The sequence below is a fragment of the Vicia villosa genome, linkage group LG1 (assembly GCF_029867415.1).
Source record: "Vicia villosa cultivar HV-30 ecotype Madison, WI linkage group LG1, Vvil1.0, whole genome shotgun sequence".
NCBI classification, from domain to species: domain Eukaryota; kingdom Viridiplantae; phylum Streptophyta; class Magnoliopsida; order Fabales; family Fabaceae; genus Vicia; species Vicia villosa.
Window position 1 is genome coordinate 150,023,935 of NC_081180.1, and position 72,089 is coordinate 150,096,023.

The 72,089-nt window shown below is 37.7% G+C and overlaps 1 protein-coding gene across 1 annotated transcript; it reads right to left on the bottom strand.

Annotated features, from left to right (window-relative positions):
- Positions 1-22,714: 22,714 nt before the first annotated feature.
- Positions 22,715-31,408, bottom strand: LOC131657313 (plastid division protein PDV1-like). Its single transcript, XM_058926728.1, has 3 exons — positions 31,275-31,408; positions 23,835-24,084; positions 22,715-23,270 (listed from the first exon to the last, which is right to left on the bottom strand). Exons 1-3 carry the CDS (start codon positions 31,406-31,408, stop codon positions 22,764-22,766), a joined length of 891 nt encoding a protein of 296 aa, XP_058782711.1. The 3' UTR covers positions 22,715-22,763.
- Positions 31,409-72,089: the final 40,681 nt, after the last annotated feature.

Consider the following 72,089-nt stretch of genomic DNA (forward strand, 5'->3'; position numbering starts at 1 on the left):
TGCCTAACACCTTCCCTCGACCTGATTATAATAACTTACCCCGAATATTTAAACTGCGTAGGATTTCCTATTCGCCCTTCAGAATAGGTAGCGACTCTAAAAATTTAATTTTTAGGGCAGGTTGCTACACCCTGGTATCAATTCTATTCGTCTATTAGTTATTCAGTACCCTGGGCTTTATCTCCGATGGTGGATGCACAGGAAGATGTGATCCCGACAGTTACAATGGCTTTTCTTTTTTTTTTTTTCTGATTTTTTTTTTGTTTTCTAAAGGCTGTTTTTTGGATTTTTTAATTTTTGAAGTTAATTAGATGTGTTTTGTGTGAAGAATTGTTAGGGATGGTAGAAGTGATTTTCACGTCAAACGGCGTATTCCTGCAAAAGTTAGTTAATATTTGTACCATTTTGTGATGCAAAGAAGGGATGTTTTTCATCACATGGTTATCACAAAGCTCTCACATGGTTATCATAACTTTTAAGTTTTATACTAACATATCATAAAGAACTTACATGGTTATCATTGATTTTAAGCTTCTACTGTATTAAGTTTTGTCATTACTGTTAATTACAGATTAATACATTTTAATAGCACAATCAATTTAATTTGAACATGATAGTGAAGTTTATAACAGTTGGTTTTAAATTGCGGTCTATAGTAATTTTTTAGGTTTCAGTGTTAGTGACATTGGTTATAACATTTGATGTGGATCTGTGATTTGTTACCTGTAAATCAATGTCTGTGAGTTAACAAAGTTCACTTTGTGTGTCAAACAAACTATTGCACGACATGGCACAAGTGAAATCAACAAAGTTCATTTTGATTAAACATTTACAATGGATAAACCTTTGGCGGGTCTGAGAATTAAGTATTATTATCGATTTCTAGGGATAAGCCTAATCTTAGATTCAATGTATATATTTCTCACTCTTTTTTTCCGTCATTTTTTATAATTGTCCAATTGTATTGACAGTTAGATAGTTAGTTATGGCTGAATCAATTCTCAACTTTATTAATGTTAATGTTTGTATTGTTGTTTGTTTGTTTGTTGTGATATATGAATAGCATGTTGCTGCTGTCATTGGGAATAAGATCATTGTGGTTGGTGGCAAGTATGGTACTGGATTGTTAGATGATGTGCAGGTATGGTTTGATGTAATTGCTGCTAACAACATAGTAGTGTGATTGTGGATTGGTAGTAAGGTTTTATGTTTATATGTGTAAGATGATTTAAACATATCATGTACTATCATACTTTTAGTAATCAATTGACCAATCTGTCTAAAATGCCCTTTTTATTTTCAAAATTTACACTAACTAAATGGCATTCATGTAATCAACTAATGTTACCATTTATTCACCCCGTTATCCTATTAAATCATGCCACGTGTTAAGTTTTCACATTCTAAAATAAATCCTAAGTTGACACATGGAATCCCTAAATCAACTTCACTATCACTCTCCCTCTCATTTCTCTCATAATTTCATTTTGAAACACTCTCTCTCTTCAAACATAGACTACTATTTTCTCCCTTTTTTCATTCTCTCTCATTTCTTTAACCTTTCCACACTTCTCTCTCCAATTTTTTCGTTCTCTTTTCCATCAAACCCTAGCACGCCGCCACTCCTTTATCCTCCTTATTTGATTTTCTATTTTGATTTCTTCAATGTTCATGTTCAATATTGATGTTAATGGCCGGTGTTTTGCTTTCTCTGTGTAGTGTGTATTACTCTTCCAAATCGTTTCATGTTTCTATGGTTCTTTTCAGATTTTAATAGATTGCAACGAATTTTAACATTTCTTCGGGTTTTGCAGATCGTATGTGTAGATCTTGTATCATAGATCCCATTTATGTTGACTTCGTCTTAGCTCGCATTCCCTGAGTCGATGTTGAACTAAGGATATGATTTTCTTTGGTTTAGGTAATTTTATTTAATCATTTATGAAATTGCAGCAAATGGGATTCAATGATATTGTCTCAAACATAGTTATTGTGTTTTATTGTTTGATTCCTTGCTTGATTTTGTTTTATTTTTTCATGTGAACAAACTGGATATATGCACGGTTCTTGATCATTTACCGTTCTTCTTCATGTCTGCAAAGGTATTATTTTCTTCTTCCAATATATTTTGTAAAAAAACCCATTCATAGAAATGAACGATGAGTCTAACATGTGAAATATGGTGTTACTGATTCCTTTTCTGCTTGTCATTAAGGGTTGTTGAAAAACATGCACAAAATTTTCTGCATCGTGAGAATAAAAGAGTAAGAAACTTATCCTAGCAATATCACTGATAGATCCATCATTTAGTTATTTTAGTTAAACTTCATAATTTGTGTGAATTTTACTCTGCAATGATTGTGAATTTTTGTAGGTATTCTCTGCTTTTGGTACTGTCTAGAAAATCGCTATATTCGAAAATAATGGTCAAACCCAGGCACTAATTCAGTACCCTGGTATCAATCCTATTCGTCTTTTAATTCTACAGTACCCTGGGCTTTATCTTCGATGGTGCATCCGCTCCATTAGGGATTTCTAACATAGCAGCAAAATCGCGGACACAAAACTGATATTCCAATCCAAAAAGCCGAAAAAGAATAATTCCTTTCCTCAATCCTTGTCCACAGTTAGGCAGGTAAGTCAATGAGCTCAAGAATTCCAGAGTGAGCTTTCGGTAGGTACAGAATTTGCGGAACAGGTGAGAACCGGTCCAACCGATTTGGTTCAGCAAGTACATGACACTTTCGTCGATTCCTAACTTCTTCATAGTCGGGTGATGAGGATAGCGAGTCAAATCCATTTGTCTCTGAGCTAGCTTAGCATATCTCGCTTCTTGTCCTCTTCCTCGGAACACAACTTCCATATTGTCAACTTCTTGCATCTTGATAAGTTAGTAACTAGATTAGCCTATAAGTTGAAAAATATGAAAATTAAGTTAGAATTAGGCTAGTGTTGGAAAAAGAGAAAATTAAAAAGAAATAAAAATTAAAAGATGTAACAAATTATAATAATAATTATAATTATAAAAAGATGAGATTTTTATAACAATGATTAAAATAATGATTATAATTATAATAATTATTATAAGTGTCAAAAGGAATGAAAATTTAAATAGAAAATTAAAATAAAAGCAAGATAAAGTAAAATAAAATATTTTAAATAAATAAAAAAAATAAAGATAAGAAAATGAAATAAAAACGTGGGTTGTCTCCCACTAAGAGCTTTGTTTTATGTCGTAAACTCGACGATTTAAATGAAAATCATTTTTTTGAGTGAGCGGGCAGCTCGTCAAGTTTTAAAAGTTGAATATTTTCATCGTTCTCGAGACGATGGTAATGTTTAAGACGTTGCCCATTTACGACAAAAGGTTCGACCGTTTTTCCTTTAATTTCAATCGCTCCGCTCGGAAATATATTAGTAATTTCGAATGGACCAGACCATCGGGAACGTAGCTTTCCAAGAAATAGTTTTAGTCTAGAATTAAATAACAGAACTTTATCGCCTATGCTAAAACTTTTCCTAGATATACGCTTGTCGTGCCATTTTTTCGTTCTTTCTTTATAGATTTTAGCGTTTTCGTAAGCGTCTTGTCTAAGCTCGTCTAATTCGTTTATGTCTAGAATTCGTTTTTCACCAGCGGTAGTGTAATTTAAATTTAAATTCTTAATGGCCCAATAAGCCTTATGTTCCAATTCTACCGGGAGGTGACATGATTTTCCATAAACGAGTTTGAATGGGGTGGTTCCTATTGGAGTTTTGAATGCTGTTCTATAAGCCCATGAAGCTTCATTTAACTTGGATGACCAATCTTTTCTAGATATAGCAACTGTCTTTTCCAATATTTGCTTTATTTCGCGGTGAGAGACTACTACTTGTCCGCTTGTTTGTGGATGGTATGGTGTCGCTATTCGATGATTCACTCCATATTTTCGAAGGAGTTTTTCAAGGATTCTTGAAATGAAATGAGATCCACCATCGCTGATTACCAGTCTTGGTACACCAAACCTAGGAAAGATGACATTTTAAAAAAGTTTGATCACTACTCGTGTGTTGTTTGTAGGAGAAGCGATAGCTTCTATCCATTTCGAGACGTAATCGACAACTACGAGGATATATTTATTTCTAAATGATGATGGAAAGGGACCCATAAAGTCTATTCCCCAGACGTCAAATATTTCTACTTCTAGAATTCCTTTTTAAGGCATTTCGTCTTGTCTCGTGATATTTCCAGTTCGTTGACATCTATCACAGTTTATAACGACAAAGTGAACGTCTTTCCATAGGTTAGGCCAATAGAGTCCAGATTGGAGGATTTTAGCACAGGTTTTAGACGTGCTAGCATGTCCTCCATAAGGGGCTGAATGGCAATGCGTTATTATACTTCCTATTTCTTCCTCAGGTACACAACGTCTAAAGATTCCATCGGGGTCTCTCTTGAAAAGAAGAGGGTCGTCCCAATAGTATTTTTTCAGGTCATGGAAGAATTTCTTCTTCTGTTGGTAGCTTAGATCAGGGGGAAGTACACCAGCGACTAAATAATTTACAAAATCCGCATACCAGGGTGTAATGGTCATTGCAAAGGTGGTTGCGGCAGGTTTGTCGGGATCATTTCTTTCTAGTTGATCTATAAGCTTATCGTAAGGAAAATCATCGTTAATAGGTACGGTTTCAGGTTCTAGGTTTTCTAAGCGAGAAAGGTGGTCTGCTACTACGTTTTCTGTTCCCTTTTTATCTTTTATTTCTAAATCAAATTCTTGCAATAGCAAGATCCATCTTAAGAGTCTCGGTTTAGCATCCTGTTTAGTTAATCGGTACCTAATAGCGGCGTGGTCGGTGTATATTATTATTTTGGCTCCTACTAGGTATGAGCGGAATTTATCCAAAGCGAAAACTACAGCTAAAAGCTCTTTCTCAGTTGTAGCGTAGTTCATTTGAGCTTGGTCCATAGTTCTACTTGCATAGTAAATAACGTGAAGTTTCTTATCTTTTTTTTGACCTAGGACAGCGCCTACAGCGTAATCGCTTGCATCACACATTATTTCGAATGGTTCAGTCCAATCAGGAGGTTGCATGATGGGTGCAGAGATTAATGCTTCATTAAGGTTTTTGAAGGCTTCTAAACACTTGTCATCAAAGACAAAATCGGCGTCCTTCATTAATAATTCGGTTAATGGCTTAGTTATTTTCGAGAAGTCTTTAATGAAGCGTCGGTAAAAACCAACGTGTCCAAAGAAACTTCGTATCTCTCTAACGGTTTTTGGAGGTTGAAGGTTTTCAACAACTTCTATTTTAGCTCTGTCTACCTCAATTCCTCTATTCGACACTATATGTCCTAGCACAATCCCTTCTGGTACCATAAAGTGACACTTTTCCCAATTTAAGACTAAATTAACCTTCACACAACGTTCTAGAACTTTTTCTAAATTCGCAAGACATCCCTCGAAACTTTGTCCACATACGGAGAAGTCGTCCATGAAGACTTCCATAATATTATCTAGGAAGTCGGAGGATATTGCCATCATACATCTTTGGAATGTCGCAGGTGTGTTACATAATCCGAATGGCATTCGTCGGTAGGAAAAGGTTCCAAAAGGGCAGGTGAAAGTTGTTTTCTCTTGGTCATCAGGATGGATTGGGATTTGGAAGAAACCAGAGTAACCATATAAATAGCAAAAGCGGGAATGTCTAGCTAAGCGTTCTAACATTTGATCTATGAATGGCAGGGGAAAATGGTCTTTACGAGTGGCTTTATTCAGTTTTCTGTAATCTATGCACATTTGCCAACCAGATTCAACTCTTTTGGTTATAGTTTATCCTTTCTCATTCTTTATCACAGTGACTCCTCCTTTTTTAGGTACCACATGAACATGACTAACCCATTTACTATCGGATATGGGGTATATTATCCCAGCTTCTAAGAGTTTTAAGACTTCCTTCCTAACCACTTCGCTCATGATCGGGTTAAGTTTCCTCTGATGTTCCCTAGAGGTTTTCGAGTCTTCCTCGAGCATAATTCGATGCATACAAACAGAAGGGCTTATTCCTTTGAGATCAGATATCTTATAGCCTAAAGCTGTTGGATATTTCCTTAGGACTTCTAATAATTTTTCTGTTTCAATCGGTCCTAAGTCAGCATTGACTATTATAGGTCTTTCAAGTTCGGTATCTAGGAGTTCATATCTTAGATTGTTAGGAAGTGTTTTGAGTTCGTCAGTCAGTTTACTAGGAGAAGGTGTAGGTTCAGTTGTTGGTGCTAAACATTCGGTTAAACTTAGGTTTTGGGTTTCTTCTTGCGTGTGTCATCATCAGATGTTTCGATTATTGGGATTTCTAGGATTTCAGGGTTTTCGAGTGGTTCGATCTTTGTTTCTTTGACGCATTCGTCAGTGATGTCAATGAAACAACATGTGTCGTCAATTGCAGGTGATTTTAAGAAGTGAGATAGAATAAATTCAATCTTCTCTTCTCCTACTTCGAAGGTTAGTTTTCCTCGTTTAACGTCTATGATTGCACCAACAGTTGCTAAGAATGGTTTGGAGGTTGTGAAGATAAAGAATGGTGGTGGTATGAATTTATAGTGAGGTTTGAAAGTGGTGGATTAAAGATAGAATTAAAAGGGATTTATAGTGATGTTTGAAGTTTGAATGGATGGAAGAATGGAAAATGATGTAGAGTTATAGAGGTGATGATGGAGGTGATGATGGTGGGATGAATGTGGTTTATGGTGTTTAAATGGAAAAAATTATGGGGAAGAGAAAGAATATTGAATGATGAACTTTGAAATTCAAAATTCAAAATTCAAAATGGGAGTTATGGTGGTCTGCGTGGTCAAGGGGACATAGCAGCTGCCACACACCTTTGGGAGACGCGCATCTCAGGTGTGCAGGCTGAACGTGGACAGAGCATGGAGACGGACGTCTCCTGTCCTTTACATGCAGAGAGGTGATCCCACAGAGCTGGAGACGGACGTCTCCTAGCCTAGGGAAAATGCCTGTCTTGCATGCGCTTTGGTGGTCACGTTCTGACAGGTACAATGAAACATGATGAACAGTACAGAACAGTGACATGGTTTAATACTATAAACAGCAAAAATGTTGGTGACTAGAATGAGTATATTATATGCATTCATGAATATATAGCAGTCAATAGTAGCAGAATGTATAAAACACAGTAGCAGTGATGAATAAAATATTGCATTTTGAATTAAAACAGGGTACTGAGTGTTAATAGCAGCAAAATGTAAAATGCATAAAAGTAAACTCTAAACTAAGAATAAGAAATAACTAAAACTAGAAATAAAAATCTAATATTCTATAAGTCAACATCTAGCCACTTCTGTTGTTTTGCACATTAGAATAAATGTGTTTGGAGACTTAGTCGAATTGAGCATTAACGGTGTCGATGAAATTGAAGAAGTGCATTTGTAGAGTGTGTATCTCGTCGGGCATATGCTGGACTTCATGTTGCAGTGCATCTATAGCTTGGCCATGTGTGATCGGGTGATAAGCATGCTCGATCCTCGGAGGAGCATTTCTCGGGGCCACTGATTCAGCGGATGCAGCAGGATGTTGTTGTTCAGGCTCGACATCAGTCATATCCTCGGATTGATCCTCTTGTGAACCAGTAGGGTTCTCAGGCTCATATTCAGGAACGGGTTCATCTTCAGGCATAGGCTCGTATTCAAGCACAGGCTCATCCTCGGGCATAGGTTCATACTCAGGCACAGGTTTGCCTTCGGGAGGATTCATGTCATATTATCCAGGAAGAGTGTTAGGTTCAGATTCCGATTCCGATACATGCATGTCATTATCAAAATGTTCATAGGCTTGTGGAGTTTCAGGAGATGACTCTCTATCAGGAATCTGACCAAAGTAAAGCCAATTAGCAGGGTTGTGCACACTCGTCCTCGGATTCGGTAAGGTAAACGGATCTAGTACTTTGTTATCAATAAGTAGTTCAAACTGATCAGGACCAAGTTTTCCAATGATACCTCGATTAAAGCAGAACTGAATGTCCATAGCGATAGGGAGACCAGTTGGTGTCAATCCAAGCAGTGGTTGTCTCAGTCCTATAGCAATTGCAATCATAGTGACGAATCCGCCGATCATAATAGGTGAAACTTCGTCTTGCATGATGCGCTAGAAGTTTGCTAGCATAAATGTAATAGCATTGACCGGACGATTCTGAGAAGTGCAGAACATGATGAACAGTTCTTCTCTGGAAACTTCAGTGACATTCTCTGGTTTACCGAAAATGTAGTGAGCGATAATCTTATGCAGGTATCTGAAAGCAGTGTTATGAATGTTCTCGGAGTGAAACTCATGTTCTTCAGGATTATCGTTTCCAGTGATCTTACCCCAGAAATTTTCCAACTCCCAGTAAGCAAAAATTTCCTCTTGAACTGTGGTGAATGCATCCGCTCCATTAGGGATTTCTAACATAGCAGCAAAATCGCGGACACAAAACTGATATTCCAATCCAAAAAGCCGAAAAAGAATAATTCCTTTCCTCAATCCTTGTCCACAGTTAGGCAGGTAAGTCAATGAGCTCAAGAATTCCAGAGTGAGCTTTCGGTAGGTACAGAATTTGCGGAACAGGTGAGAACCGGCCCAACCGATTTGGTTCAGCAAGTACATGACACTTTCGTCGATTCCTAACTTCTTCATAGTCGGGTGATGAGGATAGCGAGTCAAATCCATTTGTCTCTGAGCTAGCTTAGCATATCTCGCTTCTTGTCCTCTTCCTCGGAACACAACTTCCATATTGTCAACTTCTTGCATCTTGATAAGTTAGTAACTAGATTAGCCTATAAGTTGAAAAATATGAAAATTAAGTTAGAATTAGGCTAGTGTTGGAAAAAGAGAAAATTAAAAAGAAAAAAAAAATTAAAAGATGTAACAAATTATAATAATAATTATAATTATAAAAAGATGAGATTTTTATAACAATGATTAAAATAATGATTATAATTATAATAATTATTATAAGTGTCAAAAGGAATGAAAATTTAAATAGAAAATTAAAATAAAAGCAAGATAAAATAAAATAAAATATTTTAAATAAATAAATAAAATAAAGATAAGAAAATGAAATAAAAACGTGGGTTGTCTCCCACTAAGAGCTTTGTTTTATGTCGTAAACTCGACGATTTAAATGAAAATCATTTTTTTGAGTGAGCCGGCAGCTCGTCAAGTTTTAAAAGTTGAATATTTTCATCGTTCTCGAGACGATGGTAATGTTTAAGACGTTGCCCATTTACGATAAAAGTTTCGACCGTTTTTCCTTTAATTTCAATCGCTCCGCTCGGAAATATGTTAGTAATTTCGAATGGACCAGACCATCGGGAACATAGCTTTCCAGGAAATAGTTTTAGTCTAGAATTAAATAGCAGAACTTTATCGCCTATGCTAAAACTTTTCCTAGATATACGCTTGTCGTGCCATTTTTTCGTTCTTTCTTTATAGATTTTAGCGTTTTCGTAAGCGTCTTGTCTAAGCTCATCTAATTCGTTTATGTCTAGAATTCGTTTTTCACCAGCGGTAGTGTAATTTAAATTTAAATTCTTAATGGCCCAATAAGCCTTATGTTCCAATTCTACCGGGAGGTGACATGATTTTCCATAAACGAGTTTGAATGGGGTGGTTCCTGTTGGAGTTTTGAATGCTGTTCTATAAGCCTATAAAGCTTCATTTAACTTGGATGACCAATCTTTTCTAGATATAGCAACAGTCTTTTCCAATATTTGCTTTATTTCGCGGTTAGAGACTTCTACTTGTCCGCTTGTTTGTGGATGGTATGGTGTCGCTATTCGATGATTCACTCCATATTTTCGAAGGAGTTTTTCAAGGATTCTTGAAATGAAATGAGATCCACCATCGCTGATTACCAGTCTTGGTACACCAAACCAAGGAAAGATGACATTTTTAAAAAGTTTGATCACTACTCGTGTGTTGTTTGTAGGAGAAGCGATAGCTTCTATCCATTTCGAGACGTAATCGACAACTACGAGGATATATTTATTTCTGAATGATGATGGAAAGGGACCCATAAAGTCTATTCCCCAGACGTCAAATATTTCTACTTCTAGAATTCCTTTTTAAGGCATTTCGTCTTGTCTCGAGATATTTCCAGTTCGTTGACATCTATCACAATTTATAACGGCAAAGTGAACGTCTTTCCATAGGTTAGGCCAATAGAGTCCAGATTGGAGGAATTTAGCACAGATTTTAGACGTGCTAGCATGTCCTCCATAAGGGGCTGAATGGCAATGCGTTATTATACTTCCTATTTCTTCCTCAGGTACACAACGTCTAAAGATTCCATCGGGGTCTCTCTTGAAAAGAAGAGGGTCGTCCCAATAGTATTTTTTCAGGTCATGGAAGAATTTCTTCTTCTGTTGGTAGCTTAGATCAGGGGGAAGTACACCAGCGACTAAATAATTTACGAAATCCGCATACCAGGGTGTAATGGTCATTGCAAAGGTGGTTGCAGCAGGTTTGTCGGGATCATTTCTTTCTAGTTGATCTATAAGCTTATCGTAAGGAAAATCATCGTTAATAGGTACGGTTTCAGGTTCTAGGTTTTCTAAGCGAGAAAGGTGGTCTGCTACTACGTTTTCTGTTCCCTTTTTATCTCTTATTTCTAAATCAAATTCTTGCAATAGCAAGATCCATCTTAAGAGTCTCGGTTTAGCATCCTTTTTAGTTAATCGGTACCTAATAGCGGCGTGGTCGGTGTATATTATTATTTTGGCTCCTACTAGGTATGAGCGGAATTTATCCAAAGCGAAAACTACAGCTAAAAGCTCTTTCTCAGTTGTAGCGTAGTTCATTTGTGCTTGGTCCATAGTTCTACTTGCATAGTAAATAACGTGAAGTTTCTTATCTTTTTTTTGACCTAGGACAGCGCCTACAGCGTAATCGCTTGCATCACACATTATTTCGAATGGTTCAGTCCAATCAGGAGGTTGCATGATGGGTGCAGAGATTAATGCTTCATTAAGGTTTTTGAAGGCTTCTAAACACTTGTCATCAAAGACAAAATCGGCGTCCTTCATTAATAATTCGGTTAATGGCTTAGTTATTTTCGAGAAGTCTTTAATGAAGCGTCGGTAAAAACCAACGTGTCCAAAGAAACTTCGTATCTCTCTAACGGTTTTTGGAGGTTGAAGGTTTTCAACAACTTCTATTTTAGCTCTGTCTACCTCAATTCCTCTATTCGACACTATATGTCCTAGCACAATCCCTTCTGGTACCATAAAGTGACACTTTTCCCAATTTAAGACTAAATTAACCTTCACACAACGTTCTAGAACTTTTTCTAAATTCGCAAGACATCCCTCGAAACTTTGTCCACATACGGAGAAGTCGTCCATGAAGACTTCCATAATATTATCTAGGAAGTCGGAGGATATTGCCATCATACATCTTTGGAATGTCGCAGGTGTGTTACATAATCCGAATGGCATTCGTCGGTAGGAAAAGGTTCCAAAAGGGCAGGTGAAAGTTGTTTTCTCTTGGTCATCAGGATGGATTGGGATTTGGAAGAAACCAGAGTAACCATATAAATAGCAAAAGCGGGAATGTCTAGCTAAGCGTTCTAACATTTGATCTATGAATGGCAGGGGAAAATGGTCTTTACGAGTGGCTTTATTCAGTTTTCTGTAATCTATGCACATTCGCCAACCAGATTCAACTCTTTTGGTTATAGTTTATCCTTTCTCATTCTTTATCACAGTGACTCCTCCTTTTTTAGGTACCACATGAACATGACTAACCCATTTACTATCGGATATGGGGTATATTATCCCAGCTTCTAAGAGTTTTAAGACTTCCTTCCTAACCACTTCGCTCATGATCGGGTTAAGTTTCCTCTGATGTTCCCTAGAGGTTTTCGAGTCTTCCTCGAGCATAATTCGATGCATACAAACAGAAGGGCTTATTCCTTTGAGATCAGATATCTTATAGCCTAAAGCTGTTGGATATTTCCTTAGGACTTCTAATAATTTTTCTGTTTCAATCGGTCCTAAGTCAGCATTGACTATTATAGGTCTTTCAAGTTCGGTATCTAGGAATTCATATCTTAGATTGTTAGGAAGTGTTTTGAGTTCGTCAGTCAGTTTACTAGGAGAAGGTGTAGGTTCAGGTGTTGGTGCTAAACATTCGGTTAAACTTAGGTTTTGGGTTTCTTCTTGCGTGTGTCATCATCAGATGTTTCGATTATTGGGATTTCTAGGATTTCAGGGTTTTCGAGTGGTTCGATCTTTGTTTCTTTGACGCATTCGTCAGTGATGTCCATGAAACAACATGTGTCGTCAATTGCAGGTGATTTTAAGAAGTGAGATAGAATAAATTCAATCTTCTCTTCTCCTACTTCGAAGGTTAGTTTTCCTCGTTTAACGTCTATGATTGCACCAGTAGTTGCTAAGAATGGTTTGGAGGTTGTGAAGATAAAGAATGGTGGTGGTATGAATTTATAGTGAGGTTTGAAAGTGGTGGATTAAAGATAGAATTAAAAGGGATTTATAGTGATGTTTGAAGTTTGAATGGATGGAAGAATGGAAAATGATGTAGAGTTATAGAGGTGATGATGGAGGTGATGATGGAGGGATGAATGTGGTTTATGGTGTTTAAATGGAAAAAATTATGGGGAAGAGAAAGAATATTGAATGATGAACTTTGAAATTCAAAATTCAAAATTCAAAATGGGAGTTATGGTGGTCTGCGTGGTCAAGGGGACATAGCAGCTGCCACACACCCTTGGGAGACGCGCATCTCAGGTGTGCAGGCTGCACGTGGACAGAGCATGGAGACGGACGTCTCCTGTCCTTTACATGCAGAGAGGTGATCCCACAGAGCTGGAGACGGACGTCTCCTAGCCTAGGGAAAATGCCTGTCTTGCATGCGCTTTGGTGGTCACGTTCTGACAGGTACAATGAAACATGATGAACAGTACAGAACAGTGACATGGTTTAATACTATAAACAGCAAAAATGTTGGTGACTAGACTGAGTATATTATATTCATGAATATATAGCAGTCAATAGTAGCAGAATGTATAAAACACAGTAGCAGTGATGAATAAAATATTGCATTTTGAATTAAAACAGGGTACTGAGTGTTAATAGCAGCAAAATGTAAAATGCATAAAAGTAAACTCTAAACTAAGAATAAGAAATAACTAAAACTAGAAATAAAAATCTAATATTCTATAAGTCAACATCTAGCCACTTCTGTTGTTTTGCACATTAGAATAAATGTGTTTGGAGACTTAGTCGAATTGAGCATTAACGGTGTCGATGAAATTGAAGAAGTGCATTTGTAGAGTGTGTATCTCGTCGGGCATATGCTGGACTTCATGTTGCAGTGCATCTATAGCTTGGCCATGTGTGATCGGGTGATAAGCATGCTCGATCCTCGGAGGAGCATTTCTCGGGGCCACTGATTCAGCGGATGCAGCAGGATGTTGTTGTTCAGGCTCGACATCAGTCATATCCTCGGATTGATCCTCTTGTGAACCAGTAGGGTTCTCAGGCTCATATTCAGGAACGGGTTCATCTTCAGGCATAGGCTCGTATTCAAGCACAGGCTCATCCTCGGGCATAGGTTCATACTCAGGCACAGATTTGCCTTCGGGAGGATTCATGTCATATTATCCAGGAGGAGTGTTAGGTTCAGATTCCGATTCCGATACATGCATGTCATTATCAAAATGTTCATAGGCTTGTGGAGTTTCAGGAGATGACTCTCTATCAGGAATCTGACCAAAGTAAAGCCAATTAGCAGGGTTGTGCACACTCGTCCTCGGATTCGGTAAGGTAAACGGATCTAGTACTTTGTTATCAATAAGTAGTTCAAACTGATCAGGACCAAGTTTTCCAATGATACCTCGATTAAAGCAGAACTGAATGTCCATAGCGATAGGGAGACCAGTTGGTGTCAATCCAAGCAGTGGTTGTCTCAGTCCTATAGCATTTGCAATCATAGTGACGAATCCGCCGATCATAATAGGTGAAACTTCGTCTTGCATGATGCGCTAGAAGTTTGCTAGCATAAATGTAATAGCATTGACCGGACGATTCTGAGAAGTGCAGAACATGATGAACAGTTCTTCTCTGGAAACTTCAGTGACATTCTCTGGTTTACCGAAAATGTAGTGAGCGATAATCTTATGCAGGTATCTGAAAGCAGTGTTATGAATGTTCTCGGAGTGAAACTCATGTTCTTCAGGATTATCGTTTCCAGTGATCTTACCCCAGAAATTTTCCAACTCCCAATAAGCAAAAATTTCCTCTTGAACTGTGGTGAATGCATCCGCTCCATTAGGGATTTCTAACATAGCAGCAAAATCACGGACACAAAGCTGATATTCCAATCCAAAAAGCCGAAAAAGAATAATTCCTTTCCTCAATCCTTGTCCACAGTTAGGCAGGTAAGTCAATGAGCTCAAGAATTCCAGAGTGAGCTTTCGGTAGGTACAGAATTTGCGGAACAGGTGAGAACCGGCCCAACCGATTTGGTTCAGCAAGTACATGACACTTTCGTCGATTCCTAACTTCTTCATAGTCGGGTGATGAGGATAGCGAGTCAAATCCATTTGTCTCTGAGCTAGCTTAGCATATCTCGCTTCTTGTCCTCTTCCTCGGAACACAACTTCCATATTGTCAACTTCTTGCATCTTGATAAGTTAGTAACTAGATTAGCCTATAAGTTGAAAAATATGAAAATTAAGTTAGAATTAGGCTAGTGTTGGAAAAAGAGAAAATTAAAAAGAAAAAAAAATTAAAAGATGTAACAAATTATAATAATAATTATAATTATAAAAAGATGAGATTTTTATAACAATGATTAAAATAATGATTATAATTATAATAATTATTATAAGTGTCAAAAGGAATGAAAATTTAAATAGAAAATTAAAATAAAAGCAAGATAAAATAAAATAAAATATTTTAAATAAATAAATAAAATAAAGATAAGAAAATGAAATAAAAACGTGGGTTGTCTCCCACTAAGAGCTTTGTTTTATGTCGTAAACTCGACGATTTAAATGAAAATCATTTTTTTGAGTGAGCCGGCAGCTCGTCAAGTTTTAAAAGTTGAATATTTTCATCGTTCTCGAGACGATGGTAATGTTTAAGACGTTGCCCATTTACGATAAAAGTTTCGACCGTTTTTCCTTTAATTTCAATCGCTCCGCTCGGAAATATGTTAGTAATTTCGAATGGACCAGACCATCGGGAACATAGCTTTCTAGGAAATAGTTTTAGTCTAGAATTAAATAACAGAACTTTATCGCCTATGCTAAAACTTTTCCTAGATATACGCTTGTCGTGCCATTTTTTCGTTCTTTCTTTATAGATTTTAGCGTTTTCGTAAGCGTCTTGTCTAAGCTCGTCTAATTCGTTTATGTCTAGAATTCGTTTTTCACCAGCGGTAGTGTAATTTAAATTTAAATTCTTAATGGCCCAATAAGCCTTATGTTCCAATTCTACCGGGAGGTGACATGATTTTCCATAAACGAGTTTGAATGGGGTGGTTCCTATTGGAGTTTTGAATGCTGTTCTATAAGCCCATAAAGCTTCATTTAACTTGGATGACCAATCTTTTCTAGATATAGCAACAGTCTTTTCCAATATTTGCTTTATTTCGCGGTTAGAGACTTCTACTTGTCCGCTTGTTTGTGGATGGTATGGTGTCGCTATTCGATGATTCACTCCATATTTTCGAAGGAGTTTTTCAAGGATTCTTGAAATGAAATGAGATCCACCATCGCTGATTACCAGTCTTGGTACACCAAACCTAGGAAAGATGACATTTTAAAAAAGTTTGATCACTACTCGTGTGTTGTTTGTAGGAGAAGCGATAGCTTCTATCCATTTCGAGACGTAATCGACAACTACGAGGATATATTTATTTCTAAATGATGATGGAAAGGGACCCATAAAGTCTATTCCCCAGACGTCAAATATTTCTACTTCTAGAATTCCTTTTTAAGGCATTTCGTCTTGTCTCGAGATATTTCCAGTTCGTTGACATCTATCACAATTTATAACGGCAAAGTGAACGTCTTTCCATAGGTTAGGCCAATAGAGTCCAGATTGGAGGATTTTAGCACAGATTTTAGACGAGCTAGCATGTCCTCCATAAGGGGCTGAATGGCAATGCGTTATTATACTTCCTATTTCTTCCTCAGGTACACAACGTCTAAAGATTCCATCGGGGTCTCTCTTGAAAAGAAGAGGGTCGTCCCAATAGTATTTTTTCAAGTCATGGAAGAATTTCTTCTTCTGTTGGTAGCTTAGATCAGGGGGAAGTACACCAGCGACTAAATAATTTACGAAATCCGCATACCAGGGTGTAATGGTCATTGCAAAGGTGGTTGCGGCAGGTTTGTCGGGATCATTTCTTTCTAGTTGATCTATAAGCTTATCGTAAGGAAAATCATCGTTAATAGGTACGGTTTCAGGTTCTAGGTTTTCTAAGCGAGAAAGGTGGTCTGCTACTACGTTTTCTGTTCCCTTTTTATCTCTTATTTCTAAATCAAATTCTTGCAATAGCAAGATCCATCTTAAGAGTCTCGGTTTAGCATCCTTTTTAGTTAATCGGTACCTAATAGCGGCGTGGTCGGTGTATATGATTATTTTGGCTCCTACTAGGTATGAGCGGAATTTATCCAAAGCGAAAACTACAGCTAAAAGCTCTTTCTCAGTTGTAGCGTAGTTCATTTGTGCTTGGTCCATAGTTCTACTTGCATAGTAAATAACGTGAAGTTTCTTATCTTTTTTTTGACCTAGGACAGCGCCTACAGCGTAATCGCTTGCATCACACATTATTTCGAATGGTTCAGTCCAATCAGGAGGTTGCATGATGGGTGCAGATATTAATGCTTCCTTAAGGTTTTTGAAGGCTTCTAAACACTTGTCATCAAAGACAAAATCGGCGTCCTTCATTAATAATTCGGTTAATGGCTTAGTTATTTTCGAGAAGTCTTTAATGAAGCGTCGGTAAAAACCAACGTGTCCAAAGAAACTTCGTATCTCTCTAACGGTTTTTGGAGGTTGAAGGTTTTCAACAACTTCTATTTTAGCTCTGTCTACCTCAATTCCTCTATTCGACACTATATGTCCTAGCACAATCCCTTCTGGTACCATAAAGTGACACTTTTCCCAATTTAAGACTAAATTAACCTTCACACAACGTTCTAGAACTTTTTCTAAATTCGCAAGACATCCCTCGAAACTTTGTCCACATACGGAGAAGTCGTCCATGAAGACTTCCATAATATTATCTAGGAAGTCGGAGGATATTGCCATCATACATCTTTGGAATGTCGCAGGTGTGTTACATAATCCGAATGGCATTCGTCGGTAGGAAAAGGTTCCAAAAGGGCAGGTGAAAGTTGTTTTCTCTTGGTCATCAGGATGGATTGGGATTTGGAAGAAACCAGAGTAACCATATAAATAGCAAAAGCGGGAATGTCTAGCTAAGCGTTCTAACATTTGATCTATGAATGGCAGGGGAAAATGGTCTTTACGAGTGGCTTTATTCAGTTTTCTGTAATCTATGCACATTCGCCAACCAGATTCAACTCTTTTGGTTATAGTTTATCCTTTCTCATTCTTTATCACAGTGACTCCTCCTTTTTTAGGTACCACATGAACAGGACTAACCCATTTACTATCGGATATGGGGTATATTATCCCAGCTTCTAAGAGTTTTAAGACTTCCTTCCTAACCACTTCGCTCATGATCGGGTTAAGTTTCCTCTGATGTTCCCTAGAGGTTTTCGAGTCTTCCTCGAGCATAATTCGATGCATACAAACAGAAGGGCTTATTCCTTTGAGATCAGATATCTTATAGCCTAAAGCTGTTGGATATTTCCTTAGGACTTCTAATAATTTTTCTGTTTCAATCGGTCCTAAGTCAGCATTGACTATTATAGGTCTTTCAAGTTCGGTATCTAGGAATTCATATCTTAGATTGTTAGGAAGTGTTTTGAGTTCGTCAGTCAGTTTACTAGGAGAAGGTGTAGGTTCAGGTGTTGGTGCTAAACATTCGGTTAAACTTAGGTTTTGGGTTTCTTCTTGCGTGTGTCATCATCAGATGTTTCGATTATTGGGATTTCTAGGATTTCAGGATTTTCGAGTGGTTCGATCTTTGTTTCTCTGACGCATTCGTCAGTGATGTCCATGAAACAACATGTGTCGTCAATTGCAGGTGATTTTAAGAAGTGAGATAGAATAAATTCAATCTTCTCTTCTCCTACTTCGAAGGTTAGTTTTCCTCGTTTAACGTCTATGATTGCACCAGCAGTTGCTAAGAATGGTTTGGAGGTTGTGAAGATAAAGAATGGTGGTGGTATGAATTTATAGTGAGGTTTGAAAGTGGTGGATTAAAGATAGAATTAAAAGGGATTTATGGTGATGTATGAAGTTTGAATGGATGGAAGAATGGAAAATGATGTAGAGTTATGGAGGTGATGATGGAGGGATGAATGTGGTTTATGGTGTTTAAATGGAAAAAATTATGGGGAAGAGAAAGAATATTGAATGATGAATTTTGAAATTCAAAATTCAAAATTCAAAATGGGAGTTATGGTGGTCTGCGTGGTCAAGGGGACATAGCAGCTGCCACACACCCTTGGGAGACGCGCATCTCAGGTGTGCAGGCTGCAGGTGGACAGAGCATGGAGACGGACGTCTCCTGTCCTTTACATGCAGAGAGGTGGTCCCACAGAGATGGAGACGGACGTCTCCTAGCCTAGGGAAAATGCCTGTCTTGCATGCGCTTTGGTGGTCACGTTCTGACAGGTACAATGAAACATGATGAACAGTACAGAACAGGGACATGGTTTAATACTATAAGCAGCAAAAATGTTGGTCACCAGACTGAGTATATTATATGCATTCATGAATATATAGCAGTCAATAGTAGCAGAATGTATAAAACACAGTAGCAGTGATGAATAAAATATTGCATTTTGAATTAAAACAGGGTACTGAGTGTTAATAGCAGCAAAATGTAAAATGCATAAAAGTAAACTCTAAACTAAGAATAAGAAATAACTAAAACTAGAAATAAAAATCTAATATTCTCTAAGTCAACATCTAGCCACTTCTGTTGTTTTGCACATTAGAATAAATGTGTTTGGAGACTTAGTTGAATTGAGCATTAACGGTGTCGATGAAATTGAAGAAGTGCATTTGTAGAGTGTGTATCTCGTCGGGCATATGCTGGACTTCATGTTGCAGTGCATCTATAGCTTGGCCATGTGTGATCGGGTGATAAGCATGCTCGATCCTCGGAGGAGCATTTCTCGGGGCCACTGATTCAGCGGATGCAGCAGGATGTTGTTGTTCAGGCTCGACATCAGTCATATCCTCGGATTGATCCTCTTGTGAACCAGTAGGGTTCTCAGGCTCATATTCTGGAACGGGTTCATCTTCAGGCATAGGCTCGTATTCAAGCACAGGCTCATCCTCGGGCATAGGTTCATACTCAGGCATAGGTTTGCCTTCGGGAGGATTCATGTCATATTATCCAGGAGGAGTGTTAGGTTCAGATTCCGATTCCGATACATGCATGTCATTATCAAAATGTTCATAGGCTTGTGGAGTTTCAGGAGATGACTCTCTATCAGGAATCTGACCAAAGTAAAGCCAATTAGCAGGGTTGTGCACACTCGTCCTCGGATTCGGTAAGGTAAATTGATCTAGTACTTTGTTATCAATAAGTAGTTCAAACTGATCAGGACCAAGCTTTCCAATGATACCTCGATTAAAGCAGACCTGAATGTCCATAGCGATAGGGAGACCAGTTGGTGTCAATCCAAGCAGTGGTTGTCTCAGTCCTATAGCATTTGCATTCATAGTGACGAATCCGCCGATCATAATAGGTGAAACTTCGTCTTGCATGATGCGCTAGAAGTTTGCTAGCATAAATGTAATAGCATTGACCGGACGATTCTGAGAAGTGCAGAACATGATGAACAGTTCTTCTCTGGAAACTTCAGTGACACTCTCTGGTTTACCGAAAATGTAGTGAGCGATAATCTTACGCAGGTATCTGAAAGCAGGGTTATGAATGTTCTCAGAGTGAAACTCATGTTCTTCAGGATTATCGTTTCCAGTGATCTTACCCCAGAAATTTTCCAACTCCCAGTAAGCAAAAATTTCCTCTTGAACTGTGGGGAATGCATCCGCTTCATTAGGGATTTCTAACATAGCAGCAAAATCGCGGACACAAAACTGATATTCCAATCCAAAAAGCCGAAAAAGAATAATTCCTTTCCTCAATCCTTGTCCACAGTTAGGCAGGTAAGTCAATGAGCTCAAGAATTCCAGAGTGAGCTTTCGGTAGGTACAGAATTTGCGGAACAGGTGAGAAACGGTCCAACCGATTTGGTTCAGCAAGTACATGACACTTTCGTCGATTCCTAACTTCTTCATAGTCGGGTGATGAGGATAGCGAGTCAAATCCATTTGTCTCTGAGCTAGCTTAGCATATCTCGCTTCTTGTCCTCTTCCTCGGAACACAACTTCCATATTGTCAACTTCTTGCATCTTGATAAGTTAGTAACTAGATTAGCCTATAAGTTGAAAAATATGAAAATTAAGTTAGAATTAGGCTAGTGTTGGAAAATTAGAAAATTAAAAAGAAATAAAAATTAAAAGATGTAACAAATTATAATAATAATTATAATTATAAAAAGATTAGATTTATATAACAATGATTAAAATAATGATTATAATTATAATAATTATTATAAGTGTCTAAAGGAATGAAAATTTAAATAGAAAATTAAAATAAAAACAAGATAAAGTAAAATAAAATATTTTAAATAAATAAATAAAATAAAGATAAGAAAATGAAATACCAGGATTTTTTAGTTTGGGAGGCATGTTGTTTTGAATGATAGCGCTACATTCTGCGGTAAGCGTTACAGTTTCGTTATCCTTGAGTTTCTTTTTGTTTGAAAGAATTTCTTTTAAGAATTTAGCATATGAAGGCATCTGAGTTATAGCTTCCGTGAAAGGTATGGTTATGTTTAATTGTTTTAGAAGTTCTACAAACTTTTTAAATTGCGCTTCGGTTTTAGATTTAGCTAATCTCTGAGGGTAAGGAATTGGTGGCTTATAAGGTGGCGGTGGAACGTAAGGTTTTTCTTTTTCAGGTTCCACTTCGGTATTGTTTTCATTCGTTTTAGCGGTTTGATCATCAGTTGATGTCATTTTGGTTTCCTTTGGCTCTTGTTGTGACATTGGTGCGTTTTGAGTTCTAGGATCGATATGTCCATCGTTGTTCGTTCCACTTCGCTCGCGTTCGCATGTCCTTTAGGATTAGGTTGTGGTTGAGCAGGAAACGTGCCAGCAGGGGCAGTAGTAGGTGGTTGTTGTTAAGCTACTTGTGAGATTTGTGTTTCTAGCATCTTGTTATGTGTAGCTAAAGCATCTCACTACGCCAAACAAGTAAAAAGACAACGCTTTTTTTGGCTTTAGCAGCGCTTTAAAGCGTTTTCTATTCCACCGCTGTTGTAGGTAAAGGCAACGCTTGTTTTAACCTTGAAAGCGCTGCTAAAGGCCCCCTTTAGCAAGCACTTTTACTTAGAAAGCGCTGCTAAAGGCCCCCTTTAGGCAGCGCTTCTCTTTTAAAGCGCTGTCTATTCCCAACTTTATGCAGCGCTTTCATATAATATAAATTTTTACCAGAATTTTTGGCCATATTTTGCACCAGATTTTCACCAGATTTGATAGTTTTAATATATAAAACAACAACTTGAAAATTATACATATATATATATATATATATATAAATATATCACCAAATTTGCATATACAAAAAATCTACATATATATAATTAATGATATATACAACAACTTGAAAATTCTAAAATGCTAAATTGATGTTAAATCTACATATTACTATCTTCGAGAATTTCTAAAAAAATAACAACAATGAACTTGTTAGCTCTATCTTCTACATCAACACCTTTAAATTGTATTTTGCCAAATTATGTGATTGTGCTTTTGTGTCAACTTCCATTTGTTTGCCAAATTTTGTTGTCAACAACAGACCCTGGAAAATCAGAAAGAGGTTGTCAACTATACATGAAACCAATGCTTTATATAAAATAATGGAACCATGACACATTTCAGAACAACCATTACATTCATCACATGAAATCAAAAGAAATGAAGGAGGATTAGTAACATCAAGAAAAATCAAGGAAGTATAAACTTGAACAAAGGGCATATTTGACAAAGCTCATCATTATTCAAAACTATTTTATAAGCCATCCTGGAGATCCTGGAGAGCTTATGGAAATAAGCTGAAACAAACTTATAGACATATCATAAGGTGTTTCCATGAACTTTATAAAACTGTCTCACAAGTGTTTTATGTCAATAGATAGATAGGCTTAAATGATTTAATCCAAGCATTTCCTGAGTTTAAATTCGAACCTGCATTGAAGGCATATAATATGCAGTCTCCATTCCATTTTTCACCTGCGATTTCTTCAAGAAACTCAACATTAAACTATACCAATTCACATCGAGCAAACTGCCTAGAGTAGGCATGCCTCCATTTTAGCATATTCTCTCCTATTCTCGGACCAGGTTTCAGCCCTCCACTGAAACCAAGAAAAAACAAAGGACCAAGAGCACTGACAAAAGAAAGAATAAAAAAAAAGAAAGAAAGAAAACAAACACATTGCTAGAGGCATAACCCTCATCATTCCACCATAATGATCGAGGTTAAATCCTAACCTCGAGCCAACAATACATCCAGATTACTGGAATGGGCACCAGACGAAGAATCCAATTGAGTTGCTCTTCTCATAGTTTTGTTACCGTGATTTCTATTTTCTTCCCTAAATGGATGTCCATGGTTAGTTACCTGATGTAAATGAAGCATAGCAATCATACTAACAACAACCAAAGCAGCATTGCCCACTATTCCACCCATATGATCCAACCCGAAAGATTTCTTCACAAAATTGAAACTCGAGACAAAAGCACTAATGAGTATATTAGATCTCTTCCCTTTATCAGCTACAAAATTCTCAGCTGTACATTTTGGTTGTCCAAAAACTTCAGGTGAAATAAGGCCGCTTGCATCCTGTACATCTCCAACAAAAGCAAGAGCTTCTTCAATGACTTTATATTTTTTACCAAGGTGTTCCGACAGTCTCATTGCAAGAACAATTCTACTCTGTTCCAAGCGAGCAATTGCAGCATCTCTTTCAACACGCTGCTGTGTCTGAATGGTCTACATATCAAACAGAATGAAATTATAATTTAGAACAAAACCATATTCAAAAAACAAATAAGGTGGGGCCGAAAAATTCATGATAAGGAAATCAAGCATATAATTAACAGATCAATAAACCATCTCAAGTTCCAGAAGAAACTAAAGGACAAACAATGCCTACAACCTATATATATTGTCGGCTCATTTTATGCATTAAACATCTTAACCATCACATAAACCAAATAATAGACCTTTACATTTTACTCATTAAATCATACTTATCCCTGTTATACAAACCTTCCTTTCCATGGAACATTAATTATATTCATTACCTTTAACAACAATTGGGCCATTCTTTATGAATACAAAGGCTCTATTTCATCCTGACCGTCAAATGTTAATCTTGTAACAATAGTATTCTCATTGAGATGGAATTGTACTACATTGGTATTTGACTTCTATTATCATTATAAATAGCAGTAATAGGTACACAACATAATTAGGATTACCAATTGCAGCACAATAACATTGTTGCGGCAGGGCCCTTAGCGATACAGTGCCATCCATTGTGTTGCAGTTCACAGGAGTCAGTTGCAGCCATTTTTTGGGGTCTTCAAGATTCTCGAGCGCCGTCCTTATAGCATTAAGACTCTTCGCTTCACGAACAGGGTCATCGCCATCTTCACTCTGTGGCCGAAAATCCTTCACGAAAACAAAACCGTCACCGTCGCGTGTCATTTCGGTGGCAACTGCGTCAGTTTTACTGTGAGAGGAATTCGTGATAGTCTTCAAGACAACATTCAAAAGATCTTCTACTGGTTTCAAGCAAACACTAGAGATAACAAAATGTTTCCAACAAACCTATCACTTCAGTTATTATTAATCTATCATTGTCAACAATGAACACGCATTAGAACTCATGAACACAAACATTGAAATAGATATAGATTAACATCGCGAAGGCATCCACATAAACATTAAGACTATAGTTTATCATTCAAGATTCGAGAATCAATGTAATCCTATCATATCAATATCACTAACCATGATAAATAAAAATGAAACAACTCCAAGATGAGCATTGAGAAGCAACCTATAATCCGTCAAACCTAGGTGAAGGCATACATGTGGCTCATTGTCAGATTCACCTTCAGTGTGCAAAACATGCCCTCCATATTGTGATATTTTCAACAAAAAATATACACACACTATTAGTCAGAGCATCAAACTCAAACCTTACTAAAATAAATCATCTCTTATACACCAAACCATGGAAATTCGAAATATGACAATGACACTGATGTAACATCCCTTTTATACCCCAAAATAAATAAGCATATAATCAGAGAATAAGCATACATATAATTCAAAAGGGCGTCACATCGACGTTTTCAAAAACTAAAAGCTTTAAAAAAACGACAGCATTTATCCACAATATACAATACACCTGGTCATTCCAAATAACACCTAAACATTTAATTACAATTCATACAGAATATGCATTCACAGCGGAAAGTACTAAAAATACTCATGTTTTTCATAAAATGATTCATGTCTCATACCATGATCATATCTCAATAAGTATCTCAACATAAAATAAACAATAATCATAATATTTGGCTTAAAAGCCTCCCGAACAACAAGTAAAGAATAAACAGATTCACGAGTCATAACATAATACATAAACAAATAAAACATGAGTTTAACACACCTAGTCTACCCAGTGTTACATGACCAGAGCATCGACTCACTACCTAATCTCCAACAAACACAGAAGAAACTCCAGCTAAGTCTCTCAAGAGCTACTAAACGCCAGAACCTGCATGTCGCTAAACGAGGGCAACATTAAAACAGAAGGGTGAGAATTCGAATCATTATGAAGAAAGTATAATAAAGCACAATGATTAAATCAACAATTGAAGGAATTCGTCACACCTTATATAACCATATAAATTATAATATCAAATATATTCCACACATAACAATCACATAATAATATAATTGCATATATTCAAACATCACATAACTCCAATGTGACTCAATGCAAGACATGTGACTCTATGCATGTGGTACCCAATATGGACCTAAAGTTCCACCGCTTCCGATTCATATAGAATCTAGCCACGCTTCAGATCCGGACAAGATCAAAGCCACCAAATGTAAACATATAGTTTACCGCTTTCTGATTCACTCTAGGATCCAAGCCACGCTTCCGATCCGGACAAGATTAAAGCCACTACACATGTTTCCAATTAAGGATCAACGTAATCTACGTCTATTTCCATTCAAGGATCACCGTCTATTACCATGTGAACCCACAGTTTCACCGCTTCCACAATAAAGCCGACTATGCTATTAATGAATGTACAATTACCAACCAATTATGAAATTAAGATTACCTCATCAATCTTGACTTACCGCATACCAATTAATAGTTCAAATCTATGAATTATCCACCAAATTGTACACCACATTCACAACACACATATATTATTCACATATAAAAAGTCAATTATTCAATTACGATTCACAAAATCTAATTAACACTAGTAACCATACTATCTCATGTTAATTCTCATTTGTGCCGATTATATATGAACACACCTTTTCAACATCAAGCAATTAATCATTAGAATTAATGCTAACCAACTACTCACAGAGAATCATTATCAAGACAACATCATTGATATAACAATATATTATTCTCAACATGAATATTCAACCAACATACAAATTCGGTTCATTTCACAAAATACCCCAATTTACCGATAAACCGAATAATCAATTCCATTCCAATTATACTCTAATCAATTGAAAACATTGAAATTAATTCCACTATTAATTAATCAACCAATTAATAAATACACTACATTAGTTCCAATTTATTGTTTCATTTTCTATTCTAAAACCAACATTTAACATAAAGGATATTCAAATCCACACAATTTCGGTCGGTTCGTAAAATATCACAATTTCAACAAAATAACACCACCACAATAATTTACTAATTAAACTTAGCTACCACTGATCCGCTGTCGCGCGCGGGTCAAAAACGAGTAATTTGTAAAACGTAGTACAACGACAATGGCTCGAGTCGTATCACAAGGATTCTTGATTTTATTAACTAAAAGAAAAATCGAAATTAGGGGGGATTGGTTTGGGTTCGAATCAGAAAAAGTGCTTAAAAAAAGTGATTATGAAAATAAGCTGTTTTGAAAAAGTGATTATAGAAATAAGTCAATCTACCGATTCGATACCTACCAATCATTGATTATTATAATATCACTATCCTAAGCGGATTCCATTCCCGTTCGATTACAATATAATTGACAAGCGCAACAATATTATATGAATTATATTTCCCGTTTGCCGAATTAAGCATTCGGTTAAACATGCAGCGGATTAACGATTAAGCATACGGTAAAACACGAATAAATTGGGAACATAGATCAATCGAACCAAACAATCTACTCTATGAATAATCAAATTAAGCAAATGATAAACACACAGTCGAATTGAAGGAATAGGAATTAAGCAAAATTATATTAATCTCATAGTAAATTGGAACCTGAATACGACAGATTAACCAAGAGGAATTAGTTCGCCATGGAATTAATACAAGCTTCAATATTTTTCGTGAATGGAAGATAGATGCTACAGTACCGCGGCTACTACCCTAAGGGGAAAGAGTACAACCCGTTTTACAATCCAACTGGGTCAAACATACGACCCAGGCCCAAAACTAATTGACCCGAAACTTAACTAAAACTAGTGCTGCAACTTCAACGAATTTTCTGGCCCTTCTACAGTCCGATTCTGACTTCGACTCCAAAAAAAGAATTGTAGCTCTTTCTCTTAGCTTTCGGTCGATTATTAGAACGCCTCAATCGGACTCTTGGAACTCTTGTTATGATCGTTTCCGTGCAGACTGCTAAAGCTGAAAATTAAATACGAAGATCAAATAACAATAAAAATAAATTAAAATATAAAAACATTATAAAATACAAAAATAGGACAAGCAAACCATGGAAATGTATAAGTACAACCGTAGAGGAATGTGCATCAAAATGCACTGATCAACCACGTAAATTTTCATTAAATTCGGGACAACTAATTATACCGTTTAATTCGACTATTTCGACCAAAACGGGACTGTTTTGAATTTTTCAGCAACTTGCTAGCATCCTACTGTTTCTATTATTTATTTGTATTAACTTTCCACTATCAAGATCACTCTTGTTTCCAAATCATGATTTTTGTAAAAGACAATCAATAATTAGGCAAATATATGCATACCAAAAAAAAAAAAGAGTTGTAGAAGGGAGGGGTGTGTCTTTAACCAATATGAAGTCTTCCAACTTTTTGTCATCGTATTCAATAATACTGAATGAGAGAATTTAGAAATAATCCCATCATGGATACCCCTTATCTAACCATCAATAACTTTTTCTAAATCTATCCTAACACATCCAAATTGAAACCCCTCACCGTTAACATAAACAACACACATTAACTGTCAATCTATCAAATCTATCAATGCAAAATAGATCTTTTATAGAAGATGCTAAACACACTCAACAACAAATCTTCGTAAGAAACACAGTACCAGTACAAATATATAATAATCAACAATCAGAGAACTAGAAAAGCATTAACTAATTCTCAAAGCAAACACAAAAACAATTAAATGAAACTTGATTGAACGAATGACCCACTAATTTTGCTCATTTTCCTCACAGATAGAATTCTCACTATTGTTTCAAATTCAAATTTCTATTTTCTACACAATAACCTAATCATGTTAATCTACCCATTGACCCAATCATACAAACCCATAATAATAAGGATTCTCCTCCTTACCTCTTTGATTCTTCAAACCCTAGCTCTCACTTGTTCCCCTTTTGCTCCTCTTCTCCACCTTCTATTTTCTTCTTTAAAATTCAGCAAATGAAATGATAATGTTATGTCTACTCTCCTCAATCCTTACTATCTTATGTCATATTGGGCTTAAAAAAATAACACCCTCTATTTACTTCTAACTCTAATAAATAGGCCCAATTAACTATAATCTCTCAATATCTCTATTTAGTTCAATAAACTAAATAAACACCAATACACACAATGTTAATTAATTCAATTAATTATTATATCTCATAACAATTAAATAATTATTTAACACACCAAGTAAAATAAAATAATATAATAAAATAAATACGGATAAAATCCTTTAATAACTCATTGTCTCATATTTCCGGTCTAATCTTAATTACTCGGAAAATTCCCGAAACGCTAAATATTAACTCATTAATATTTCTAATACTAAAAATATTAAAATTTTCGATTAAATATTGATCCGCTATCCCGAACTAATACGGACTAAATCGTCCCAAAACGCGAAAATTTCAATAAACATCAGAAATGACTAAATTAAGCAAATAATTATTAAAAACACCAAATAATATAATTATTTATATAATTAATAAAAATATTAATAAAAATCGGGATGTTACAACTCTCCCCCGCTTAGAATATTTTTGTCCTCGAAAATTCAATCGACACAACCATTTCGACACTGAAACCACACTTACTCTCTCCCGATTCATACCAATACCATACGTTCCACATCTTCAACCATACAAGCTTCCAATGATGCTACTCCAATACTCGAATGGAATACCATGCAAACACACTGTTCTCTCGATTTCAAATTTAGCAAGTCTCTCCATCCGATAATCCATCCTCACTAGAATAAAATAAGCGCATCTCGTCAACCTTTCCACAATGACCCAAATCACTTCACAATAACTCGATGTTCTCAGCAACCCGAAACAAAATCCATAGAGATACCATCTCACTTCCACTCGAATAGGATAACTGTTGCACCAACTAAACGGTTTCTGACAAGTCTAGCTCAAATACACAATTCCGCCATATCCCTCTTCATACTTTACCACTAAACATTTTCCTCAAATCTTGTTACATTTTAGTAGCATCATGAGGTATACTCAAACCATTACGATGCCCTTCATCCAAAATTCTCTTCTCAAATCTGAAACATCAGGAATACAAACTCGATCATGACTCCTCATGACACTATTCTCATCAATCCGAAAGTTATTACCTTTTTCCTTGCTTCATCAATGCCATCTTGTCAACTAATTCTAAATCCAATTTTTGACCCTCTCTAACCTCGTCAAGAATACCACAAGTAAGCTTCAACATACCAAACTTAACACACGAATACTTCGTCTCACAAACCAAACTCAAGTCTCTGAATTGTTCCAACATCTTTAATTCACGAATCATTGACATAGACATATGCAATGATTTCCTACTCAATGCATCGGTTACAACAATCGCTTTTCCAGGATGGTAATTCAACCCAAAATCATAATCCTTCGAAATTCCACTCGCCTTGTTTTCCACATATTCAATTCTTGTAGTCCCTACCTACCTCAAATCTCGATCCAAACAATAATGCCTCTTAAGTTTCAAAACAAACCCAGCGGAAGATAACATCCATTCATACATCAAATAATTCCTCTAATGAACTTTAAGTTGCCTTGAAGTATAACTACCACCTGTCGATATTTGCATCAACCCACCTCAGCTCAAAATCACAAACCTATAGAAACTCTCTTCCTTTAACCAAAGCTCACATTCAGAAAGCTTCACATATAACCTCTTCTCTTTCAACATAGATAACGCAATCCTTAATGTTCAGCATGTTCATCATCACTCTTAGAATATAAACATCCTAAAAATCATTACCTCATAGAACCTTATTTTCTTCTTACTCGACAAAACAGGCGCGACTCTATGACTATACACTCAGACATTTGAATATTTTCTCAAACAAATCCTCAAATCTACTCTTCAACTTCCCCTTAGTCGCTTTACACAATACCAAGTTAGTAAGACAGTTCTATCTCGTCCATTACGATCTCGTCTCCTATCAACAATAGATTAAGGGTGATCAAGTCCTCAATTTGTCAATAGACAGTCGACAATCATAATGAAACATAAACCACCGTTACTAACTATAATAATGTTCCTTCAGAACTCGCACTCGAAATCACTTAAAATACCAAGATCCAAAATCTCTCTTAAAGTTACAATTACTTGATTCAACTCCAAATAGTTCATACCAAAATTCTCCTCAATTTGGTCTAATGGAAAACAAACTAAATCAATTCCCAAAATCTCTATCAAAGATGCTCAACGGATAATTCAAACACGCAAAAAAAGGTAGAAACAAAATCACAGCAGTTGTATCAATAGCATTACTTCTATGCATAACAGATAAAGCAAGATCAAACTTCACAACACAATCCAAAGATGAAAGAATGCGTTGCACCATTATCAATAATAAAGTACATACCTCAGATTATCTTCTCCTTAGCAGTGGTTTCAGCACCAGGCAACGCAAACACTTTTCCTTTCGCTTGCTCTTTCTTTGGCTTATCACATTTGGTATTAATGTGACCTCATTCACCATAATTGTAACAAATCTCACTCGAACCAATTCTACACTTGTGTGCTTTGTGACCAATCTTGTTGCACTTGAAACATGTCACATGAGTCCTATCACAATCAACGACGCGATGACCTTCAATACCACATTCGAAACACTTAAGTAGAGTAGAAGTTCCTCCCCCACTTTGCTTCTTGCCAGAATCAGATTGTTCTCTCTTGTCATCATATGGTTTCCCGCTGGATTGTCCTCTTCCTCGCTTCAAATTTAGAAACCTCATTTCTTTCTTTCCACGCACATCTTCTGGAAAATAGTTTTCCAAAAATGCATCACGAAAAAGAGTCCAAGTAACTTCAAAACCTTTTCTTTCAAATCTCCGCACAGTATTACTCCACCAATCGCCAGCTCCTTTCGTCAGCATGTGAGTACCAAACCGTACTTTCTGTACATCAGTGAAACTCACAACTTGAAAGATCTTCTCAATTTCTCTCATCCATGCTTGTGCTTTGTCCGGTCCATACTCTCCTTCAAAGATCAGCGGATTGCACCTTCGGAAATCTCCAAAAGCACGGAACTCATCCTTTCCTCCATAACCGACACTCTCTTGTGGAGTTTGTCCAATCGCACCAGTCCACCTCATCACTACCTCAACATCAATGTTAGCATTCCTTCCTTCAGCCATTTTCCTAAGACATCCAATGACCGAACAGACAAAATAGTATCGTTCGTGTCAGATACACAAATCTAATACAACAGGATAAAAGACATTAATAACCTTGACCAACTGGTCGACCATGCTCTGATACCACTAATGTAACACCCCTTTTATACCCCAAAATAAATAAGCATATTGTCATACCTGTGGTGGTCGTTTTCTTTACCTCCCCGTTTCACTTAGGAGGACGGCACGCTAGACCCTTCACGCGAAATTTGGAAGGAGAATGCGCCCGTGGTGGGATGAATTTTATTTCAGTTCTTCCTACGATATCACACGAACTTTCTTATTGGTCCTACGAGTAGGAAAGGGAAAAAAGATCTCAACTAAACCCTAAGAGTTTGCTAAGTGTGGGGATTTCACCTAGACTAGAAATTCTAGAGTCCGGGGGGTCGGTTATACATAGGGAAGTGTTTAAACACCCTACATATCTGTAGTACTCTACAGGAACCTTCTCTGTGTCATTTGTGATTGTGTTTGCTGCTAATGATTGGGAAAGTTTCTCCTTTGTGTTAGGAGAGAGAATTGAATTGATTTGAAAAGACAGACAGACAGACTGACTGACTATTTTTGGTATTTTATTAGCTCGCTGAGATTCCTTGTGAACCTCATGCCTACATATCCCTAGTGGAAGTCAGAGCTTAATGTAGTTCGGGGAACTAACTAGGGAAATTACTTGTTTTTGGTGCCTTGCTTAAAGCTCAAGGTTGAAGCTTGGAATTAAATCTCTGTTTACAGTAAAGAGACATGAAGTCATATTTACAGAGAGGTATTTGTACTATTCTACCACAAACATTTAAAAGAGTGACAAAATAACTGGATTCATTTCATTCAAGAGGGGGACCTTACTTGTGTGTGCAAGTATGCCAGTCAGATGCCTCTTAAATGAAAGAAAGATGCTCGTCCAAATTAGGGAAAGTGTACAAGTCTGGGGATGTGCCAGAGCATGTCTTTCAGAGTCCTAAATGGGAGACTTTGATTGAAATTGAAATTGAAATGTTTGTTTGTTTGAATGTGGTAGAGTAGTAAAAATATCTCTCTATAGAGATAAGCTATGTCTATCTACTGTATAAAAGATTTGACTTTAGCTGGCTTGAATGAGGCCCAAGCTTGAGGCTTTTTGATTGATTTATTAATATTATTGACTCTGGGAGATGACTCCACTGGGGGTTAATTACAGGGTATTTTTGTGTTCTGTACAAAGCCCAGAATTGAGGCTGACTCTATTTAGGGAGACTCTATTTGTGTGCCTTGTACAAAGCCCAAGGTTGTGGCTAACTGCTGAGGATAACTGAATTTTTGAGACTATGAATGACTCTATTTTGTGTGCCTTGTACAAAGCCCAAGGTTGTGGCTGACTCTAGCTAAGGAAAACATTATTTTCTGCCTTGTACAAAGCCCAAGGTTGTGGCAGACTCTTAAATAAACTGAGTATGCATGACTCTATGGGGAAAAAGATCCTAGGTGTTAGGAATCTTTGACACATGAAAATATGGTTTATCTGCCTTGTACAAAGCCCAAGGTTGTGGCTACTGAGTGATGAAGAACTCACTGGGGAGACTCTATTATATGCCTTGTACAATGCCCAAGGTTGAGGCTGACTCTTGACAGGGGAGTTTTATTGTTTGGGTGCCTTGTATGAAGCCCAAGGTTGAGGCTAACTATTTTTTGTTGGTTTTGACTCTACTGAGGAGATTTTATTTATTGAAAGACTGTTTTTCTTTGGAAGCTAACCCTTTCCAGGGATTTTGACTCAGCTGGAGAAATTATTTGGTAAAAGACTGACTCTATCATGTTTTTTGGAGGCTGACCCTTTCCAGGGGTTTTGACTCTTTTGGGGAAATTATCTCCTAAGAGAAATAAATCTTTATTTTTTGACATTTTTTATTAATTGACTTTGGAGGCTAACCCTTTCCAGGGAATTTTATTGAAATGATGGATTGATTTTAATTGACTTTGGAGGCTAACCCTTTCCAGGGGATTTTTATTAAAATGAAAGAATGTGTTGGAGGCTAACCCTTTCCAGGGAATTTTATTGAAATGATTGGCAGAAAGATTATCTAGTGGAGACTTCTTGTTTAAAGCCCAAGATGAAGGCTGACACATGCTGAGGAGAAAATAAACATAGATCCTAGACTCTGCTAAGGAAGATTGATGAAGATCAGGGTGACAGAGACTGTCCATGTCTCTCATTACAAAAGGTGTACTCAATGTAAAATTGAGACAAACTTAGCTTGTTTAAAGTCTGGTTTAAATTGGAAGAAACTCACCAGGGTAGGCTAAAAGGTGACTAAAGACCTGTTCCTATGTTTATAAGAAACCTGATGGGTCCTTGTATACAAGCTCAAGAGGAAGCTGGAAATGCTTTTAAGAAGCCTGTGGGTCCTTGTACAAAGCCCAAGAGGAGGCTAATCGAGGGTCCTTGTTATAGCACAAGAGAAAGCTATGTAGTTTTGAACTTATTTTGGCTCTAAGCAAATGGGTAAGAGGTTTCACCGGGAATAATTCCTCTTTGGGTGGATGTGTCCTATTATTTGGATTCTAAGGTTTTTGCCAAGATGTTTCACCGGGAATAATTCATCTTGGGGGGTTTGAACTACAGATCTCTAATTAGGAAAGAGCCTTCACCGGGAAGACATTCTCAATCCTAGGCCATATTCCTATAATATATATATATATAGTTTAACTGTCCTAAGGTTTATACTCAAACGTAGTTCTAAACTAATATATGCACAGTTTATATTTGACAGTAATTTAAATAAAGACTGTAAATTGAAAGCTTGTAAAGCCTAACCTGGATGGAGTGGAGGCCTTTGAAGAAGTATGTACAGAGCCTCAACAGTAATTTTGTTGTTTTGTTGATGACAGTTGAATATTTATTATAAACAGTTAATGGTTTTTGAAAACAGAAGAAGTGAAGATGGACAAAGGTCACATAGGTATCTGAAGAGTTTCACCGGGAATAATGCCCTTCAAATACCAGAAGAATGTTTTGAAAACAGAAAGAAGATTTTGAAAATACAGTTTTGAAAACAAGCTAAGAAGAGAAGGTTTTTGGGACTTACACTCTATTAGAGGCCCAGTACTTTACAGTACTGGTTATGAGAGCAATTTGAAAATGATTTGTAAATGATATAAGGTTCTGTTGTTTAAGAACCTTAATCATTTGATTTGTTCGGAGATTGAAAACAGTTTTAAAAATTGACAAAAGTCAACTTAATTAAGGTAAAAATAAAGATCTTTACCTAATTAAGACCCAAACAATTAGGGTTTTATCATAAAATTATTTACAAAATGATTAGGTTAAAATAAAGTGACTATATATTTAAAGTATTTAAGAAAACACTTAAAAACATACTATTTTAAACCTAATTAAAATACATGAAATAAATAATATTTTTATGATTTTTTTGACTATTCACAAAATAGATATATTAAATAATAGGTGCATGAAAAATGAAGTGAAAATGATTTAATTTGATAGGTGAATTAATTGTGTGAAGTTGTTAAGAAAAATAGGTGTGACAAGTGATAAAAAATTAGGAATGTCTCCACCAAGGCTTGAACTCACGCCCTTTAGGTCACATACCCAAAACCAAACCACTGGGCCAGCGCGCGCATGGTGATAGTGATACACATCCAACACATTATATTTTCAGATAAGCGTGTAAATCATGAAAAAAAATAAAAGGAATAAAAAGTCTGGGGCGAGGGGGATTCGAACCCCAGACTTTGGGCATGAGGAGACTAAGAGCGCATGTGTGGCCACTAGGGCAAGTTATTCAGTCGTTTATGAAACACCTATCATTAAATATAAAATAAACTCTGCCCTGAGGTTTGAAATTTGCGCGCCACCACCATTGTCATCTTCTTCCTCAAGCTCCAACGATTTGGATTTCTGAACTCTCTCAATTCTCAACCATTTGCAGCGATATAAAGATGAAACTTGTTCTAAATTCACTCACGATTCTAAATATGTAACTAACATAGACTGATATTAACTACATCTAACTAATTTACCAGAAATCGTGAAGAACCCTAAAACTTAAAAATCAAATTAAATGGCTATACTGAAAGATAAATGAGTGATGATAGAGGGTTTTCAATCCTCTGATGATGCTAAACAAGATAGAATCGAGCTTTAACTCAAAGAGTGCTTAAATTAAAGAAGTGAAGTTCAGGAACTTACCTCTGAAAATGGAGGTCGTGAGGATGATTGAGAGCACCTGGGTTTGAATGAATGATCTCAATAGCTTCCTTGAGACTCAATGATGCTAACTGAATGCTTATTGGAGCTTGAATCCTTCTGAATTGCTCTATGGACCTCCCTCGATTTAAGCTTCAAGTAGACATGGAGGTTGTTGAATTTGGAGTTACAGATGAGCTGCAGCCATCTGGTTAGCTTCACTATGACCTGAGGAGTGTGCCTGGATGATTGGCTTGGCTTGAAACCTCCTGAATTACTCCATGGTCCTCCAACTGCAAGTGCTCCAAATGAGAGGTGGAGGTGATGATTCTCCACGCCCAGAAGTGTTCCAGAGGTTTGGATCACCTCTAAATGCCTCCCTCAATGTGTTTGAATACTTATTTTCAAAGAGAGAGCTTTGGTTTGAAGAATCCGAGTCTTCTTGCCAAAGGACCTTTGAAAAAACTAAGTATGAAGAAAGAAAAGAGAAAGCAAGAATTCTGTTGCTTTGGTGTGTTTTTTGAATGAGAATGAGGCCTCTATTTATAGGCAATTGGTTCAGTATAGTTGCAGAAGAGTGAGCTTGCTTAATGAAAGAAGTTTGGTTTCTTAAGCATGAAGGAAGTTTGCAAATATCTCTTATGCAAAGATGAGAATTTTGATTCCATTTGATCAATCCCCCTAGCCCTCGATTTTGCTTGATCTTAGGGGACAATTCTGAGCCAGAAATGAGCTCTAATTGGTTGGTGAGAAGATTCCTTGGGTGATTCATCAATTTGCCATTAATTCACAAATGTAATCATTACATAATCACATGTTCTTGTTTTTTAGAATCTTCTTCAATCCTTATGGCATGGTGAAAATGAATGCATGGCATGTTTTCAGATGTGTTATGGGTCGTGTAGCATCCATAATTGAGGTCATGTGCACAAAATTCCAAAGTTTCAAAATGATGCATGACCTATAATTTCACTTCATGAGGCCAACTTTGAACAAGCATAACTCTTAGCTCAAAATGAATTTGGAGAAGGTTGAACACAATTTGGAAAGCCCTAAACATCTACTTCAAATCATTAGTTTGGAGTTTCTTCAAAATCTTTTGGCAAATTTGTGAAAAATGAGGCCAAAGTTGGAAGAAAACTAGGTTAAAACACTTAGAAAAATTTCTAAGTGTTTATGGCCTAAAACTCCAAAATTTCCAAAACTCTTAAATGATTGATCTTTTGAAAAAAGTTCCTTTGTAAGATGTTGTTTTATTTTGCAAGATCTACAACTTTCATGTTGGAAGTTTTTTGAGTTGTGTAGGTGAAATTTTGAGTTCTCACCATGCCTTAAAAAACCCTAATTCCTGACTTTTCGCTCCTTGATGAATTTCTTTGAATTTCTTTGGTCAAATGACTTTAATATCCATATATTGATGATATTGATCCTTGAAAGTCATGGTTTGGCCAAAAATCTCAAAAGTCAATGGTGATCCCATACAGTTGACTTTTTCCTAGTAAGGTGAGATTTTGGACTTTTGTGTAGAATCAAGATCTTCTCCTCAAATGAATGATGTAAATGGATTATATTGAGGTAGTAGAGATTCTTGAATCATGTCTTGAGTTTTGGATCCATGCCCTGATTAAAACTCAACTATCTTGGTGAATTAGGTCAAAAACCCTAATTGTCGACCAGAGGACAATGATGAGTGTAGACTTTGAATTGAGGTGTAATGTCCAGTGGATCTTGTTATATGAGTTATTTGAAGATGATTGATGTCTTTGAATGGTTTCCTGGGGCTTTTTAGGGTTTCCCAAAGGTGATCCCTGATTTTAGTCCTTGATAGGCTCCAAACCCTAGTCTGTTGATCTGAGTAATTCTGTACTTAGATGACTGGGTGTCTAATCAATCATAGGTGAAATAATGAGGCTTTTGAGTCTTATGATTATATTAGAGACTAATCCCTCTATTGATTGATCCTTTGCCTGAGTTTTCTTGTCTTTGAACACCCTCGATTGAATGTCAGACTGCCCTGGGTACTTACTTTGACTTGATAAAAATCCTGAAGATATGTCATCTCAGGGGGGTCAAAAATTAGGGTATGACAGATGCCTCTATTTAAGTGTCTTTTATCTGGAGGGAGAGAGATTGATATCTCGATCTCTCCTGCGTAAAAGAGACTTAAATATCAAAGAATGCCCGAATTTTGGGCGCTCCTGAGATGATAAAATCTTTGCATGATTTGATCCTGTTGTCGCACTTGGCGGGGGATGAGGAGACAAACTCCTGCAGAAATACTTGATGTGGATCCTGGTGAATGGATGGCAATGTAGGATGTGCAATCCATCTTCTTTAACTAAGTGTTGATACTTAGAAAAAGGTAAACAACCTCCTCTCGTTCCGGATGTCCAAATCCCGAAACTGGTCTCAGTTGCGTTTGGACAATATCTCAGATAAAGAGAAAATCTCCAAAGGTCTGTTTCCTCATCAAACTTCTTACCAGCGCTTGGAGGTAAGATGCCATTTGACGGCTGTAGAGAAACTTCAAAGGTTTGTTTCCTCGTCAAAATTCTTACCAGCGCTTGGAGGTAAGATGCCATTTGACGGCTGTAGAGAAACTTCAAAGGTTTGTTTCCTCGTCAAACTTCTTACCAGCGCTTGGAGGTAAGATGCCATTTGACGGCTGTAGAGAAACTTCAAAGGTTTGTTTCCTCGTCAAACTTCTTATCAGCGCTTGGAGATAAGATGCCATTTGACGGTTGTAAAGAAACTTCACCATCTTCCCTCTTGACTTGACGTCTTTGAAAGAATGTCATATGGCCTCATGATCTTTTGAGGGGCTAATGACTTTGTTTGAAGGCGGACGAACTGTTTTCGGGGTGAAAACTGCCATTCGTCAACTGATGCCTGGGGAATCAACGAACTGTTTTCCTAAGAGAAAAACTGCCATTCATCGACTCTGTGGGGAGTTAAACATCCCAGAAACAGACAAACTGTTCGAAGAAACTGCCATTTGTCGATCTCTTGAGTATTTAACAGACAAACTGTCTTTTCTTGGGAAAAGACTGCCATTTGCCAATTGCTAGGGGAGCAAACTGTCTTCTACTGGGAGAGACTGCCATTTGTCGACCCTGTCATGAAAGAAAGTGAGCAAACTGTCTTCTGCTGAAAGAGACTGCCATTCGCTGACTCTGTTATGATAAGAAGTGAGCAAACTGTCTTCTGCTGAAAGAGACTGCCATTTGCTGACTCTGTTATGATAAGAAGTGAGCAAACTGTCTTCTGATGAAAGAGACTGCCATTTGCTGACTTTGTTATGATAAGAAGTGAGCAAACTGTCTTCTGCTGAAAGAGACTGCCATTTGCTGACTCTGTTATGATAAGAAGTGAGCAAACTGTCTTCTGATGAAAGAGACTGCCATTTGCTGACTTTGTTATGATAAGAAGTGAGTAAACTGTCTTCTGATGAAAGAGACTGCCATTTGCTGACTTTGTTGGGGAATCTGAACTATCTTCTGGACGAAGACTATCATTCGCTGACTCCGCTGGGGAATCATTTGTCGATCTGCTGGGAGATTCTGAATTTTTCTTTGACAAGAAGTGGCACCTCTTGACCCTGCTGGGGAAATACCAAACCTGTAGGGAATTCCAAAATGCGAAGCAGACTATCTTATCTGAAGAAGACTGTTGAATGTCGCTCTGCAGGAGAATCTCGGCTGAGGAATTCCAAAAGTGAACAAACTATCTCTTTGAGGGAGACTACCATCTGTTGACTTGCTTGGTGAGATCCTTGTGTATGAACTGTTGTTTCGAAGGAAAAAGTTTCTCCGGAACTTGCAGGGGAAACTTGAGTTCATGCCTCAATGACTTAGGCATTCACAGGATCAAAGCCTGATTCGGCTATACAATTATGATGTAATGTATGCATGAATATTATGACAATGATAAAATGTAAAGTGAATGTGAATGGAATTGTCGCGGATGTAAAATCCTAAGATACGACTTGAATTCTTGTTGATCAGAAGATGTCCTCTTCTTGGAGTTCGAACTCTGTTGGGAATACCTGGTTATCAGTTGTCCGCTGTCCGAAGTAAGTAATATGAATTGAAGTGAAGATCCTTCATCGGGAGATGTTCGCAAAGCGACCTCATGGGGAAATCTTGGTTCCCGGAGTCTCAACCGTTCTCGGAGCAACTATTTGCATTCTTCCTATTGTTTGTAAACCTTAGAAAGAAATTTCACCTTTATTTTTGCAAGTAAATTCATTTTTATTTTATGAAAACATTTGTTTCAAGAAATTGACTGTTTAAACTTAAAATGCATTCCAAGAAACTGAATAAGACTAGATTGCAAAGGAAAAGCACAAGGCTCAAATTATTATATATGGAATGGTAATCAGCCAAATGCTTGATTCCATGGAGTATTTACAAAGTTGGAAATTGGTAATTTTCGGGAAAAGGGCTACGATGAAACGTGACGACCATTATGTTTCCCTTCCACTCCGAGTTGCGCTGTATTCGTGCTTCGTAGAAGATGACCTACTGCTGATGAATACTCCGCTATGGATTTTGAATGATCAAGTTTTGTCCTGAACACAGTTACTTGCCATATATCCCTAACTTTTGCGTAAACTACCCCTTTCGGGTTTTAAGTCTACTGGGATTGATTAATATATATTTTTTTTATGTCTCTAATTTTTGCCTGAATCGCCCTTTCGGGTTTTCGATTCACCGAGACGCTCTTTTTTGCCTAAGCCGCTCTTTGCGAGTTTTCAACTTAGCGAGCTGTTCTTTTGATTATTTAGGCGAAGTATTTCTTGACTGTGTCGACGTTCACAGGACGGGTGAATTCTTCTCCATCCATAGTCGTGAGTATTAAGGCTCCTCGTGAGAAAGCTCTCTTGACCACGTAGGGGCCGTCATAATTGGGAGTCCATTTCCCTCTTGAATCTGTGAGAAAAGATTGAATCTTTTTGAGTACAAGGTCGCCTTCTTTGATTGTGCGAGGTCGAACCTTTTTGTCGAAAGATTTCTTCATTCTTTGTTGATATAGTTGTCCGTGGCATAAAGCTGCCATGCGCTTTTCTTCGACTAAGTTCAATTCATCGAATCTGCTTTGACACCACTCGGCTTCTGTTAATTTTGCCTCCATCAAAACTCTCATTGATGGAATCTAAACCTCTATAGGTAGGACTGCCTCCATGCCATATACAAGGGAGAAAGGAGTTGCTCCAGTCGAAGTACGTACTGATGTACGGTAACCATGAAGAGCATACGGGAGCATTTCATGCCAATCTTTGTAAGTGATGACCATCTTCTGAATGATTTTCTTGATGTTTTTGTTAGCTGCTTCTACAGCTCCATTCATCTTTGGTCTGTAAGGAGATGAGTTGTGATGTTCGATCTTGAATTCTTCACAAAGCTCCTTCATCATTTTGTTATTCAAATTTGACCCATTGTCAGTGATTATCTTGCTAGGAACGCCGTAGCGACAGATGATGTGATTCTTGATAAACCTGACGACAACTTGTCTTGTAACGTTTGCATATGAAGCTGCTTCAACCCATTTGGTGAAATAGTCTATGGCTACCAAGATGAAGCGATGTCCGTTGGACGCTTTTGGTTCGATCATTCCAATCATGTCGATTCCCCACATGGAGAAAGGCCAAGGGGAAGAGAGTATGTTGAGAAGAGATGGTGGCACATGAATTCTATCGGCGTAGATCTGGCATTTGTGACACCTCTTTGCGTACTGGTAGCAATCTGACTCCATTGTCAGCCAATAATATCCTGCTCTCAGTATTTTTCTTGTCATGGTGTGTCCATTGGTGTGAGTACCAAAGGAACCTTCATGTATTTCTCTCATGAGTATTTCTGCTTCTTTTCTGTCAACGCATCTGAGCAGAACCATGTCGAAGTTTCTCTTGTACAGAACATCTTCATTCAAGAAGAATCTACAAGCTAACTTTCTCAAAGTCTTTCTATCTTTCTTTGATGCCCCGAGAGGGTACTCTTGCTTTTGAAGAAAGTTCTTGATGTCGTGATGCCACGGTTTGTCGTCGATGATTGCTTCTACTGTGAACACATGAGCGGGCCTATCCAGGCGCATAACATCGATCTGAGGAATGTCATTCCAATGATTTATCCTAATCATGGAAGAGAGTGTGGCTAATGCATCAGCCAAGTTGTTTTCTTCACGAGGAATGTGATGAAAATCTACCCTGTCGAAGAATGGTAACAATCTTCTTGCGTAGTCTTTGTAAGGAATTAGCCCTGGTTGGCGTGTTTCCCATTCTCCTTTGATTTGATTGATGACCAAAGCAGAATCTCCGTATACATCCAAGTGTTTGATTCTTAGATCCACGGCTTCTTCGAGACCCATGATGCAAGCTTCATATTCGGCCTCATTGTTTGTGCACTTGAAAGTTAATCTGGCAGTAAATGGAATATGGGTACCCTGAGGTGTAACAATGATTGCCCCAATTCCTCGTCCATAAGCATTGACAGCTCCGTCAAAGATTAAGCCCCACTGGGATCCTATCTCAGGTCCTTCGTCTGGTAGTGGCTCGTCGTAATCTTTCATCTTGAGGTACATGACGTCCTCGTCCGGAAAGTCGAAACTGGTTGATTCATGACCATTGAGTGGATGGTGAGCCAGGTGCTCAGCTAGAATGCTTCCTTTCACGGCTTTCTGTGCGTGATACTCAATGTCATATTCTGATAACAACATCTGCCAACGGGCAATTCTCCCGGTTAAGGCAGGCTTCTCAAAGATGTACTTGATTGGATCCATATGAGAGATCAAGTAAGTAGTATGTCGAATCATGTACTGGCGGAGACGCTTGGCAGCCTAGGCCAAAGCACAACACGTCTTCTCGAGCATGGAGTAGCGGGATTCACAGTTAGTGAACTTCTTGCTCAGGTAGTAAATGGCATGCTCTTTTCTCTTCGTCTCGTCTTGCTGTCGAAGGACACAACCCATGGAATCTTCTAAGACGGTTAAGTACATTATCAAAGGTCTTCCTTCCACTGGAGGAGACAAGATGGGTGGTTCGAGCAGATATTCCTTAATGCTGTCGAACGCTTTCTGACAATCGTCTGTCCAGACGCAACTTTGATTTTTCCGTAGAAATTTGAAAATAGGAGCGCAAGTTGCAGTCATGAGATATATGAATCTCGAGATGTAATTCAGACGTCCAAGAAATCCTCTAACTTGTTTCTCGGTTCTGGGTGAAGGCATTTCTTGAATTGCCTTGACTTTGTCTGGATCTACTTCAATTCCTCGTTTGCTGACAATGAAACCAAGGAGTTTTCCTGAATAGACACCAAAGGTACACTTGTTGGGGTTCAGGCGAAGCTGAAACTTCCGTAAGCGTTGAAATAACTTTGTCAGATTCTGTATGTGATCTTCTTCATTTTCTGATTTGGCAATCATGTCGTCCACATAGACTTCCACTTCTTTATGCATCATGTCGTGGAAAAGCGTAGTCATCGCTCTTTGATAAGTTGCCCCTGCGTTCTTTAGTCCAAAATGCATAACACGGTAGCAGAACGTGCCCCAGGGGGTGATGAAAGCTGTTTTTTCCATGTCTTCAGGTGCCATTTTGATTTGGTTGTATCCTGAAAATCCGTCCATGAACGAGAAAACTTTGGATTTTGCTGTACTGTCTACCAACATATCAATATGTGGTAAAGGAAAATCATCCTTAGGGCTAGCTTTGTTCAAATCTCTGTAGTCGACGCACATGCGGAATTTTCCGTCTTTCTTAGGAACGGGAACAATGTTAGCTAACCACTGAGGGTATTCTGAAGTGACGAGGAAACCTGCGTTGATCTGCTTTTGAACTTCCTCTTTGATTTTCATGGCCATCTCCGGATGAGTTCTTCTTAATTTTTGCTTGACCGGAGGGCATTCTGCTTTTAATGGCAAGTGATGCTCCACTATACTGGTATCCAACCCTGGCATATCTTGATAAGACCAAGCGAAGACATCTGAGAATTCTTTGAGCAGCTGTATCAAACTCTCTCTGATCTCTGAACTGAGCGAAGCTCCAATCTTAACCTCTTTTTTGTTTCCATCAGAACCAAGGTTAATGATCTCTAGAGGCTCATTGTATGGCTGAATGGCCTCTTCCTTTTGTTGAAGTAACCGTGAAATTTCCTTTGATATTTCTTCGTCTTCTTCTTCCTCTGCCCCGAATACAGGAAACTCAAAGCTTGGAGAAGTCATACGGTCGCACGTTTCAACGGGGTATTTTATGATTAATCTGCATATGTGTGATAAGTTTTATTTTAGACAACGAGGGAAGACTCGGTGTATGCAGTTAATGATATTTTTGATGTTTTTTAAGGGTGTTTTTTTTAGGATTACCAATTTCCGAAAAAAGAAAAGGAAAAACTAAACGAAGGAACAGAATGACATTTTTATTTATTGACAGTCATTTCTTGAAACAAAGACCCTATAAAACAAAACTCTATTGCTTTGGGCGAAGCAAAGAGGGACATTTTCCTAAGAAATAGTAAAATGCAAAGCCCTATGAAACATCTCTTCACCCTGGGCTATGGTGAGAGGATAAAATAACGGTGAAAGTTCCTACTTAGGAGTGCGAACAACAGTTGAAACTTCAACAGCTGTCCAGTAGTGGCGAACCCCATTGTGCACTAAGTAATCTGGAACCTTAGGCTTAAGCTGGCCTGTGGTAGGTCTTGATTTACCAACTACTTCAGCAGACTGAGCGGTGTGAGCATACCCATTTCCAAGTGGAGTATGTCGGACTTTCTTTTGAGGAAACTTCCAATCTTCTGAATGGAGAGACTCGTTGTCGGAGACACTTTCGAGATCGTCCTCTTCTGTATTTTGGTCTTGCTCTTCTCCCAAGATGGCATTGACTAGATATGTGAACTCTAGATCCGTAGCCTCGGAAGGTGACTTGGGGATATAATCCTCAATGATGATTTCACCAGTTGATGATGATGAATAGCAAGGGTTATACATCTCTTTTGGCTGAGAGAGGTACTCATAATCAATGTTCCATCCAGTTGGAACAATATCTTCAAGAGAGATTTTTGAACTTTCAGGAGCGGAGTATTTCACCATGTAGTCGAATTTTCCGCTTGGTTCTCCTAATGTATCCCAAGTCTCTTCGGGGATAGGAGGAACTTCTTCTGATGAACCATGACTTCTGGTGGTGAAGCTGTCAGTAACTTCATCACTGCTTGGTTGAGTCTTACTTTCAGATCCTCTAGTTGGATAACAGCAAGGTGAATCAGACTCTGGTAGGGAGATATATCCTTCTTTGTTGGGATAGGATAACCATTCCTCTTCATCGGTGTTTTCCGTACCGATGGTATTGACTGTTTGTTGAACAGGTTGAAGAAAACCTCCACTGCAGAAAGTTTCTTGAATTGGGAGAACTACCTCAATCCCTGGGATAGCTTTTGATGATGTTGGAAAGAATCCAATTCCTGTTCTGTTCTTGTTGTTGGTAGGAATATTAATGTGCCCCCAACCACTGGTAGTGCCATCCTTTACAACTTGGATTGCATCTTTGTATGAAGAGATAGACGCTGCTTTCTCCTTTCCTTTGTCTAAGGAAAGTGCTTGGAATTTAGTTCCAACAACTTATTTTGGTTCTATGTCGGAGAATGATGACAGGTTGCTGACGATCAGAGCTCGTTCTCCACATACGGTTACCAATTTGTCATTTCTTATGAACTTCAGTTTCTGATGAAGTGTTGAAGTAATTGCCCCAGCTTCATGAATCCATGGGCGACCTAGCAAACAACTGTATTGTGCTGGAATGTCCATAACTTGGAAAGTGATTTTGAACGTCTGAGGTCCAATAGTTATGGGAAGATCCACTTCTCCGAAAACTGACTTTCTTGATCCATCAAATGCTTTGACGATGACATGACTTTTTCTTAGAGGGTAATCTTCGAAAGATAATCTTGACAATGTTGATTTAGGCATGACGTTGAGAGAGGATCCATTGTCTATTAGGACTCCTGTGAGTGTATCACCCATGCAGCCAACTGAGATGTGAAGTGGAAGATTGTGGTCCACTCCTTCTTCAGGAAGATCTTCATCACAGAAACTTAGGTTAGTTCCGGCGGAGATGTTGGCAATGATGTTGTTGAATTGGCTTATTGTAACACTTGGTTCTACGAAAGCTTGTTCCAAAACTTTCTGTAGAGCTTCCCTATGAGCTTCAGAACTCAATAGCAGGGAAAGAACAGAAATCCTAGACGGAGTATGTAGTAATTGGTCTACAATGTTGTATTCACTCCTCCGAAGGTTTCTCCACATTTTCTGTTGTTCTGTTGAAGACTCGTCCACTTCTGGTGACTCGACTAACATCAGCAATGTTGACAACAGACGGTAATGGTATTTCCTTACCATTTTCAATGAATGTAGCGTTGTACTTGTATGGTATAGCCTTGCTGGACTCATACGGTACAGGACCTGGTAAGTAGATGACTAGTGGTGCGACTGCTGTCTTCCTGCTATCATACTTAACTTGCATAGGTTCATCTTGATTAATTTGAGGAGATACGGTAAAGACTTCATCATCTTCTCTGTTGGCAAGAACAGTAATGGTATTGTCATCCATCAACTTTTGAATGTCGTTGCGAACACGCAAACATCCTCGTGAATTTCTTCGACAGATTTCGCATCTACTGTAAGCGTGGAAATCTGTTCCAAGGTAGGCAAGTCCATTTAAAGTTTTGTGGAACCTGACTACCGATCCTTCAAGGTCTTCAACTTTGTAGATTTTGTATTCTCCTGGACATCCTTGAACCATGTTGATGTCATGCTCAGTTCTGACTCGGATATGTTGAATCCATCCTAAGTCCATTTGTTCTTGTAATGCAGCTTGAACTACGGCACATCCTTGATTATTCTTTGGACAAATTTCACATGTGAAGTAGTTGTGAGGTGGTACATGACCGTACCCAGCTTGTTTAGCGTGCATCTTGACAAGATTTTCCCCTATCTAACGAATGTCGTAGATTTGAATGACATTGGGGTGTTGATCTATCAGATTTACTGAAGCTTCTTTATGCTGCGGCAAAGGATTTGCTTGGACGTTTGGATTAGTATCTTTGAAGGATAGCATTCCGCTTTTCACTAATCGTTGGACGTCAATCTTGAAAGATAAACAGTTCTCAATATTGTGACCTGGTGCCCCCTGATGATAGGGACAAGATTGGTCAGCCTTATACCATGGTGAGGAACTATTTGTAGGATTTGGAGGACTCCTTGTCTGAATGAGTCCTTTTGCCAGTAATGTTGGAAATAATTCCGCATATGGCATTGGTACGGGGTCAAAGGCAGGATACCTTGGAGCCCGATTGTTGTAATTTGGAGGTCGAACCTGCTGCTGAGGTTGCTGCGACCTTTGTTGAATTTGTTGTTGCGAGACATGAGGTTGATAAGCTGGCGCTGAGTTAACAACCGGAGTTATTGTTGCAACTTGAGGTTGGAATTTCTTCTTGATTTTGTGCAAGACATTGCTGACATCTTGATCCTTTTTCTTCTGGAAAGAACTCCCATACTTCCTTGGACCAACAGAAGATTCTGGTTCTTTGTTCAAGCGTCCTTCTCGAACTACTTCTTCTAAACGCACACCCATGTTTACCATCTCGGTAAAGTCACTTGGTGCACTTGCAACCATTCGTCCGTAGTAAAATGGACTTAAAGTTTTGAGATAGATTTTTGTCATTTCTTTCTCTTCAAGTGGTGGACAAATTTGAGCAGCAACTTCACGCCATCTCTGAGCGTATTCCTTGAAGCTTTCTCTATCCTTTTGAGTCATGGCCCGGAGTTGATCTCTGTCGGGAGCCATATCCAGATTGTACTTATACTGTTTGACGAAGGCCTCTCCGAGGTCTCGAAAAGTACGAATCTCTGAACTGTCCAAGTTCATGTACCATTTGAGTGCAGCACCAGTCAGGCTGTCTTGAAAATAATGAATGAGCAATTGTTGATTATCAGTCTGAGTTGACATTCTTCGAGCGTACATCACGAGATGACTTTGTGGGCATGAATTCCCTTTATACTTCTCGAATTCTGGTACTTTGAATTTGTGAGGAATCTTAACATTTGGAACCAGACAGAGGTCTGCAGCATTCTTTCCAAATAGATCTTGTCCTCGGAGAGTCTTGAGTTCCTTCTGCATTTGCAGAAACTGTTCCTGGAACTCGTCCAATCTTTCATACACGCCAGCATCCTCACTTGGAGCGTGATGATATACTTGTCCGCCTTGCGGGGGAAAAATATGCATAATGGGCTGTGGAGAAGCCATGACAGCAGATCTCGGTATCTCAGCATTCTGTTGTGTGAAACCCATTGCCGTTGCTCTTGGAACTTCAATTTCCAGAGGTTTGTAACCCTCCGGTGGATGCATATCCATGGTGACTTTTGGAGCTTCAGAAGCTGGAGGTATGTACCCTTCTGGAGTAAAGTTATACGGCATGCCCCAAGGTCGGTTGGGTGGCATGGCATACTGAGGAATAGGAGTAGAAACAATCTCGGAAACCACAGTCCTTTGTGGTTCTTCTGGCGTTGGTCGATTCTGCGCAACTACCGGGGCTTCTACCATACTATTGAGTCTTTCAACAGTACCTTTGAGAGTATTAATCTCTTCTCTGAGTTCTTCATTCTCTTGCTCAAAGTCTTTCATTCTTTTCTTGCGACTTGAACGAGTGTTGTATGGATGAGACAGCTTGAAAGTCTTGGTTCACCTCCTTCTCCTCCTCTCTTTCTGGAGAAAGGAAAGTAACTCTTAGATCCACGACAATTCTCGTGTCAGTGCGTACGACTAAAGCGATGCATGATATGCAATTAAGTTATTATTTTTCAAGGAAACACCATAATTACGTTATGAAACATCAAACTTTTATTAATTAAGCGAAAACGCCGTTTTTACACACTTTGAAAATGGAAATACAGAGAAACTGAGAGAAAGGACTCTAAAACTTTGATGATGAGCCGACTTCACGTTCTAACATCTTCTTCTGTTTCTTGAGCTGAGCGTTCTCTGACGTGAGCTGATCGATGATCCAGGAAGCAGGAGGGATATGATGAGAAAGTGACGATTGTGTCACTTGTCGATCGAGCACTTCAAGTAACTCATCCCTCCTTCTTAGGATGTTTTGAATCTCAACATTTCCCATGTTGACAATTCGATACTTGTTCCTCCAAGCATTCCTTTCTTGGCATACCTTGTTTAATGCCGCTTGCAGTTTTTCAACATCGGTGGAGAAAAGGTAAATTGGTTCCCTTAGGGGAATAGGTTCTTGATGTTGATATGGCATCCTGAGCTTGAATGCCCTGACGCGTACCCATTGAAGGTAAGGATCCAGGGAGATGCAAAGATGTTTTCCTAACAATCTTCTCCCTTTGCTGTGAACAAGACGCCAGGCTTGGGAAATTTCCTTCTTCAGCATGTTGCCATGATCGTCGATGTTCTTGAAGAACAGACCCTCCAATTGGATGTTACTTGGTATATTTTTCATGGGATAGCCGTATTGACGACGGGCTAAAGCTGGATTGTAACTGATTCCTCCCTTAGTTCCAATAAGGGGTACGTTGGGGAAACTTCCGCAACTGAAGATGATCTTGGTTTCGTCGTTGTCAGGACTACACCAATCAATGCCTGTATGAGTGAGAGACATGATTTTCTGTGACCAGTAAAGGCCATCCCTCATATTCCAGAAAGTGCTAGACTTTGGCAGGTGCGAAACGAACCATTCGTATAACAACGGTACGCAGCATGTGATTAATCCTCCTCGCTGCAGGTTTCTTGAATGCACAGAGTGATAAGCATCCGCAAGCAAGGTTGGAACTGGATTTCCAATTAAGAAGATCTTAATTGCATTGATGTCGACGAAATCGTTAATGTTAGGGAACAAAAACAATCCGTAGATAAGCAAAGCCATGACTTCCTCAAAAGCGCTTATATCTTGGATGCTGACGAAGTATCGAGCTTGATCAAACAGGAATTTGGAGGGCAATCCTTGAATTCCTCCTCTACCCACCATATGAGTTCTGATGTCGACTACGTTAAAAGGAGTAGTTGCAGCAATGATAATGTCGTCAGGATTCTTTTCCAAACCGGAGTACGGATCTTGCGCGTACACGGGTATTCCAATCAGACGAGAGTACTCCTCTAACGTAGGCATGAGCTGATAATCTGGAAAGGTGAAGCAGTGATACGTTGGATCGTAAAACTGTACCAAGGTGGGAAGGATCCCATCCACCATGTTGGTATTGAGCAAAGGCAGAAGTTTTCCATACTTCTCCTTGAAAGCCTGGGGGTTGACCACCAGTTTTCCGAGCTTTCCCAGTTCCTCGACCTGGGGAATCTTGAAGGTGTATTTCCTAGCTCTCTTTCTTCCATAGTCCATGGTATAGATCCTTAAGTCCTTTCTCCGTTTCTCTCTTTCTATGAAGTTCAAAACGTTCGTTATTTAGTTTCCTTGAAAAACGACTCGAAAAAGACTCTTTTTGTTTTTAGTTGTTTATTAATGAATGATGCATGAATGCATGAATGCACACACAAGAGTTTTAAACAAACATGGCGTTGAAGGGTATAGTGGTCATGAAGTCCAAACGCAATCCCCGCCCCAATGGTAAACTAAGGATAAGGATTTTTGTACCTGTAGAACGGGTTCTAGGGGTCTCAGAGTTTTTGCTCAACCTTAAAGATACGTTGATTGGTATCTATAAGAGAGTTTTCTCGGAGTGTAGTATCTGCGTGACAATTACTTCCGTAATCACCGCTCTACGTCCTAAAAAGGCTTTAAGTGGGGTTAATGTGTTTCTAGGTCCTCCTGGTACAAATCAGTCTCGGAATGCAGTGGCGCAGTTAATCACAACCAGCCAGGCAAATCCCAAGAGTAGAATTGTGAACCAAGATTAGAGGGCCTTCACCGAGAAGACATCCTCCATCCTATCTTATGTTGCACTCAAATCCGGGTATAGGATTTCTCACCACAAGGGGGAATCAAGCCCTTTCCCGATACAGAATAAACAAAATAAACAAATATATATGCAACAATCACATGATATGACACAGAGGTTAGGCAGGACCTCTCTTGTTTGAGGGGGAATTTGGCATCCCTAATTCCTCAATGGGGCTGGACCAGCAACAGGTCAACCATTGGTTTGGATGAAAAACCAAGGTTTTTAACACTTATATCCCCAGCAGAGTCGCCATTTTTCTGTGGTGGTCGTTTTCTTTACCTCCCCGTTTCACTTGGGAGGACGGCACGCTAGACCCTTCACGCGAAATTTGGAAGGAGAATGCGCCCGTGGTGGGATGAATTTTATTTCAGTTCTTCCTACGATATCACACGAACTTTCTTATTGGTCCTACGAGTAGGAAAGGGAAAAAAGATCTCAACTAAACCCTAAGAGTTTGCTAAGTGTGGGGATTTCACCTAGACTAGAAATTCTGGAGTCCGGGGGGTCGGTTATACATAGGGAAGTGTTTAAACACCCTACATATCTGTAGTACTCTACAGGAACCTTCTCTGTGTCATTTGTGATTGTGTTTGCTGCTAATGATTGGGAAAGTTTCTCCTTTGTGTTAGGAGAGAGAATTGAATTGATTTGAAAAGACAGACAGACAGACAGACTGACTATTTTTGGTATTTTATTAGCTCGCTGAGATTCCTTGTGAACCTCATGCCTACATATCCCTAGTGGAAGTCAGAGCTTAATGTAGTTCGGGGAACTAACTAGGGAAATTACTTGTTTTTGGTGCCTTGCTTAAAGCTCAAGGTTGAAGCTTGGAATTAAATCTCTATTTACAGTAAAGAGACATGAAGTCATCTTTACAGAGAGGTATTTGTACTATTCTACCACAAACATTTAAAAGAGTGACAGAATAACTGGATTCATTTCATTCAAGAGGGGGACCTTACTTGTGTGTGCAAGTATGCAAGTCAGATGCCTCTTAAATGAAAGAAAGATGCTCGTCCAAATTAGGGAAAGTGTACAAGTCCGGGGATGTGCCAGAGCATGTCTTTCAGAGTCCTAAATGGGAGACTTTGATTGAAATTGAAATTGAAATGTTTGTTTGTTTAAATGTGGTAGAGTAGTAAAAATATCTCTCTATAGAGATAAGCTATGTCTATCTACTGTATAAAAGATTTGACTTTAGCTGGCTTGAATGAGGCCCAAGCTTGAGGCTTTTTGATTGATTTATTAATATTATTGACTATGGGAGATGACTCCACTGGGGGTTAATTACAGGGTATTTTTGTGTTCTGTACAAAGCCCAGAATTGAGGCTGACTCTATTTAGGGAGACTCTATTTGTGTGCCTTGTACAAAGCCCAAGGTTGTGGCTAACTGCTGAGGATAACTGAATTTTTGAGACTATGAATGACTCTATTTTGTGTGCCTTGTACAAAGCCCAAGGTTGTGGCTGACTCTAGCTAAGGAAAACATTATTTTCTGCCTTGTACAAAGCCCAAGGTTGTGGCAGACTCTTAAATAAACTGAGTATGGATGACTCTATGGGGAAAAAGATCCTAGGTGTTAGGAATCTTTGACACATGAAAATATGGTTTATCTGCCTTGTACAAAGCCCAAGGTTGTGGCTACTGAGTGATGAAGAACTCACTGGGGAGACTCTATTATCTGCCTTGTACAATGCCCAAGGTTGAGGCTGACTCTTGACAGGGGAGTTTTATTGTTTGGGTGCCTTGTATGAAGCCCAAGGTTGAGGCTAACTATTTTTTGTTGGTTTTGACTCTACTGAGGAGATTTTATTTATTGAAAGACTGTTTTTCTTTGGAAGCTAACCCTTTCCAGGGATTTTGACTCAGCTGGAGAAATTATTTGGTAAAAGACTGACTTTATCATGTTTTTTGGAGGCTGACCCTTTCCAGGGGATTTTTATTAAAATGAAAGAATGTGTTGGAGGCTAACCCTTTCCAGGGAATTTTATTGAAATGATTGGCAGAAAGATTATCTAGTGGAGGCTTCTTGTTTAAAGCCCAAGATGAAGGCTGACACATGCTGAGGAGAAAATAAACATAGATCCTAGACTCTGCTAAGGAAGATTGATGAAGATCAGGGTGACAGAGACTGTCCATGTCTCTCATTCCAAAAGGTGTACTCAATGTAAAATTGAGACAAACTTAGCTTGTTTAAAGTCTGGTTTAAATTGGAAGAAACTCACCAGGGTAGGCTAAAAGGTGACTAAAGACCTGTTCCTATGTTTATAAGAAACCTGATGGGTCCTTGTATACAAGCTCAAGAGGAAGCTGGAAATGCTTTTAAGAAGCCTGTGGGTCCTTGTACAAAGCCCAAGAGGAGGCTAATCGAGGGTCCTTGTTATAGCACAAGAGAAAGCTATGTAGTTTTGAACTTATTTTGGCTCTAAGCAAATGGGTAAGAGGTTTCACCGGGAATAATTCCTCTTTGGGTGGATGTGTCCTATTATTTGGATTCTAAGGTTTTTGCCAAGATGTTTCACCGGGAATAATTCATCTTGGGGGGTTTGAACTACAGATCTCTAATTAGGAAAGAGCCTTCACCGGGAAGACATTCTCAATCCTAGGCCATATTCCTATAATATATATATAGTTTAACTGTCCTAAGGTTTATACTCAAACGTAGTTCTAAACTAATATATGCCCAGTTTATATTTGACAGTAATTTAAATAAAGACTGTAAATTGAAAGCTTGTAAAGCCTAACCTGGATGGAGTGGAGGCCTTTGAAGAAGTATGTACAGAGCCTCAACAGTAATTTTGTTGTTTTGTTGATGACAGTTGAATATTTATTATAAACAGTTAATGGTTTTTGAAAACAGAAGAAGTGAAGATGGACAAAGGTCACATAGGTATCTGAAGAGTTTCACCGGGAATAATGCCCTTCAAATACCAGAAGAATGTTTTGAAAACAGAAAGAAGATTTTGAAAATACAGTTTTGAAAACAAGCTAAGAAGAGAAGGTTTTTGGGACTTACACTCTATTAGAGGCCCAGTACTTTACAGTACTGGTTATGAGAGCAATTTGAAAATGATTTGTAAATGATATAAGGTTCTGTTGTTTAAGAACCTTAATCATTTGATTTGTTCGGAGATTGAAAACAGTTTTAAAAATTTACAAAAGTCAACTTAATTAAGGTAAAAATAAAGATCTTTACCTAATTAAGACCCAAACAATTAGGGTTTTATCATAAAATTATTTACAAAATGATTAGGTTAAAATAAAGTGACAATATATATTTAAAGTATTTAAGAAAACACTTAAAAACATACTATTTTAAACCTAATTAAAATACATGAAATAAATAATATTTTTATGATTTTTTTTACTATTCACAAAATAGATATATTAAATAATAGGTGCATGAAAAATGAAGTGAAAATGATTTAATTTGATAGGTGAATTAATTGTGTGAAATTGTGAAGAAAAATAGGTGTGACAAGTGATAAAAAATTAGGAATGTCTCCACCAAGGCTTGAACTCACGCCCTTTAGGTCACATACCCAAAACCAAACCACTGGGCCAGCGCGCGCATGGTGATAGTGATACACATCCAACACATTATATTTTCAGATAAGCGTGTAAATCATGAAAAAAAATAAAAGGAATAAAAAGTCTGGGGCGAGGGGGATTCGAACCCCAGACTTTGGGCATGAGGAGACTAAGAGCGCATGTGTGGCCACTAGGGCAAGTTATTCAGTCGTTTATGAAACACCTATCATTAAATATAAAATAAACTCTGCCCTGAGGTTTGAAATTTGCGCGCCACCACCATTGTCATCTTCTTCCTCAAGCTCCAACGATTTGGATTTCTGAACTCTCTCAATTCTCAACCATTTGCAGCGATATAAAGATGAAACTTGTTCTAAATTCACTCACGATTCTAAATATGTAACTAACATAGACTGATATTAACTACATCTAACTAATTTACCAGAAATCGTGAAGAACCCTAAAACTTAAAAATCAAATTAAATGGCTATACTGAAAGATAAATGAATGATGATAGAGGGTTTTCAATCCTCTGATGATGCTAAACAAGATATAATCGAGCTTTAACTCAAAGAGTGCTTAAATTAAAGAAGTGAAGTTCAGGAACTTACCTCTGAAAATGGAGGTCGTGAGGATGATTGAGAGCACCTGGGTTTGAATGAATGATCTCAATAGCTTCCTTGAGACTCAATGATGCTAACTGAATGCTTATTGGAGCTTGAATCCTTCTGAATTGCTCTATGGACCTCCCTCGATTTAAGCTTCAAGTAGACATGGAGGTTGTTGAATTTGGAGTTACAGATGAGCTGCAGCCATCTGGTTAGCTTCACTATGACCTGAGGAGTGTGCCTGGATGATTGGCTTGGCTTGAAACCTCCTGAATTACTCCATGGTCCTCCAACTGCAAGTGCTCCAAATGAGAGGTGGAGGTGATGATTCTCCACGCCCAGAAGTGTTCCAGAGGTTTGGATCACCTCTAAATGCCTCCCTCAATGTGTTTGAATACTTATTTTCAAAGAGAGAGCTTTGGTTTGAAGAATCCGAGTCTTCTTGCCAAAGGACCTTTGAAAAAACTAAGTATGAAGAAAGAAAAGAGAAAGCAAGAATTCTGTTGCTTTGGTGTGTTTTTTGAATGAGAATGAGGCCTCTATTTATAGGCAATTGGTTCAGTATAGTTGCAGAAGAGTGAGCTTGCTTAATGAAAGAAGTTTGGTTTCTTAAGCATGAAGGAAGTTTGCAAATATCTCTTATGCAAAGATGAGAATTTTGATTCCATTTGATCAATCCCCCTAGCCCTCGATTTTGCTTGATCTTAGGGGACAATTCTGAGCCAGAAATGAGCTCTAATTGGTTGGTGAGAAGATTCCTTGGGTGATTCATCAATTTGCCATTAATTCACAAATGTAATCATTACATAATCACATGTTCTTGTTTTTTAGAATCTTCTTCAATCCTTATGGCATGGTGAAAATGAATGCATGGCATGTTTTCAGATGTGTTATGGGTCGTGTAGCATCCATAATTGAGGTCATGTGCACAAAATTCCAAAGTTTCAAAATGATGCATGACCTATAATTTCACTTCATGAGGCCAACTTTGAACAAGCATAACTCTTAGCTCAAAATGAATTTGGAGAAGGTTGAACACAATTTGGAAAGCCCTAAACATCTACTTCAAATCATTAGTTCGGAGTTTCTTCAAAATCTTTTGGCAAATTTGTGAAAAATGAGGCCAAAGTTGGAAGAAAACTAGGTTAAAACACTTAGAAAAATTTCTAAGTGTTTATGGCCTAAAACTCCAAAATTTCCAAAACTCTTAAATGATTGATCTTTTGAAAAAATTTCCTTTGTAAGATGTTGTTTTATTTTGCAAGATCTACAACTTTCATGTTGGAAGTTTTTTGAGTTGTGTAGGTGAAATTTTGAGTTCTCACCATGCCTTAAAAAACCCTAATTCCCAACTTTTCGCTCCTTGATGAATTTCTTTGAATTTCTTTGGTCAAATGACTTTAATATCCATATATTGATGATATTGATCCTTGAAATTCATGGTTTGGCCAAAAATCTCAAAAGTCAATGGTGATCCCATACAGTTGACTTTTTCCTAGTAAGGTGAGATTTTGGACTTTTGTGTAGAATCAAGATCTTCTCCTCAAATGAATTATGTAAATGGATTATATTGAGGTAGTAGAGATTCTTGAATCATGTCTTGAGTTTTGGATCCATGCCCTGATTAAAAGTCAACTATCTTGGTGAATTAGGTCAAAAACCCTAATTGTCGACCAGAGGACAATGATGAGTGTAGACTTTGAATTGAGGTGTAATGTCCAGTGGATCTTGTTATATGAGTTATTTGAAGATGATTGATGTCTTTGAATGGTTTCCTGGGGCTTTTTAGGGTTTCCCAAAGGTGATCCCTGATTTTAGTCCTTGATAGGCTCCAAACCCTAGTCTGTTGATCTGAGTAATTCTATACTTAGATGACTGGGTGTCTAATCAATCATAGGTGAAATAATGAGGCTTTTGAGTCTTATGATTGTATTAGAGACTAATCCCTCTATTGATTGATCCTTTGCCTGAGTTTTCTTGTCTTTGAACACCCTCGATTGAATGTCAGACTGCCCTGGGTACTTACTTTGACTTGATAAAAATCCTGAAGATATGTCATCTCAGGGGGGTCAAAAATTAGGGTATGACAATACCCTAATTTTAACCCCCCTGAGATGTCACATCTCCAGACTTTTCATCAAAATCAAAACAGATAGTCAAAACATTCACTTGATCAACTGGTGCTTAATCGGGGATATTCAGGAACAAAAGAGCTCAGGCAAAGAATCAATCAATAAAATGATTAGTCTCCAATACAATCATAGGACTCAAAAAGCTTAATTCTATCCACCTATGATTGATTAGACACCAATCATCAAGACTCAGGTCTGCTTAGTTCACCAATCTAGGGTTTTGAGCCCATCAAGGACTGTAATCAGGGATCACCTTTGGGAAACCCTAAAAATCTCCAGGGCATTTGTCAATTGGTTCAAATATCTTCAATTGGTTCATATGACATTATTCTTTGGGCATTACACTTCAAATCAAAATCTACAGTCATCAACTTCATCTGGTCGGCAATTAGGGTTTCTAACCTAATTCACCTGGACAGTTGACTTTTAATCAGGACATGGATCAAAAACTCAAAACATGGTTCAAGAACTTCTATTACCTCAATATAATCCATTCACATCACTCATTTGAGGAGGAGATCTTGATTCCACATAAAAATCCAAAATTTTAGTTCATCTGAAAAAGTCAACTGTACAAGATCACCTTTGACTTTTGAGATTATTGGTCAAAATATGACTCTTAGGGATCAATATCATCAACATATGATCATTGAAGTCATTTGACAAAGAAATTCAAGAAAATTCATCAAGGATCAAAAAGTCCGGAATTAGGGTTTTTGAGGGCATTATGGGAACTCAAAATTTCACCTACACAACTCAAAAAACTTCCAACATGAAAGTTGTAGATCTTGCAAAATAAAATAACATCTTACAATGCAACCTTTTTCAAGAAATCAATCATTTAAGAGATTTGGGATTTGGAAGCTTTAGGTCATAAAAACTTAGACCCAAACGATTCTGAAGAAACCCCAAACTAATGAATTGAAGTAGATGTTTAGGGCTTTCCAAATTGTGCTCAACCTCCTCCAAATTCATTTTGAGCTAAGAGTTATGCTTGTTCAAAGTTGGCCTCATGAAGGAAAATTATAGGTCATGTATCATTTTGAAACTTTGCAATTTTGTGCATATGGCCTCACTAATGGATGCTACACGACCCATAACACATCTGCAAACATACCATGCATTCATTTTCACCATGGCATAAGGATTGAAGAAGATTCCCAAAACAAGAACATGTGATTTTGTAATCATTACATTTGTGAATTTATGGCAAATGATGATTCACCAATTGGAATCTTCTTCTAAGCCAATTAGAGCTCACTCTGCATCACAAATGTTCCCTAAGATCACAAGAGATTAATGGATAGGGAGCTAGCTCGAAAATGCAATGATCACATCTTGATATTCTTTGAAATTTCTTCATGCTTAAGAAACCAAACTTACTTCACTAAGCAAGCTCTCTACAGCCAAATGCTCTGAACCTTTTGCCTATAAATACAAGTGCATTCCTCAGTATTAGACACACCAAAGCAACTCAATTCCTTGCTTTCTCCTTCTTTCTCTCTCTCTCATGCTTACGGTTTTTCGAAGTTCTTTGGCAAGAAGAATCGATTTCTTCAAACCAGGGCTCTTCTTTAGGAAATAAGCATTCTAACATCTCAAAGGGGTTCATATGAGGTGATCCAAGCACCTGGATCACTTCTTTAAGTGGAGGAGCACCATAGCCACTTTCATTTTGGGGCTCGAGCAGTTGGAGGTCTATAGCATAATTCAAAGGGTGTCAAGCAAGTCTAAGCACATCAACATGTTCCTAGGGGTGTAGTGAAGCTATTCAGATGCCTGCAGCACATCTGTAACCACAGAATCACCAACCTCCATGTTCACTTGAAGCTCAAGTAGAAGGAGTCGAGTAGAGCAATCCTAGAGCATTTAAGGTGCAATAAGTATCCAGTTAGCATCACTGAGTCCCCAGGAAGCTTTTAGGATCATTCATACAAGCCCAGGTGATCTCCATCATCCTTACGACCTCCAATTTCAGAGGTATTTTTTCAAACTCCAACTCAATTATTCAAGTACTCTTTCTTGTATATCTCGATACCAGTTTGTTCATCATCATCAGAGGACTGAAAACCCTCTATCATCATTCATTTATTCATCTTGTGCATCATTTAATTTTAAAATTAGGGTTTATGTGTTCTTCGTGTTTATGTTAAAATTCGTTAGTTACACTTAGAATAAATGAATCCTGAGCTCATAATCATGTTCCTCGTTCAAAAACGAGCAAGATTGATGTTTACATCATGCCATTTAGTTGAGAAACCAGAGAGTTAGAAAATTCAAAATCTTTGAGCTCGAGGAAGAAGATGAACATGGCGCGCGTAAATTAGAATTTCCTGGCTTGTCTTAAAATATAATAAAATTCATGTATATAGTTAACAAGCTGCGCGCGCAGCTCAGTTGGTTGTTGTTTTGAGAAGTGAACATAAAGGCGTGGGTTCAAGTCTTGGTGAAGACAATTTCAATTTTTTACCACTTTTCTCATTTGTTTTCTCTTACAACTTTAACTATTTCATTCACATATTAAATTAAATCATTTTCACTTCATTTTTCACACACTTGTTAATTAATATATATATATATATATATATATATATATATATATATATATATATATATATATATATTACGATTAAACAAAAAAAAACACAAAAATATTATTTATTTCATGAATTTTTATTAGGTTAAAAATGGTGTGTTTTTTTAGTATTTTAGAATATATTTTAATACATATTTTCATTGAAATTTCAAAATATAATATCTCATAAATACTTTAGTGATAAAAATCCTAATCATTTAGGTCTTAATTAGGTATAGATATTATCTTTACCCTAATTAAGTTGACTTTTGTCAAAATTCAAACTGTTTTTCAAACTTCAAAGTAAACAGACGATCGAGGTTTTCAAACAACAGAACCTTGCATCTTTTCAACTGTTTCTCATAAATAGTGAAACACCTTTTTCTTTTATTAGTTTGTTTTCAAAAACTGTTTTTACAAAATCCTCTTTCTGCTTTCAAAACATTCTTCTGGTATTTGAAGGGCATTATTCCTGGTGAAACTCTTCAGACACCTATGTGACCTATGTCCATCTTCACTTCTTCTGTTTTCAAAAACCTTTAACTGTTTATTATAAATATTCAACTGTTATTAATCAACTGCTGGTAAGGCTTTGTACATACTTCTTCAAAGGCCTCCACTCCATCCAGGTTAGGCTTTATAGCTTTCATTTTTACAGTCTTCATTTAAATTACTGTCAAATATAAACTGTATATATACTGTTTAGAACTACGTCTGAGTGTAAACCTTAGGACAGTTAAACTATATATATATATATATATATATATATATATATATATATATATATATATATATATATATATATATATATTATAGGAATATGGCCTAGGATTGAGAATGTCTTCCCGGTGAAGGCTCTTTCCTAATTAGAGATCTTTTAGTTCAAACCCTCAACATGAATTATTCCCGGTGAACATCTTGAAAAAGCCTTAGAACCCAAAAATAGGACACATCCACCCAAGAGGAATTATTCCCGGTGAAACCTCTTACACATTTGCTTAGAGCCAAAATAAGTTCAAAACCACATAATTTTCTCTTGTGCTATAACAAGGACCCTCGATGACCCTCGATTAGCCTCCTCTTGGGCTTTGTACAAGGACCCGCAGGCTTCTTAAAAGCATTCCCAGTTTCCTCTTGAGCTTGTATACAAGGACCCATCAGGTTTCTTATAAACATAGGAACAGGTCTTTAGTTACCTTTTAGCCTATCCTGGTGAGTTTCTTCTATTCCTTAAACCAGACTTTTAAACAAGCTAAGATTGCCTCAATCTCACACTGAGCACACCTTTTGGAATGAGAGACATGGACAGTCTCTGTCACCCTTATCTTCATTAACTTTCCTTAGCAGAGTCTAGGTTCTATTTGTTTATCCTCAATCAGAGTCAGCCTTAATCTTGGGCTTTAAACAAGAAGTCTCAATTAGATAATCTTTCTGCCATCATTCATAAAATCCCTGGAAAGGGATAGCCTCCAAAAATTCATTCTTTCAAAAGATATTTTCCTCAGCTGAGTAAAACCCCTGGAAAGGGTTAGCCTCCAATCTCAGTCAATAAAAGATATATTTCTCAATAAAGAGTCCGCCACAACCTTGGGCCTCATACAAGGCATGAAATAATGACTTCCCTAGTTAAGAGTCAGACATAATTCTGGGCTTTGTACAGAACACCAAATAAAATCCATCAAATAAATGCTCTCCAGCAAGTGTCAGCCTCAATTCTGGGCTTTGTACAGAACACAAAGACTTCTTAGCTTAAGTCCATCCCCAGTAGAGTTATCTCCCAGAGTCAATAAAATAATAAATCAATCAAAAGCCTCAAGCTTAGGCCTCATACAAGCCAGCTAAAAATCAAATCTTTCAAACAGTAGATAGACATAGCTTATCTCTATAAAGAGATCTTTCTCCTATCACACCATATTCAATCAAACGAACATTTCAATTTCAATTTCAAACATTCTCCCAGTTAGGAATTTTGAAAGGCATGCTCTGAGGCAAACAAACCCAGACTTGTACACTTTCCCTAATTTGGATGAGAATCCTTCTTTCATTCAAGAGGTGTGTTGGCTGTCATACTTGATCAACCAAGTAGGCTCCCTCTCTTAATGAAATGAATTCAGCTTTTTCTGTCACTTTAAAATGTTTGTGGTGGAATAGTAGAAATACCTCTCTGTAAAGATAATTTCATGTCTCTTTACTGTAAACAGAGATTTAATTCAAGCTTCAACCTTGAGCTTCAAGCAAGGCACCAAAAAATATTAATTTCCCTAATTAGTTCTCTGAACTACAAAAAGCTCTGACTTCCATTAGGGATATGTAGGCATGAGGTTCACAAGGAATCTCAGCGAGCTAATAAAATACCAAAAATAGTCTGTCTGTCTGTCTCTCTTTTAATCAATTCAATTCCTTCTCCTAACACAAAGGAGAAAATTTCCCAATAATAAGCAACAACACAATCACATTGACACAGAGAAGGTTCCCGTAGAGTACTACGGATATGTAGGGTGCCTAAACTCTTCCCTATGTATAACCGACCCCCCGGACTCCATAATTTCTAGTCTAGGTGAATCCCCACACTTAGCAAACTCCTAGGGTTTATTTGAGATCTTTTTCCCCTTTCCTACTCGTAGGATAATTAAAAAGTTCGTGTGATATCGTAGGAAGAACTGAAACAAAATTCATCCCACCCCGGGCGCATTCTCCTTCTAAATTTCGCGTGAAGGGTCTAGCGTGCCGTCCTCCCAAGTGTAACGGGGAGGTAAAAAAAACGACACCACAGAAAATCCCGTTGTGCACTAGGTAATCTGGCACCTTAGGCTTAAGTTGGCACGTGGTAGGTCTTGATTTAGCAACCACTGTCTTTGCAACACTCAGACAATCTTCTTCTATTTCAGCAGACTGAGCGGTGTGAGCATATCCATTTCCAAGTGGAGTATGTTGGTTTTTCTTCTGAGGAAACTTCCAATCTTCTGAATGGAGAGACTCGTTGTCGGAGACACTTTCGAGATCATCCTCTTTTGTATTTTGGTCTTGCTCTTCTCCCAAGATGGCATTGACTAGGTATGTGAACTCTAAATTTGTAGCTTCTGTGGGTGACTTGGGGATATAATCCTCAATGATGACTTCACCAGTTGATGATGATGAATAGCAAGGGTTATATATCTCTTTTGGCTGAGTAAGGTACTCGTAGTCAATGTTCCATCCAATCGGAACAATGTCTTCAAGAGAGATTTTTGAACTTTCAAGAGCGGAGTATTTCACCATGTAGTCGAATTTTCCGCTTGGTTCTCCTAATGTATCCCAGGTTTCTTTGGGGATAGGAGGAACTTCTTCTGATGAACCATGACTTTTGGTGGTGAAGCTGTTTGTAACTTCGTCATTGCTTGGTTGAGTCTTACTTTCAGATCCTTTAGTTAGATAACAGCAAAGTGAATCAAACTCTGATAGGGAGATGTATCCTGCCTCGAGAAGGCAAGACATACATTCCACTTCAAAATTCTCATCGGTGTTTTCCGTACCGATGGTATTGACTGTTTGTTGAACAGGATGAAGAAAACCTCCGCTGCAGAAAGTTTCTCGAATTGGAAGAACTACCTCAATTCCTGGAATAGCCTTTGATGTTGTTGGAAAAAATCCAACTCCTATTCTGTTCTTGTTGTTGGTAGGAATCTCAATGTGCCCCCAACCACTGGTAGTGCCATCCTTTACAACTTGGATTGCATCTTTGTAAGAAGAAATAGACGCTGCTTTCTCCATTCCTTTTTCCTTATCCAAGGAAAGTGCTTGGAATTTAGTTCCAGCGACTTCTTTTGGTTTCATACAACTTGACAGTCAAGCCCTTTGACAGCACAATTCTCCGTGTTTTGTACCATCAATCAAGTCAATCTTTTGCATTTTAAAAATTCCAAGATTTTTGTTCTAGAAGTCTTCTGATAATCACATGATCAGTAGAGACTCAACACTGCACAAAAATCAGGTACGCTTAACTGTCTTCTACATAAACAGTCCCTAACTAGGGTTTTTGTTTTTTTCAGGAGAACAAGTTTTTTGAGACCTCAAGTCGATTTCATGGACCTCCATATGTCTCGAAGTACCACCAGACAAATTTTCAAACTTCAATTCGCTCAGACGCCCAGTCAGCAGCTCAAACAGGTAACAGACGACCAGTTTGACCGAAAAGTCAACAGACAGTCAAAAATGATTTTTTTCGTCAACATCCATATTTTGTCAAAAGATTCATCATTTGATCAATGGTTGATCATAATTCATCAAGAAAAGATCAGAAATCAACAAAACCCTAAGTTTCAAAATTAGGGTTTTCTTTTAAAAAGTCAACTGAACTTTGATCGGCCATAACTCTCTCCCCGTTCATTCAAAGAATTCCAACCAAAGCTTATTTTGAAGGAAATTCATTTATCTTTCAAATGCAATTGATCCCATGGTCATTGGATTTACCATTTGGAAAATATGAGCCAGGACATTACATGTCATTTTCAAAGTCAACAAAAAGTGGTTTTTTGTCAAAGGCCATAACATCAAGATAAATTCTCCAAATGCAAAGAAGTTTCTAAAGTAGCTTGTAGAGGACATCTTGAGGTTTCTAAAAAGTACAAGAACTCCTTCATATGATAAAAATTGAGGGAGATATGCCTTGTTGAAGTTGGCTATGTTTTGGGAAAATGCATGAAACCAACATTAATCAAAAATGTTTTTCTTCCAAAAGAGGCCAAGCATTCATGATCCAAACATGTTTCTAATGATACTAAAGGGCTCCCATGATCAACATTAGGCCCATGACAATTTTTGTTTCTTTTTAATTTAATTTTATTACATTTAAAATTAAATTAAGAAAGAAATGGTTCAAGACAATTATCCAAGGCTCTTGTCCTTAGCATGAGTCACCAAGGTGGCTTAATTTCTGCAACAAAGAGATGGTACAACAGGCCTAGAGCAAGAGGTTGAAGAAAAATGAAGCCATAGTCAAAAATTCAAAGCTTTATATATTAAAAAATTCAAAAAAATCAAAAGCCATCAATAATTGTTAGCTTAAGATTTAAGCACTCTTGTTGCTCATATAATGCTTAGCATACTTCAGTAGGAAGGGAGACACGAATTCAGAGCCAATCCTATGCTTGTATCATACTTGTAGCAACTTGAAAAATTCAAAGAAATTCAAATTTCGAATTCTGAGTTTAAGCTAGTTTCAATCCAAACTAAACACTCAAACACGATCATTAAACATCACTGAACCTATCCAAATCAATTTCAAGCTTTAAAATACCTCAGAATCAAGCTCAAAAGCTCACGGTTTGTTCAAACCAAAACTCACAAAAATATAATCATACATGCATATTTAACACGATGTAATCATATATTTGAGTTTGTTTTCATGTTCTGATCGTTTCTGGAAACTTAATTGGTGTTTGGACACCTGTACGAGGAATCACCATTTTAGGGTTCTTGATTTCAAAATTAGGGATTCACGATTTAGGCAAAATTACAGGTTCTAAGTGGTACCATTGAATTCACATGAACTAGAGAATCAAACCATGACCTCGCGCCGAATTTCTTTTGTGTCTAACCCCTATTCGTGTTGAACAGGTATAATAGATCGAAGCTTTTTACAGCTCTCTGCAAAAGAGCGGTGTAAAAGATGTGATATGAGGAAGAAGACGAGACGTGACCCCTTCCTATTGGCAGAAGGGCGCGCGCGTTTTGTTTTAAATTTACATGTGATCCAGTGCTTTGCAGGTATATTTGTGCCATGCGCCTTCGCTCCAATCACCATCAGATTTGCTCAGCCATCCATCCAATGCATATGATGCGCTAGTCCATGCTATAGACTTACCAGCCAACCACACCTGATCAAATGTTTTTATTTTTCATTTTATTTAATTTTCCTTGTAAAATTATTTAAAAATAGTTTTAAAAATCAAAAAAATATGAAAAAAATATTTTTAGTTTGATAAAATAATATATTATTTTTTGACATAAAAATATGTTATTTTTCCTTCATAATTAAAATATTTTGTTTAATTAATTAGATAATATTTATATATTTATCTTTTAATTATCTCTAACCTATCAAAAAATCAGAAAAAAATATATTTTTTTATTAAATTAGGTTTATGTATTATAAACTAATTTTGCACATATTTAGAATATTTTTCTCTTCAAGTTTAATTTATGTGTATAATTATTTGTATAATTATATGCTAATTAACTTAATAATTTCAAAAACAAATTTCAAAAATCACAAAAAAAAAATAATTTTATTTTAAAATTAATCAACAAACAACTTGGACATATTTTAGACTTAATTTTTAGGTTCAAATTTTATTTCTAATTTTTGACCTTTTAATTAAATTAATTATGCATTAATCTTAATTAAAATCAACCATCCAAAAATCCAAAAATATTTTCCCTTTATCTTATTGCAATTTAAATTCATAGATAAGTGTATAGGTTGTCAAAATTCATGTAAATAGTGTAGTTTACATTTCCCGCACAATCGATGTAATAGCGTAGATTTACTTTCCGCATTTTACATTCCCGCACTTTAATTTCTGTACATATAAAACTGCGTGTATGTCAAGAACAAAAACTGAAGCGCTAGATCACTAATCTCAAAGACAAATATATCTGAAAATAAAACACAATCACACTTGCACCTCTTAGGGTAATCCCTCCGTTACTCTTTCCAAAATCAATTCTATTGTTTCAAATGCAATTCAAATAATTTCTTTCTGTATCCAGTCAAAGAAAATTTTCTAAAAGAAAAATAGGAAAGGACCTTATGAACTTAGGGTAGATCTCGTAATTGCTTGCTCAAATCAAACAAAACAACAAATGCTTCACATATCACTGTTTTTCAAAACAAAACTTTCAAAAAAGACAACATTTTGTATATATCCAAACAAGGATCATTACGAAGTTAAAGATCTTTTTTCATAACATCTTTCGAAAGATAAAACATTTTGTATACATCCGCACAAGGATCATTACAAAGTTAATTTACAAAGGTATTTTAAAACCACATACAAGCATTTCAAAGCAAGACAAATGATTCAAACAAGTGGGCTAAGCAATTAAGAGTCCATGGATAACCATGGATACAAAGGGGTGCTAATACCTTCTCTTTGTATAACCTACCCCCGAACCCAAAATCTCTTAAAGGTCTTTTTCTGTTTCTTTTATAAACCTTTCCTTAATTGGATAAAATAAATGTCGGTGGCGACTCTCTGATTTTCAAACACTAAAAAAATAAAAGAAGAGTCAGTTCGCATCCCACGAAAAATAACCGAGGACGACACCTCCCTTTGACCCCATACCAATGCGGTATGTGGAATTGTTTCCAACACTACTGGCGAAAGGAATCATTCAGACAAAGAGTCCTCCAAATCCAACGTATGAATCATCACCTACCTTGGTTCAAGGCTGACCAATCTTGTCCCTACCATCAGGGGGCTCCAGGTCACAGTATTGAGAACTGCTTCAGTTTCAAGGCCGACGTTCAAAGATTAGTGAAGAGTGGAATGCTATCCTTCAAAGATACTAATCCTAACATCCAGGCAAATCCTTTGTTGCAGCATAAAGAAGCTTAAGTGAATTTGATAGATCAACACCCCGACATCATTCAAATCTACGACATTCGTCAGATAGGGGAAAATCTCGTCAAAATGCACGCTAGACAAACTGGGTACGGCCACGTACCACCTCACAACTACTTCACATGTGAAATTTGTCCAAAGAATAATCAAGGATGTGGCGTAGTTCAAGCTGCATTACAAGAACAAATGGACTTAGGATGGATTCAACATATCCGTGTTAAAACCGAATACGACGTCAACATGGTTCAAGGATGTCCAGGAGAATAAAAAATATACAGAGTTGAAGATCTCGAAGGATCGGTAGTCAGGTTCCATAAGACTTTAAATGGACTTGCCTACTTTGGAACAGATTTCCATCCTTACAATAGATGTAGAATTTGTCGAAGAAATTCACGAGGATGTTTGCACGTTCGCAACGACATTTAGAAACTGATGGATGATAATACCATTATAGTTCTTGCCAACAGAGAAGATGACGAAGTCTTTACCGTATCTCCTCAAATTAATCAAAATGAACCAGTGCAAGTCAAGTATGACAGCAGGAAGACAACAATTGCTCCGTTAGTCATCTACTTACCAGGTCCTGTACCGTATGAGTCCAGCAAGGCTATACCATACAAGTACAACGCTACATTCTTTGAAAATGGTAAGGAAATACCATTACCATCTGTTGTCAACATTGCTGACGTCAGTCGAGTCACCAGAAGTGGACGAGTGTTCAACAGAACAACAGAAAATGTGGAGAAACCTTGGGAAGAAGCACCACATAGGCAAGACAATCATCCGACCAATGCTGTTCAAGCGAAAGAAAATGATGAGATCTTAAAATTAATCCAGAGGAGTGAATACAACATTGTAGACCAGCTGCTGCATACTCCGTCTAGGATATCTGTTCTTTCCCTACTATTGAGTTCTGAAGCTCATAGGGAAGATCTACAGAAAGTTTTGGAACAAGCTTTCGTAGAACCAAGTGTTATTGTAAGCCAATTCAACAACATCGTTGCCAACATCTCTGCAGGAACTAACCTGAGTTTCTGTAACGAAGATCTTCCTGAAGAAGGAGTGGACCATAATCTACCACTTCACATCTCAGTTAGCTGCATGGGTGATTTTCTCACAGGAGTCCTAATAAACAATGGATCCTCTCTCAACGTCATGCCTAAATCAACATTGTCAAGATTATCCTTCAAAGATTACCCACTAAGAGACAGTCATGTCATCATCAAAGCATTCGATGGATCAAGGAAGTCAGTTTTTGGAGAAGTAGATCTTCCCATAACTATTGGACCTCAGACGCTCAAAATCACTTTCCAAGTTATGGATATCCCGGCACAATATAGTTTTTTGCTAGGTCGCCCATGGATTCACGAGGCTGGGGCAATTACTTCAACACTTCATCAGAAACTGATGTTCATAAGAAATGACTAATTGGTAATCATATGTGGAGAACGAGCTCTGATCGTCAGCAACCTGTCATCACTTTCCAACATAGAACCAAAAGAAGTCGCTGGAACTAAATTCCAAGCACTTTCCTTGGATAAGGAAAAAGGAAAGGAGAAAGCAGCGTCTATTTCTTCTTACAAAGATGCAATCCAAGTTGTAAAGGATGGCACTACCAGTGGTTGGGGGCACATTGAGATTCCTACCAACAACAAGAACAGAACAGGAGTTGGATTCTTTCCAACAACATCAAAGGCTATTCCAGGAATTGAGGTAGTTCTTCCAATTCGAGAAACTTTCTGCAGCAGAGGTTTTCTTCATCCTGTTCAACAAACAGTCAATACCATCGGTACGGAAAACACCGATGAGAATTTTGAAGTGGAATGTATGTCTTACCTTCTCGAGGCAGGATACATCTCCCTATCAGAGTTTGATTCACCTTGCTGTTATCTGACTAAAGGATCTGAAAGTAAGACTCAACCAAGCAATGACGAAGTTACAAACAGCTTCACCACCAGAAGTCATGGTTCATCAGAAGAAGTTCCTCCTATCCCCGAAGAAACCTGGGATACATTAGGAGAACCAAGCGGAAAATTCGACTACATGGTGAAATACTCCGCTCCTGAAAGTTCAAAAATCTCTCTTGAAGACATTGTTCCGACTGGATGGAACATTGACTACGAGTACCTTACTCAGCCAAAAGAGATATATAACCCTTGCTATTCATCATCATCAACTGGTGAAGTCATCATTGAGGATTATATCCCCAAGTCACCCACAAAGGCTACAAATTTAGAGTTCACATACCTAGTCAATTCCATCTTGGGAGAAGAGCAAGACCAAAATACAGAACGAGTCTCTCCATTCAGAAGATTGGAAGTTTCCTCAGAAGAAAAACCGATATACTCCACTTGGAAATGGATATGCTCACACCGCTCAGTCTGCTGAAATAGAAGAAGATCATCTGAGTGTTGCAAAGACAGTGGTTGGTAAATCAAGACCTACCACATGCCAACTTAAGCCTAAGGTGCCAGATTACCTAGTGGAAGAAGAAGACGAAGAAATATCAAAGGGAATTTCATGGTTACTTCATCAAAAGGAAGAGGCCATTCAGCCATACAATGAGCCTCTAGAGATCATTGACCTTGGTTTCGATGGAAACAGAAAAGAGGTTAAGATTGGAGCTTCGCTCAGTTCAGAGATCAGAAAGAGTTTGATACAGCTGCTCAGAGAATTCTCATATGTCTTCGCTTGGTCCTATTAGGATATGCCAGGGTTGGATACCAGTATAGTGGAGCATCACTTACCATTAAAAGCAGAGTGCCCTCCGGTCAAGCAAAAATTGAGAAGACCTCATCCAGAGATGGCTATGAAAATCAAAGAGGAAGTTCAAAAGCAAATCAACGCCGGTTTCCTCGTCACTTCAGAATACCCTCAGTGGTTAGCTAACATTGTTCCCGTTCCTAAGAAATACGGAAAGGTCTGCATGTGCGTCGACTACAGATATTTGAACAAAGCTAGCCCTAAGGATGATTTTCCTTTACCACATATTGACATGTTGGTTGACATTACAACAAAATCCAAAGTTTTCTCATTCATGGACGGATTTTCGGGATACAACCAAATCAAGATGGCACCTGAAGACATGGATAAAACAACTTTCATCACCCCCTGGGGAACGTTCTGCTACCGCGTTATGCCTTTTGGACTAAAGAACACAGGGGGCAACTTATCAAAGAGCTATGACTACACTTTTCCACGACATGATGCATAAGGAAGTGGAAGTCTATGTGGATGACATGATTGCCAAATCAGAGAATGAGGAAGATCACATACAGAATCTGACAAAGTTATTTCAACGCTTACGGAAGTTTCAGCTTCGCCTGAATCCCAACAAGTGTACCTTTGGTGTCTACTCAGGAAAACTCCTTGGTTTCATCGTCAGCAAACAAGGAATTGAAGTGGATCCAAACAAAGTCAAGGCAATTCAAGAAATGCCTTCACCCTGAACCGAGAAACAAGTTAGAGGATTTCTTGGACGTCTGAATTACATCTCGAGATTCATATATCTCATGACTGCAACTTCTGCTCCAATTTTCAAACTTCTACGGAAAAATCAGAGTTGCGTATGGACAGACGATTGTCAGAAAGCGTTCGACAGCATTAAGGAATACCTGCTCGAACCACCCATTTTGTCTCCTCCAGTGGAAGGAAGACCTTTGATAATGTACTTAACTGTCTTAGAAGATTCCATGGGTTGTGTCCTTGGACAGCAAGACGAGACGAGAAGAAAAGAGCATGCCATCTACTACCTGAGCAAGAAATTCACTGACTGTGAATCCCGCTACTCCATGCTCAAGAAAACCTGTTGTGCTTTGGCCTGGGCTGCCAAGCGTCTCCACCAGTACATGATTCGACATACTACTTGTTTGATCTCTCATATGGATCCAATCAAGTACATCTTTTAAAAGCCTGCTTTAACCGGGAGAATTGCCCGTTGGCAGATGTTGTTATCAGAATATGACATTGAGTATCACGCTCAGAAAGCTGTGAAAGGAAACATCCTAGCTGAGCACCAGGCTCACCATCCACTCAATGGTCATGAATCAACCAGTTTTGACTTTCCGGACGAGGACGTCATGTATCTCATGAAATTCTGGACTCAGACACGCGATGTCGTACAGGATGTCACGACATTACTATCTGAATGCTTTTAAACAAATGAACAGAAAGTAAACTGAATATCAACACAAGAAAGTTGTTAACCCAGTTCGGTGCAATCACACCTACATCTGGGGGCTACCAAGCCAGGGAGGAAGTCCACTATAAGTAATATTAATTCAAGGTAATACAGATCAATATTACTCCTTTCACTTAATATCTACCCAATGCAACTTCAATCTAAAACTACTTAGATCAGAGATCCTACTCACTCCCCCTCAATCACAGCAGTGATGACAAACGCTCTACTAATAACAGAAGAAGACACACTTCAAAGACACAACTTGATCTTGCTTAAAAGCTTTGATCAAGTACAATAGTACTCTTGCTTAAAAGCTTCGAGTACTTCTTACAACTCAAACCAAAACACCTAGACCAAGACAATCATCATGATGATTGTTTGGCTTACAAGAAAGCTAGAACGCAAAACTTAAAAAAAAACAAAGAACTCTCAAAGCTTCTCAATCCTAAAACCCTAACATGATCAGCAGCTTCTTCGTAGAATATATAGCCTTCATAAAACACAGCAGCTGGGCCTTGGATCCAAATTAGTTTTAACCCTAATAAAACTAATTTCCATAAATCAAGGAACTAAAAATAATAACCATCAAAGACGTCCTTGAATCAGATCAGAATCCAACATTACCAAATAAAGCGCATAGGATCTTATCAGATCACATAACCATAAATAGTAATAGAAAAGAACGTAACAGCTGCGAATGTCATGACATCGGCCTTGACATCAGGTAAAGGCCTGCATAAGAAAAACTTCACAACAGTAGAAAGCATGTCATGACACCAGGTTTGACAAGATAGAAACACAATGAGTTTTACCAAAAATTACAGCCAATCAACAACATCTACAAACTCCCCCTTTGGCAAATTTTTGGCTAAAACACTA

Excerpts from the sequence above, each read along its gene's own strand:
- LOC131657313 (XM_058926728.1), bottom strand. The coding sequence starts at position 31,408 with ATGGCTGAAGGAAGGAATGCTAACATTGATGTTGAGGTAGTGATGAGG. Across the intron at positions 24,085-31,274 it reads GCTTTTGGAGATTTCCGAAG|TGTTTGCTTGAAACCAGTAG; the intron begins GTGCAATCCGCT and ends TGTTATCTCTAG. Across the intron at positions 23,271-23,834 it reads AATGGCTGCAACTGACTCCT|ACCATTCAGACACAGCAGCG; the intron begins GTGAACTGCAAC and ends TTTGATATGTAG.